Raw genomic sequence first — 72,089 nt, 5'->3', positions numbered from 1 at the left:
TCCACTTGTGGTGGTGTCCGAAGCAAGGGCCGGAAATATGAAATTGTCATTCATAAAAGAAATGAGGAATTCATGAAAAATGTAATTACGCAGTGAATGGTTAGAATGTGGATAGAATAGAAAGTGAGATTGGATGGACAGAAGCAGTCTGAAAGGATGGCTGAGACAAAAGGTGAACACCCTGAAACGTTAACTGTGTTTCTCTCTCCACAGATGCTGCCAGAGCTGTTGAACATTTCCAACACTTTCTGTTATGATTTCAGCATTTACAGGATGTTGCTTTGATCTGAAAAAAAAAATGGATGAACAGCTTTTCCCCAGGAGCTAAAAATACATGTATTGTAAGTGGCTTGTTGGTCTAGAGGTATGATTCTCGCTTTGGGTATACAATTGGTTAATATGCGAGAGGTCCCGGGTTCAACTCCCGGATGAGCCCATTCTCTTTTGTGTTTTTAGTTGAAGGTCATCGATCGGTTGCAGGCGGAATTGACTTTCATGCGGAGCCTGTTTGAGGACCAGAGAACTGGATTCAAAGAGCCTGTCGACAAAATTGAAATGAACAAAATGTACAGATCACCAAGGGGGTGTATGAAGGTGGAGCAGTAACTGAGACACGACTAGTATCTGGTATGGAATGGAATTCTTCTGTGTTTCTGTTGTTTGGTTTGGATTAACTCATGGATTTATTGGTTTTTCACTTTTTTGATGCGTTTGAAGAATCGTGGATCATTCTTCAGGGTGTTTTCTTTCACCAGGTAGTTCTGACCTCTGATGATGTTGATCGTAATCAGCTTCAACTCACTGATAGTTTTGGAAGTGAGCAGATTTCCTTTGCTTAAGTCTACAACATGTAACTCAGACTGACATGTGGATCCATGGGAGGATTTGAAAGCTGCCCCTGCATTGGAGCATACAGTTGCATCCATCCAATAAGAGACTGAGTAGAAGTGACAGTTCAGTCAGTCGAACATGAGACTTTTAATCTCAGGGTTGTGAGTTTGAGTGCCATTCTGTTTTTCCCTTTTTTTGGGGCTTCATTAGCAGAGAGTACAAGGAGTGTGTGACATGAAATTCAACAACAGTATGAGAAAGTCTCACTTTGATTCGGGACTCCTCTCTCTGTAGCATCTCGCTGTGAGAGATTGAACTTTATCTCATTTCTTTCTCAGCTCGGGGTCAGTGCGGCTCAGTGGGACTTCTGGCTGTCTCCCGCTTCACAATCCATCAGTGCTGAGAAAGCAATGGGGAATATTACTCATATGTTGTGTTCTGTAACCTTTCAGAAACAATTGAATGTATGTATTTTCTTCCAAAACATTCATTCTCAGTACAGAGAAAAATAGAGCATATGATTGACTGTATCAGGAAGTGAGAAATGTTTAAAATATGTTGTGACCAGTGGAGAAATGGGATGAGAATATAGTGCCCTCTTCTGATTTCAACTGTAGAAACATTTGTTATTTGGTTCTGTAGCTTAGTTGGCTAAAACACCTGCCTATTAAATAGGAGATCATGGGTTTAACTCCCAGCAGAGCCTTATGTCATTATTAGCAACATGCTTCAGAAGTTCACATCTGTGTCTTGTGAGCTTGAACTCATAATTCAAATTACATGATGAATTTCAGTCACAGGAGAAAACAACCTTTGTGAAGGATGTGAGTTTGGAATGGCTGTTCCTCCTTGTCCAGAAATTCAGTCCTGATATTTCAAAGGTAACTTCTTTGATAGAAATTTGTTCACCGTTCCATTCAACCTGGAAAACAGCTTGACATTAATCTCACTGAAGGACCGTGTTCTGTGTTGCAGAGTGTTTGTGTCATTATGTGTTGCTTTTAACCGAGACTGGGACATGACGCAAGTGGGAGATTAGATTTTAGATACAGCACTGAAACAGGCCCTTCGGCCCACCGAGTCTGTGCTGAACATCAACCACCCATTTAGACTAATCCTACATTCCCACCAAACATCCCCACCTGTCCCTATATTTCCCCTACCACCTACCTATACTAGTGACAATTTATAATGGCCAATTTACCTATCAACCTGCAAGTCTTTTGGCTTGTGGGAGGAAACCGGAGCACCCGGAGAAAACCCACGCAGACACAGGAAGAACTTGCAAACTCCACACAGGCAGTACCCGGAATCGAACCCGGGTCCCTGGAGCTGTGAGGCTGCGGTGCGAACCACTGCGCCACTGTGCCGCCCACAACTGGGTTTATCTGAGGTTTGGAATATTTGTCAGTCAGGAACAAGAAAAATCAAAGTAACCAAACAAGAAAACCTATGTCTCGTGGTTACCGAGAAAAGTTCAGAATATATTAAACTTTGTTCTATTCAATACAACTGTGTGAACTTTGACCTTTCCTGCCTTTTATAAACTGTATTTGAAGTGTCTCAGTAAAAACATTCAGTGTTGATGAGAGTGGGGTCTGGGTGAGCATCTGCTGAGTGTGACAGGGTCAGGACTGGATGCAGGAAGTTCTCTGACAGTCTCTCTCTCTCTCTCTCTCTCTGATGGGTTGAGTTGATTTTCAACTGGCAGCTGTTGGTGTTTCGATAAATCAAGTTCCCTCCACTGATTTTTTTGGACAGACAGTGCAGTATAAGGATGTAAAGGGTTAATGCTGAAGACAGTGGGATCAACCACTCCCACTGTCAGAGTGATGATGTAACAGTCACATGAGATGAGGTTTGGGAGAAGAGAGAGCAGCACCAAGGATGCTAGCTTCGGAGGCTTGATGAGTGTGTATATAGTATTGTGTAAATTAGAAAAGAGTTCTTAGTTCTTTCAGCAGGAAATGTGTCCAGAAAATATCGAGAAACTCACAATTTTATTATTCAGGAGTCGGAACACAAATATTAACACCAAGTGACAGTTCTGGGTTCATTAACAAAAAAAAGGTAGCGAATAATATTGCTGACTGATTGAAATCCCCCAGTGAGGAGACAGTTAAACAGGTGATCTGTTGGGACATCCTTCGATCCAAGCTTTCTGCAGCGTTTAATCTCCCTTTTTGGTGAAATTCTCTGTTATTTGCAACTTTTTTTAATCCAGCTTTGATGGGCGAGTGAAAAAACTGAAAAAAATTGAACAGTTCCATTCTTTCTTTTCTTCCTTCTTCCCTTCTTTCCATCAGTTTCGCTTTTCTGTCTCAGATCAATATAGTGATGAGAATCCCAATTTAATCTGTTGTTTCTGGTGTTTTATCCATTCCAATCAGAATTCAACATTCCAATCTAATCTATTTGTTATTCCACAGTGTCTCTCCATGTGTTTTATTCTGTTGCATTCTCTCACAGTCTGTTTGATGATCAATGTTACATCTCACTCTCTGTTCTGGTGAAGATCAGAAGCAGTGATATCTGTTTACACCACCCGACAAGTCGGTCTGAGGCTGTGCCTCGCTGATCATGTGGGGTTCGGAACATAGGAACAGGAGTCGGCCATTCAGCCCATCGAGTCTGCCCCGCCATTCAATATGATCATGGCTGATCATCCACTTCAATGTCCTTTTCCCCACACTTTCGTCATATTCCCTTATGTCATTTGTATTTAGAAATCTGTCAATCTCTGCTTTAAACATAGTCAATGACTGAGCTTCCACAGCCCTCTGGGGTACAGAATTCCAAAGATTTACAACCCTCTGAGGAACAACATTTCTCCTCATCTCTGTCCTAAGTGGCTTCCCCCTTATTTTGAAAATGCGTCCCCTGGTTCTCGACTCCCCAACCAGGGGAAACATCTTAGCTGCATCTACCCTGACTGTCCTTTAAGTATTTTGTAGGTTTCAATGAGATCACCTCTCATTCTTCGAAACTCTAGAGAATACAGTCCCAGTTCCCCAATCTCTCTTCATAGAACAGTCCCACCATCCCAGGAACAAGTCTGATGAACCTTCGTTGAACTCCCTCCATGGCAATAATATCCTTCCTAAGGTAAGGAGACCAAAACTGCACACAGTACTCCAAGTGCGGTCGAACCAAGGTTCTATACAATTGAAGCAAGAATTCACTAATTCTGTACTCAAATCCTCTTGTGATAAAGGCTAACATACTATTAGCCTTTCTAATTGCTTGCTGCACCTGCATGTTAGCTGTCAGTGACTTATTGACATGGATACCAGGTCACCCTTATACTCTATACCTCAGTTAATAAAGGAAAGGATTCCATATACCTGCTGAACCACCTTATTGACCTGTACTGCTACTTCAGGGATCTGTGGACATTCACTCCAACGTCCCTCACTTCCTCTGCACCGTTCAGTGTTCTCCCATTAATTGTGTATTCCTTTGCCTTTTTTGACCTCCCAAATGCATCACCTCACACTTGTCCAATTTGAATTCCATTTACCACTTTTCTGCCCACCTGACCAGTCTATTGATATCTTCCTGCAGTGTACAGCTATCCTCCTCCCTATCAACAACACGGACAATTTCTGTGTCATCTGCAAACATCTTGATTGTGCCCTCTACATTTATGTCCATATCATTAATATATACCACAAAAAGCAGGGGACCTAGTTCTGAGCCCTGTGGAACACCACTGGAAACAGTCCTCCAGTTGCAAAAACACCTGTAACCAATTCCTTTTTGTTTCCTGCCACTGAACCAATTTTGTATCCAGCTTGCTACATTCCCCTGGATCGCATGTGCTTTTATGTTTTTTTAACCAGTTTGCCATGTGGGACCTTGTCAAAAGCCTTGCTAAAATCCATGTAGATCACATCAACTGCACTATCCTCACAATCCTCATTGTTACTTCTTCAAAAAATTCAATCAAGTTCGTCAGACAGGAGCTTCCCTGAACAAATCCATGCTGATGATACTTGATTAATCTGAGCCTTTCTAAGTGCCGGTTTATCCTGTCTCTCAGAATTAATTCCAATAATTCGCCCACTATTGAGGTTAGGCTGACTGGCCTTTAATTGTTCCCTCGCTTCCTTTTTCAACAATGGTGCAATGTTAGCAATAAAAACAAAAAGTGCTGGACATACACAGCAGGTCTGGCAGCATCTGTGGAGAGAGAAGCAAAGTTAACATTTCAGGTCAGTGACCTTTCATCAGAACAGAAACATTAACTTTGCTTCTCTCTCCACAGATGCTGCCAGACCTGCTGTGTATTTCCAGCGCTAATAGTTTTTATTTCAGATTTCCAACATCTGCAGAATTTTGCTTTTATTGCAACGTTACGAGACCTCCCATCTTCTGGCATCACACCTGTATCCAGTGAGGGATTGGAAACTGATGGTCAGACCTTCCACTATTTCCTTCCTGGCTTCTGTTAACCTCCTGGGGTACATTTCATCCGGCCCTGATGATTTATCCACTTTCAAGGATGCTAATCCCATTTATACTTCTTCTCTCCCTCAGTTTATCATGTCCAATACTTCACACTCCTTCTCTTTAATTACAATATATGCATCACCCCCTCATTTGTGAAGACAGTAAAGTATTCATTAACAAACATACCCACATCTTCCACCCTGATGGGCCCTACTCTTTCCTCAGTTGCCTCTTACTCCAATGTATTGATGAAACATCTTTGGATCCATTTTGATTTTGCTTGTCAATATTCTTTCGTGCTCTCTGTTTGCTCTTCATCGCTGCTCCCAAATGCCTCTAGTTAAGTCAAAAGACAACTTATCAGAAGTGGGATCACAAGGCCGAATGCGGGGATGTTCACTGATGATTGCACAATGTTCAGCACCATTCATGACTCCTCAGATACTGAAGCAGCCCGTGTCCAGATGTAGCAAGACCTGGACAACATCCAGGCTTGGGCTGATAAGTGGTTAATAACATTTGCGTCACATAAATGCCAGGCAATGACCATCTCAAACAAGAGAGAATCTAATCATTTCCCCTTGATGTTCAATGGCATTACCATCACTGAAACCCCCACCATCAACATTGGGGGAGTTACCATTGACCATAAACTGAACTGGACCAGCCACATAAATGCATTTGCTACAAAAGCAGGTCAGAGGCTAGGAATTCTGCAGTGAGCAACTTACCTCCTGTCTCCCCACATCTTTACATCTTTCCACCATTTACGAGGCACCAGTCAGGAGTTTGATGGAATACTCTCCACTTGCCTGGATGAGTGCAGCTCCAACAACACTCAAGTAGCCTGCTTGATTGCCCCCATCCAGCAGCTTCAACATTCACTCCATTCACCACTAATGCACAGTGGCAGCAGTGTGTACAATCTACATGATGCACTACAGCAACACACTAAGGCTCTTTCAACAGTACCTTCCAAACTCTGAACCTCTACTACCGAGAAGGACAAGGGCAGCAGATGCAAGGGAGCACTACCACCAGCAAGTCCCTCTCCAAGCCACACACCATCCTGACTTGGAACTGTATCGCCATTCCTTCATTGTCGTTGGGTAAAAATCCTGGAACTCCCTTCCAAACAGCACTGTTGGTATTCCTGCATCTCAAGGACTGCAGCGGCTCAAGAAGGCAGCTCACCACCACTTTGTCAAGGGCAATTTGTAATGGGCAATAAATGCTGGCATAGCCAGCGATGCCTATGTCCCAGGAACAAATGAAAAAAAGTGAGGAAATAGTGAAGGGCTTTTATAGAATACACGGAGACATGTTTCCACTTGTGGTGGTTTCTGAAATAAGAGCCAAAAATATAAAATCAACATTCATAAAACCAATGAGGAAGTCATGAAAAATGTATTTATGCAGTGAATGGATAGAATCTGGAATTTGCTATCACAGGGAGAGGTTGGGGTGAATAGTATTGATGCACTTAAGGGGAGGTGGAACAAATGAACAAGTGTATGGGGAGAAATGAATTGAGAGATATACATATTGGGCTTCATTTTTTAAAATTTGTGCATATGAAGCAGGATGGCTGGAAATATGTGTAGAGCATAGAGCAGTTGGGAGGATCCCAATGCAGTGTTTTGTCTGGATGGATCTGCCCAGAACACTTGTGATGCAGGAGCTGGGAGCTTCAGTACTTCAGTGGAGGCAGACACTGACACTGGTTTTCATTAGTGGGTGTTCTTAATGATTATTAATTGAGAAATTAAATTCACCTCTTTGATATTTTGCCCCGCACCTGTTCTTGAGTTATAAGATATATTTTTTCTTTATAGAGGCAAATACTTGAAGGTATCGTGATGAATGTGATGGTTGCTGCACTCGAGGCACAAGGAACAGTGCAGCCAGCTCCTCTCACACACAGTAGGTACATTATCACTCAGAGTACAGAGGGATAGACAGTTCATCAGTTCCCTAGTCTCAGACTGCAGAAGTAGTCAGGCCCACATTGATTCCAAGTTCCAGAGACACATTTTCAATCAAACAAAGCAGGAGAAAAAGAAGTTGTTTCCATTTCGCCCCAATTCAGTCCCACTGACAGTCAGATACATCAATCCCAGGTCAAAATCACACCCACTAGCAGATTGAAATACAATGTGTCAATCTAAATATAATGCAGACTCAGCGAGCAATTAAATATCAGATAGAATTGGCACACGGTATTGATTGAATGGCACAGAATCTAAGCTAATGATGTACCCTGAGATTTAAATTAAATATCATACCCAAAGCTCATACCCATTCATTATAAAGGATGTTTAAACATCCCCATAGTGTACCCTGAGGTACAAGTTACATACAAGTCCAACATTCATTACAGTGAAAGTTTCAAAGGTGCTGAAAGATATTGTAAGCTGAGACACAAATTAGATACCAGTTCAGAACTCACCCACGCTGTGAAATTGAAAGATACAGAATCAATTCGATTAGTGTAGATTGATCTAATCATTATATACCATTCTAAAACCTCATACAATATCAAACTGAAATACAGTATTAATTCCATTAGTGTAGATTGATCTAAACATTATATACCATTCTAAAACCTCTTACAATATCAAACTGAAATACAGTATTAATTCCATTAGTGTAGATTGATCTAAACATTATATACCATTCTAAAACCTCACACAATATCAAACTGAAATACAGTATTAATTCCATTAGTGTAGATTGATCTAAACATTATATACCATTCTAAAAACTCATACAATATCAAACTGAAATACAGTATCAATTCTATTAGTGCACATTGACCTAAACATTACATACTATTCCAAAAACTCATACAGTATCAATTCCATTAGTGTAGATTGATCTAATCATTGCCAGTCCAAAAATCACATACAGTATCAGATTGAGCAATGCTGATATGAAGTGTAAACTGTGATGTAAATTAGATGCCTGGACAGAACTCACCCAGACTGCAGAAATAAAAAATACAGTTGTCTATGATACGCATTATTTTCCAGCCAAAAACATCTCATACATGATCAGAGTGAAATAGATTATCAATTCCATTTGTGTAGACTGAACTCCACATTATGGCGACACAGTGGCGCAGTGGTTAGCATTGCAGATTCAAAGCTCCACTGACCTGGGTTCAGTTCTGCAGAGTTTGCAAGTTCTCCCTGTGATCGCGTGGGTTTCTGCTGTGTGCTCCAGTTTCCTCTTACAGCCCAAGAATTGCAGGTTGTTAGGTAAATTGCCCCTCGTGTGAAGATGTGGGAGGGAATATGGGATTGATGTAGGATTAGTGTATATGGGTGGTTGTTGGTTGGCACAGACTCGGTGGGTTGAAGGGCCTGTTTCAGTGCCGTATCTGAAAATAAAATTACAAACCTGTAAAAACTCTCATCCAGGGGTATGGTGATTTTGTGGTTACTTTACAGGACAAGTAATCCAAAAGTCTCCACTAATGGACCAGAGACATGAGTTCAAATTCCACTGCAGCAGCTGGGTAATTTATAGAATCAAAGTAAGTTTATGGCACAGGAAGAGGCCAATTGGCCCATTGTGTCTGTGCCAGATGAAAACTGTCCACCCATTCTAATCCCACCTTTCAGCATTTGGTGCATAACCCTGCAGATTACGTCATTTGAGGTGTATATCCAGACTCATTTTGAATGAGTTGAGGGTTTCTGTCTCAACTCCCCTATCAGGCAGTGAGTTCCAGACCCCCTCCACCCTCTGGCTGAAAAAAAACTTTTCCTCATCTCCTCTGTAATCTTTATACCAATAACTTTAAATCTATTCCCCTAGTCACTGACCTCTCTGCTAAGGTGAACAGGCCCTTCACTTCAACTCTATACAGGCCCCGCAAAATGTTGTACATTTCAGTCTGATCTCCCCTCAGCCTCCTCTGTTCCAAGGAGAACAGCTCCATCCTATCCAATCTTTCCCCATAGCTGCATTTTTCCAGTCCCGGCAACATCCTCGTAAATGTCCTCTGTACCCTCTCCAGGGCAATTACATCCTTTCTGTAATGAGGTGATCAGAACTGTACACAGTACTCAAGCTGTGGCCTGACTAATGATTTATACAGTTACAGTACAACCTCCCTGCTCTTATATTCTATACCTCGTCGAAAAAAAAAGGATTCCATATGCCTTTTTACCACCTTATCGATCTGTCCTGCTACCTTCAAGGATCTGTGGACATTTACTCCAAGGTCCCTCACTTCCTCTCCACCTCTCAGCATTTTCCTATTAATCGTGTATTCCTTTGCCTTGTTTGACCTCCCCAAATGCATCACCTCACACTTCTCTGGATTGAATTCAATTTGCCATTTTTCTGCCCATCTGACCAGACCATCAAGATCTTCCTGCAGCCTACAGTTATCCTCCTTGCTATTTACCACATGGCCAATCTTTGTGTCATTTGCAAACTTCTTGATCATGCCCCCTACATTTACATCCATGTAGACCACATCATAAACTGCACTACCCTCATCTATTTTCCTTGTTAATTCTTCAAAATTTCGATCAAGTTGTTCAGACAAGATCTTCCCTTAACAAATCCATGCTGACTATCCTTGATTAATCTGTGCCTTTCTAAGTGACATTTTATCCTGTCTCTCTGAATAGATTCCAATAATTTTCCCACTATTGAGGTTAGACCGACTGGCCTGTAATTATTCGGTCTAGCCCTCACTCCCTTTTTAAACAGAGGTACAATGTTAGCAGTCCTCCAATCCTCCAGCACAACACCTGTATCCAATGAGGTCTGGAAAACGATGGTCAGACCTTCCGCTATTTCCTCTCTTGCTTCTTTTAACAGCCTGGGGTACATTTCATCCATCCCTAGTGATTTATCAACTTACAAATAAGCTAATTCCATTAGTATGTCCTCTCTCCCTCTGTTGATCATATCCAATACTTCACACCCCTCTTCCTTATCTACAATATCTGCATCGTCCCCCTCTTTTGTGCAGACAGATGCAAAGTATTTATTAAGAACAATGCCAACATCTTCTGCCCTACATATAGGTTACCTTTATGGTCTTTTCTGTGCCCTCCTCTTTCCTTAGTTATCCTTTTACTCTTAATGTATTGATAAAACATCTTTGTGTTTACCTTGATTTTGATTGCCAATATTCTTTCATGCCTCTCTTAGTTTTCCTAATTTCAATGTTGATTTCCCCCCTCCACATTCTATAGACCTCTCAGCTTTCTGTAGTATTGAGTTCTCTGTGTCGGGCATAATTTTTCCTTTACTGCCATATCATACCCATAAGCTCCTTGACATCCATGGGGCTCTTGATTTGGCCTTCCCACCCTTTTTCTTTGAGGGAACATGTTGACTCTGAACCCCTGGAATCTCCCCTTGAATTCTTCCCATTGCTCTGACACTGATTTACCTTCAAGTACCTGTTTCCAGTCCACTTTCGCTAAATCACTCCTCAGCTTAGTAAAGTTGGCCTTGCCCCAATTGAGAACTCTAACTCTTGTTGTATCCTTGTCCTTTCCATAATTATGTTAAAACTGACTGAATTATGATCACTACCACCAAAATGCTCTCCCACTGCCACTCCTTCCACCTGCCCATCTTCATTTCCTAAAACTGCATCCTCTCTTGTTGGACTTGCTACATATTCGCTAAAATATTTCTCCTGAATGCATCACAAGAATTCTGCTCCCTCAATTCCTTTTACACTAAAACTATCTCAGTTAATGTTTGGGTGGTTAAAATCCCTTTCTATTGCTGCCGTACTGTTGCTTTGACAAAAATTGCCACTCTCCCTCCTTTCTTATCTCCCTCCTTATCGCGTCTGAAAACCCTGTAACCAAGACTGTTGAGCTGCCATTCCTGTCCCTCCTTAAGCCATGTTTCTCTCAGAGCTATGATATCATACTGCCACCTGTCTATCTGTCCTCAGCTCATCTGCTTTATTTGCTATACTCCTTGCATTGAAATAGATACACTTGAGCACTGCCAAACACTTTTTTAATTTTCTAAACTTTGTTTCCTCAGTCTTCCAGACTCATCCATTAATTCTCTGCCTTCCATTTTCATTTCTGATTTTGTCCCATCTGACTCTACCTTCCAGTCCCCATCCCCCTGCCAAACTAATTTAAACCCTCCCCAACAGCTCGAGCAAAATGCCCCGCAAGGAACTCCGTCCCAGCTCTGTTCAGGTGCAACCCGTCCGACCGGTCCCAAGAATCTAAAGCCATGCCTCCTGCACCATCTTTCCAGCCACACATTCATCTGTCTTCTTCTATTCCTGTACTCACTTGCGCTTGGCACTGGGAGTAATCCGGAGATTATTACTTTTGATGTCCCATTTGCAAATTTCTTACCTCACTCCCCAAATTCTGACTGCAGGACAACATCCTTATTTCTACCTATGTTGTTTGTTCCGATGTGGACCACAACTGCTGGCTGTTCACCCTCCCCTTTCAGGATGCTCTGTAACTGCTCAATGACATCCTTGATCCTGGCACCAGGGAGGCAACATACCATTCCTGGATTCATGTCTGCGGCTACAGAAATGCCTGATTGTTCCCTTGACTATTGAATCACCTATCACTATGGCTTTTCCAGTCTTCCTTGTACCTCCCTTTGCAGCTGAGTCACCCATGGTGCCATGGACTTGGCTCTGGCTGCACTCCCCAGGGAAGCATCACTGTCCTCCATATTCAGAACTGAATACCCGTTGGAGAGCGTCATGCAGTCAGGGTGTCCTGCACTACCTACTCGATTCTTTTTGACTGCCTGTTGATCACCCATTCCCTCTCTCCCTGCATACTCTTAAGCTGTGGGGTGACCACATCTATAAACGTGCTATCCATGTAGCTCTCTTCTCACGAATGCACTGCAGTGTCACCAGCTGCCACTCAAGTTCCAAAACCCAGAGCTCAAGCTGCCACAATTGAGAGCACTTCCTGGCACAAATGTTCTCTAAGATAGTGGAAGCATCCTGGAGCTCCCACATATCACAGGCGGTGCACTCTCAAGGTTGAAACACCCCTGCCGTTAGTTGACCATTTGCTACTGCTAAAAAAAACCTTAACAGTACTACAACACCTTAGAATTATAAATAAAACTTTCCTAGTACTGATAAATCCCACTAAAAATCAATACAGTTCACTAGTTAAGATAAACCTTACTCCAAAAAACTCACCAACGATTCACTTGTCCCTTATCATTAATACTTAATTTATACTCTTTTTATTCTGCCTGTTGTTGAAATGCTATAACCCAGCCATTTACACACCCACCCTAACAGTGGTGTACTAACTATTTACTGTTACTCCCTAACAGCCGTTAATCACAACCAGTCACCTTGCAGCTTTCCTGTGATGTCACTATTCACTTTGTTTCCAAACTCCAGCATGCTTGGACTCCTGTCCACTCCGCTTTCACCGTTTCCTGCTCTCTGAGTGAACTCTTGCTTACTCTCTCTCTCTCCCCACCCCGGGCTCTTTATGCTCCACTCTGCTCTCACTGTTTCCTGCTCTCTTGATGCATCAATATTTGTTTGCGTTGTGTTTAATTTAAAATATGGATTGACTGTATTTCACAGTTGTAGGTTTTATTTGGTAGTCCTGTACAAGTTGTGGATTGGTATTCAATATTTAGCTCTGTGAAAATGATTGTGAATGAAAACATAACTTTCAATCTTATACATGGGCTGGTCTGCAAGCTCCAAGTCCTTCACTTTGTAGTAATGGAATTGATACTGTATCTTTCAGTCTTAATCTCTGTGGGATTTTTGAACTGGTATGTAATGCATAGCTCGGTCTAACGTCTGATGTAGATTATTGGGATTCATAGGATCATAGGAAATAGGGGCATTAGGCCAATCAGCCCATTGAGCCTGCTCTGCCATTCAAACAGTTCGTGGCTGACCATATCCCTCTTTGCCATTTTTCCCTGCTATCTCCATATCCCTTGATCCCGGTAGTATTTAGAAATCTATTGATTTCTGTCTTGAATATGTTCAGTAATTGAGCCTCCACAGCCCTCTGGGATAAAGAATTCCACAGATTACCCACCCTCTGAGTAAAGAAATTCCTGCTCATCTCAGTCTCAAATGGCCTGTCCTTATTCTGAGACTGTGTCCCCTTCTTCCAGACTCACTAGACAGAGGAAACATCCTATCCATATCTACCCTGTCACACCCTGTAAGAATTTTGGAAGTTTCAATGAGATCACCTCTCATTCTTTGAAACTCCAGAGAATTTGGGCCCAGTTTCTGCAGTCTCTCATCATAAGGGGATTAGTCTGGTGAATCTCCATTGCATTCCCTCTGTGACAAGTCTATCCTTCCTTAGATAAGGGGAGGTGATGGCGTAGTGGCATTGTCATGGGCGGCACAGTGGTTAGCACCGCAACCTCACAGCTCCAAAAACCGAGGTTTGATTCTGGCTACTGCCTGTGCAGAGTTTGCAAGTTCTCCCTGTGACCATGTGGGTGTTTGCTGGGTGCTTTGGTTTCCTCCCGCAGCCAGAGACTTGCAGGTGATAGGTAAATTGGCTGTTGTAAATTGCTCCCAGTGCAGGTAGGTGGTAGGGAATATGGGATTACTGCAGGGCGAGTATAAATGGGTGGTTTTTGGTCAGCACAGACTCGGTAGGCTGAAGGGCCTGTTTCAGTGCTGTATCTCTAAATAAATATAAAATAAGGAAACCAAAATTGTACAGAATACAGTGCTCGACCCCAAGGGTCACTGTTGGAACCACTGCTTTTTTTTGCTACAGATAAATGACTTGGATCTTGGAATATAGAGCAGAATCTCAAAATATGCCGATAAAACCAAACTTGGAGAAGTGGCAAACAGTGAGGATGAAATGAACCGCCTGCAACAAGACAATGATAGGCTAGCAGAATGGGCAGACAGGTGGCAGATGGAATTTAATAGTGACTAGTGTGAGGTGATGCATTTTGGCAGAAGAAATAGGGAGAGGCAATATATACTTAATGGCACAGTTCTAAAGAGTGTGCAGGAATAGAGGGACTTGTTCACTATAATGTGAACAATTTTTCTTCTTGTGTGGCTCTCAGATTTGTAAACTTCACTGTACTGGAGTGAGGTGCCATCTACTGGCAGGAAGCAAGAACTGCAACCAAGCAGCAGATACTCCATAGTCTGTCAGGGTGAAAGAAACATTGCAATGTGAGGAAATAGTGAATGGGTTTGATTGGGTTGATGGAGACATGATACCACTTGTGGTGGAGTCCAAAGCAAAGGCCAGAAATATAAAATTGTCATTATTAAAAGATATGAGGAATTCATGACAAATGTATTTAGGTGGTGAGTGGGTGGAATCTAGATAGAATAGAAAGTGAGATTGGGTGGACAGAAGCAGTGTGAAAGGATGGCTCAAACAAAAGGGAAACGCCCTGAAAGGTTAACTCTGTTTCTCTCTCCACAGATGCTGCCAGAGTTTCTGAACATTTCCAGCACTTTCTGTTTTTATTTCAGAATTTGCAGGATGTTGCTTTGATCTGAAAAAAAATGGATGATTGGCTTTGGCTGCCAGTGAAATTCCACAGGAGCTAAAAGGAAGTTCTGATATCAGTGGCATGTTGATCTCGGGGTATGATTCTTGCTTAGGGTAAGTGATTAATTAATGTGTGAGAGATCCTGGGTTCAAATCCTGGACAAGCCCTTCTTTGTTGGTGTTTTTAGTTTAAGGTCGTCGATTGGTTTCAGCCTTACAGAAGGCGGAATTGATTTCCATATGGAGCCTGCTTGAGGACCAGAGGGCTGGATTCAAAGAGCTTGTCGACAAAATTGGAATGAATGAAATGTACAGAGAGCCAAGTAGGAATATAAAGTTGTAACTTTAACTGAAGCCTGGCTCCAAAAAACAACAGAACTGGGTTCTGGTATGGAAAGGAAACCTTTCCCATTTCTGTTGTTTGGCTTGCATTGGCTCATTGATTTTCTTGTTTTTCACTTTGTTGATGCCTTTGAATAATTGTGGATCCTTCTTCAGGGTGTTTTCTTTCACCAGGTAGTTCTGACCTCTGATGATGATGATCGTAATGAGCTTCAACTCACTGATAGTTTTGGAACTGAGCAGATTTCCTTTGCTTGAGTCTACAACATGGAACTCAGTCTGACATGTGGACCCATGGGAGGATTTGAATGCCACCCCTGCGTTGAAGAATACAGTTGCATCCATCCAATAAGAGACCGAGTAGAAGTGACAGTTCAGTCAGTCGAACATTAAACTTTTAATTTCAGGGTGGTGAGTTTGAGTGCCATTTTGTTTTTCCCTTTTTTAAGGCTTCATGAGCAGAGAGTACAAGGAGTGTTTGAAATGAAATTCAGCAAAACTATGAGAAAGTCTCACTTTGATTCGGGACTCTTATCTCTCTGCAGCATCTCGCTGTGAACGATTGAACTTCATCTCATTTCATTCCCAGCTCGGGATCAGTGTGGCTCAGTGGGACTTCTGGCTGTCTCCTGCTTCACAATCCATCAGTGCTGAGAAAGCAATGGGGAATATTATTCAAGTCTCTGTAACCAGAGGACACCGATTTAAGGTGAATGGCAAAAGAACCAAAGGCAACATGAGGAAAAACTTATTTTGCACAGCGAGTGGTTAAGATCTGATATGCACTGTTTGAGAGTGTGATGGAGGCTGATTCAACCATGACTTTCAAAATGGTAAAAGATAATTATCTGAAGTGAAAGAAAGTGCATGTTTTCATGGAATACATGAGTCTGTGGCATGAGCTGAGTTGCTCGTGCAGAGAAGCAGCACAAGCACAATGAACTGAATGGCTTCCTTTTGTTCTGTAACTATTCTATGATCTATGATTCTTTTCAGAGTGAAATCAACACTCACATACAAGAAACTGACAGGTACAATGTAAACCCCACACTAACATACCAGCGAATGCTAGGGACAGAGTAAAACCAACTCAGTCCTAGACTAGAAACTGACAGGTGCACTGTAAACTTCGCATTACCAGACAAGAAATTGACAGTTACAGTGTGAAACCCACAGTCACTAAGCAGCAGTTGGCAGGTAACGTGTAAAAATCTTTCTTTCATATCCCAACTGCAAGGAAAAAAGGAAATTAGGGACAAACCCAGGCTCACACTTCAAAGACTGAGAGATACAAAGCAAAACACATACTCACCTACAAGTACAGAGAAGAAGACACACTCAGAGGAGGTGCAGATTAAAGACACATGCATGTAACAGAAACTGATAGGGATAGAATCAAACCCTTTCTCACTTCTCAGAAACTGATAGATATAGACAAAAGCTGATGCTCACATACAAGTTGTTGAAAGATATGTGGTGAAACTCACAGAGCAATAGCAGAAACAAACAGGTACTGAATAATACCCACAGTCACAGACCAAAAACTGAAATATACTGAGTTAAACACCACTTTCTCACACCAGAAACTCATGGCTACAAAGTGAAGCTGACTCTATCCTCCCAGGCATTGACAGGTACAAAAGAAAACACTCACGACGATACCAGGACATGAAATGTACGTAATAAAACCGATCATCTGAAAGAATAGCATTAATGACAGGTGTGGTACCCAGAATGCTCAGCGGCCTAGAATCCGCCCAATCTGTTGCAGGAGCGGGGCGCGCAGGCGCAGTAGAGACAGCTCTGTCAGGAGCTGGAGCTGCGGGTTCGGAGTTGGAGCGGGATATTCACAAAGTGCGAGAAGACCGCGCCCTTTGCGGGCTCACACAGCTGGAGCAGGGCCTCCGGGCCACAATAACATGGAACAATCCCATCTGTATCCCTGCGGATGGCGACGGTGAAGCTTTTCCCGGTGAGGCTTCCCGAAACCGCGTCCATAGATGGATAAGAATTGGGGTCTGGGCAGGGAGCGTCTGGAGATGGATAAGAATTGGAGACTGGGCAGGGAGCGTCTCTAAATGAATAAAATTTGGGTACTGGTCAGGGAGCGTCTGTAAATGGATAAGAATTGGGGACTGGGCAGGGAGCGTCTCTAAATGAATAAAATTTGGGTACTGGACAGGGAGCGTCTATAAATGGATAAGAATTGGGGTCTGGGCAGGGAGCGTCTGGAGATGGAGAAGAATTCGAGACTGGGCAGGGAGCGTCTCTAAATGAATAAAATTTGGGTACTGGTCAGGGAGCGTCTGTAAATGGATAAGAATTAGAGACTGGGCAGGGAGCGTCTCTAAATGAATAAGATTTGGGTACTGGTCAGGAAGCATCTGTAAATCGATAAGAATTGGGTACTGGTCAGGAAGCGTCTGTAAATCGATAAGAATTGGAGACTGGGCAGGGAGCGTCTATAAATGCTTAAGAATTGGGGACTGGTTAGGGAGCGTTTTTTTATTCGTTCGTGGGATGTGGGCGTCGCTGGCTCGATCTCAGCTCGAGTAATGTGTCCAGTTCTGGGCACCAGGCTTTAGAAAGGACATCAAAGCTTCTGAGACAGTTCAGAGGAGATTTACTAGAATGATCCCAGAGATGAGGGGTGTCAGTTCTCTGGACAGGCTGGTGAAGCTGGGATTGTTCTCTTCAGAGTAGAGAAGGTTAAGGCAAGATTTAATAGAGGTGTTCAGAATCATGAAGGATTTTCATACGGTAGAGAGGGAGAAACTGTTTCCAATGTCCTGGGGGTCAGTAACCAGAGGACACAGATTTAAAATAATTGGCCAAAAATGTCAAGGGGAGGTGAGGAGAGATCTTTTTACCCAGTAACTGATTCAGATTTGGAATGAATTGTCTGACAGGGTGGTGGAAACAGATTCAATTATAACTTTCATGAAGGAATTGCACAAATATTTCAAAGTGAAATTCTCCAGGATTATGGGGAAATAGGCAGGGGGTTGGACTAATTGCATCTTTTTGTTAGAGAGTCAGCAGAGGCACAATGGGGCCGAATGGCCTCCTTCTGTGCTGTGTGATTCTATGAACATAAGAACTAGAAGCAGGAGTCGGCAATTCAGCCCCTCGAGCCTGCTCTGCCATTCAATACAATCATGGCTGATCTCATCACGGCAGTTCTTGTTTCTTGCCAGTAGATGTCACTTCACTCCAATACAGTGAAGTTTACAAATCTGAGAGAGACACAACAGGAAAGAATTGTTCACATTATAGTGAATGTGTGGGATTTAGAAATACTAGGAGTGGAGACGAGTTATTACTTGTCTGCTCGATCCCCATAGCCCTGTAAAATTATTTCCTTCAAGTGCCCATTCAAATTCCTTTTGTAATCCTCGATTATCTCCATTTCCACCGCCCTCGTGGGCAGCGAGTTACAGATCATCACCAATCACTGTGTAAAAAAGTTATTGCGCACATTCCCCCTGTACCTCCTGTCCAAAACCTTCAATCTGTGTCCCCTAGTCCTTGTACCAATAGTTAACGGGAACAATGTTTCCTTGCCAACTTATTTAAAACTGTCATAGCCTAAAACACATCTATCAATTCTTCCCTCACTCTCGTTTGATACAGGCAGAACAACCCTAGCTTTTCCAACCTAACCTTGTAACTAAAATCCTCCATCCCTGGATCCATTCTGGTGAATTTCCTCTGCATCCTCTCAAGGACCCTCACATTCTTTCTAAAGTCTGCTGAGCAGAACTGGAAGCAACACTCCAATTGGGGCCGAACCAGAGTTTTATAATGGTTCAGCATAACTTCCCTGCTTTTGTACTCAATGCCTCTATTTATAAAGCCCAAGATCCCATATGCTTTGCGAACCACTCTCGCAATATGTCTTGCCACCTTCAAAGATTGATGCACATGAACCCCAAGTCCCTCTATTCCAGTACACTCTTTAGAACTGTGCCATTAAGTATATATTGCCTCTCCCTATTCCTTCTGCCAAAATCCATCACCTCACATTTATCACTGTTAAATTCCATCTGCCACCTGTCTGCCCATTCTGCTAGCCTATCATTGTCCTGTTGCAGGCAGTTCATATCATCCTCACTGTTTGCCACTCCTCCAAGTTTGTTGACATCGGGATATTTTGAGATTCTACTCTGTATTCCAAGATCAAAGTCATTTATCTTGAGCAAAAAAAGCAGTGGTTCTAGCACTGACCCTTGGGGAACACCACTGTCGACTATCCTCCAGTCTGATAAAGAACCATTTCATAAGACTCGCTGTTTTCTGTCCTTAAACCAATTTTCTATCCAATTGGACACTGACCCTCCTATACCACGAACCTCAATTTTGTTAACCGCCCTTTTATGTGGTACCTTGTCAAACGCTTCCTTAAAATCCATATAAACAACATCCACTGCATTCCCTTCATCAACCTGCTCTGTTAGTTCATCAAAAAATGCAGTTAGATTAGTCAAGCATGAACTCCCTTTTATAAATCCATGCTCACTCTCCTTAATTAACTCGAACCTCTCCAAGTGACTGTTGATTTTTTACCCTGATTATTCTTTCTAAAACCTTACCCACCGCTGCTGTTAATCTAACTAGCCTGTAGTTACCCGGACTGTCCTTACACCCTTTCTTGAATAAGGGTGTCGCATTTGCCACTGTTTAATCCTCTGGCACCTCCCCCGTATCCAGGGAAGATTGGAAGATTATAGCAAGCCCTTCCGTTATCTGCATCCGCATTTCCTTTCGCAACCTGGGATGTGAGCCATCCGGACCAGGTGATTTATCTTCCCTAAGCACAGCCAGCCTTTTTAGTACCTCCCTCTCCTAATTTGTACTCTCTCCATTGCCTCTACTTTCTTCACTTCGACTGATATTTTGTCAAATTCCACTTCCTTAGTGATCACTGATACAAAGTACTCATTAAGTAGATTAACATTGCCCTGCACCTCTAAGCTTAGATTATCCTTTTTGTCCCTAATAGGCCCGACTCAACCTCTTACTACCCACTTATCATTTACATGCTGCTCGAAGATTTTTGGGTTTCCTTTCATGTTGACTGCCAGTCTATTCTCACAGAAATAGAGAATAAGCAAATATAGAAGATGTAAGTATTTCCCATCCTTGATGAGGTGGAATTTTTTATGTTGTGGGTGGTAATGTCTTGGCCCACGAGTGTGGTGGAAGCAGAGACAATCAATGATTTGAAAAGGAAATTGGATGGATACTTGAAGGAAAGAAACTTGCAGGAGGAAAGGGATCGAGCTGGTGAGTGGAACTGACTAGATTGCTCCGGGGAGAGCCAGCATGGACGTGATAGGCCAAATGACCACCTTCTATGTTGTAAATGATTCTGTGTTGTTTCTCAAATTCAATCCACTGGTGCTTGGTAAATAATCTCAAAGTAAATTGTGCAACTGGAAAATCAGAACCAAGGCAAGGGACACATAAGGAAGCGAAATTGCTGAAACCCGGGATTAAACCAGGGACCTTTAGATCTTCAGTCTAACGCTCTCCCAACTGAGCTATTTCAGCCCGACATTAACAGTGGCTTGGTGTCCTTGTTTTGGAAGAAAATACATACATTCAAGTTTTCCAAAAAATTAAAGAACACAACATGTGAGTAATATTCCCCATTGCTTTCTCAGTACTGATGGATTGTGAAGCGGGAGACAGCCAGAAGTGCCAATGAGCCGCACAGACCCTGAGCTGAGAATGAAATGAGATCAAATTCAATCTTTCATAGCGAGATGCTGCAGAGAGGTAAGAGTCCTGAATCAAAGCGAGATTTGCTCATTTCAAACACTCCCTGTACTCTCTGCTCAAGAAGCCTTAAAAAAGGGAAAAACAGAATGGCACTCAAACTCACAACCCTGCCATTAACAGTCTCATGTTCGACTGACAGAACTGTCACTTCTACTCACTCTCTTATTGGATGGATGCAACTCCAACGAAGGGGTGGCATTCAAATCCTCCCATGGGTCCACATGTCAGACTGAGTTCCATGTTGTAGAATCAAGCAAAGGAAATCTGCTCACTTCCAAAACTATCAGCGAATTGAAGCTGATTACGATCAACATCATCAGAGGTCAGAACGACCTGGTGAAAGAAGACACTCTGAAGAAGGATCCACAATTATTCAAAGGCATCAACAAAGTGAAAAACAAGAAAATTGATGAGTCAATGCAAGCCAAACAACAGAAACACTGAAGAATTCCATTCCAGAACCCAGTCCTGTTGTTTTTGGAGTCAGGTCACAATTACAGCAACAACTTTATATTCCCACTTGGCTATCTGTACATTTAGTTAATTACAATTTTGTCGACAAGCTCTTTGAATCCAGTTGTCTGGTCCTCAAGCCAGCTCCGTATGGAAGTCAATTCCACCTTCTGCAAGGCTGAAACCAATAGATAACCTTAATCTAAAAATGCCAGCAGACCAGGGCTCGTCCAGGACTTGAACCCGGGATCTCTCGCATGTTAATTAATTATTCTGCCGAAGCGAGAATCATACCCCTAGACCAACGAGCCACTGACAGGTCAGATTTTATTAGCTGCTGTGGAATTTCACTGGAACCCCCCAGCCAATCATCCATTTTTTTTCAGATCAAAGCAACATCCTGCAAATGCTGAAATAAAAACAGAAAGTGGTGGAAATGCTCAGCAGCTCTGGCAGCATCTGTGCTGAGAGAAACACAGTTAACGTTTCAGGGCACTCACCTTTTGTTTCAGCCATCCTTTCAGACTGCTTCTGTCCATCCAATCTCACTTTCTATTCTATCCACATTTTAACCATTCACTACGTTACTACATTTTTCATGAATTCCTCATTTCTTTTATTACTGACAATTTTGTATTTCTGGCCTTAGCTTCAGACACCACCACAAGTGGAATCATGTCTCCATCTACCCAATCAAACCACTTCGCTGTTTCCTCACATTGCAATGTTTCTTTAACCCTGACAGACTGTGGAGTTTCTGCTGCTTGATTGCAGTTCTTGCTTCCCGCCAGTAGATGTCACCTCACTCCAATACAGTGAAGTTTACAAATCTGAGAGAGACACAACAGGAAATAATTGTTCACATTATAGTGAATGTGTGGGATTTAGAAATACTAGGAGTGGAGACGAGTTATTATTGCACTCTGCTATTACATCTTTTATAATGGACTCCAGCATTTTCCCCACGACTGATGTCAGGCTAACCGGTATATAATTCGCTGTTTTCTTTCTGCCTCTTTTTTTAAATAATGGAGTTACATTAACTACCGTCCAATCCATTGGAACTGTTCCAGAGTCGATAGAATTTTGAAAAAAGACCAGAAATGCATCTGCTATTTCAAGGGCCACTTCCTTAATTACTCTGGGATGTAGATTATCAGGCCCTGGGGATTTATCGGCCTTCAATCCCATCAATTTCCCAAACATTCCCTACTAATACTGATTTCATACAGTTCCTCCTTCTCACTAGACCCTATGTTCCCTAACATTTCTGGGAGATAATTTGTATCCTCCATTGTGAAGACAGATCCAAAGTATGTATTTAATTGGTCTGCCATTTCTTTGTTCCCCATTATAAATTCCCCCGTTTCTGACTGCAAGGGGCCCACATTTGTCTTCACTAATCTTTTTCTCTACACATATCTATAGAAGCTTTTACAGTCAGATTTTGTGTTCTCTGCTAGGTTACTCTCATACTCTATTTCCTCCTTCTTAATCAATCCTTTTGTCCTCCTCTGCTAAATTCCAAACTGCTCACAATCTTCAGGTTTGCTGCTTGTTCTGACCATTTTATATTTCTCCTCCTTGGATCTAATACTTCCCTTAATTTCTTTTGTAAGCCACAGTTGAGCCACCCTTCCTGTTTTACTTTTGCACGGACAGGAATGAACAATTGTTGTAATTCATCCGTGCGCTCTTTAAATGCTAGCCATTGCCTATCCACTGTCAACCCTTTAAGTAACGTTCCCCAATCTATCATAGCCAACTCCCGCCTCATACCTTCATAGTTTCCTTTATTTAGATTCAGGACCCGAGTCTCGGAATCAACTCTCTCACAATCCATCTTAATGAAGAATTTTATCATATTATGGGCGCACTTCCCCAAGGGACCCCACACAACAAGATTGTTAACTAATCCTTTCTCATTACACAATACCCAGTCCAGGATGGCCTGTTCTCTAGAGGTGTTATAAACCTCCATCAATTCTCCACTCAATCTCCTTTGATATAGGCAGAATAATCCTAGCTTTTCCAACCTAACCTTGTAACTAAAATCCCCCATCCCTGGATCCATTCTGGTAAATCACCTCTGCGTCCTCTCAAGGACCCTCACATTCTTTCTAAAGTCTGCTGAGCAGAACTGGAAGCAACACTCCAATTGGGGCCGAACCAGAGTTTTATAATGGTTCAGCATAACTTCCCTGCTTTTGTACTCAATGCCTCTATTTATAAAGCCCAAGATCCCATATGCTTTGCGAACCACTCTCGCAATATGTCTTGCCACCTTCAAAGATTGATGCACATGAACCCCAAGTCCCTCTATTCCAGTACACTCTTTAGAACTGTGCCATTAAGTATATATTGCCTCTCCCTATTCCTTCTGCCAAAATCCATCACCTCACATTTATCACTGTTAAATTCCATCTGCCACCTGTCTGCCCATTCTGCTAGCCTATCATTGTCCTGTTGCAGGCAGTTCATATCATCCTCACTGTTTGCCACTCCTCCAAGTTTGTTGTCATCGGGATATTTTGAGATTCTACTCTGTATTCCAAGATCAAAGTCATTTATCTTGAGCAAAAAAAGCAGTGGTTCTAGCACTGACCCTTGGGGAACACCACTGTCGACTATCCTCCAGTCTGATAAAGAACCATTTCATAAGACTCGCTGTTTTCTGTCCTTAAACCAATTTTCTATCCAATTGGACACTGACCCTCCTATACCATGAACCTCAATTTTGTTAACCGCCCTTTTATGTGGTACCTTGTCAAACGCTTCCTTAAAATCCATATAAACAACATCCACTGCATTCCCTTCATCAACCTGCTCTGTTAGTTCATCAAAAAATGCAGTTAGATTCGTCAAGCATGAACTCCCATTTATAAATCCATGCTCACTCCTTAATTAACTCGAACCTCTCCAAGTGACTGTTGATTTTTTACCCTGATTATTCTTTCTAAAACCTTACCCACCGCTGCTGTTAATCTAACTAGCCTGTAGTTACCCAGACTGTCCTTACACCCTTTCTTGAATAAGGGTGTCGCATTTGCCACTGTTTAATCCTCTGGCACCTCCCCCGTATCCAGGGAAGATTGGAAGATTATAGCAAGCCCTTCCGTTATCTGCATCCGCATTTCCTTTCGCAACCTGGGATGTGAGCCATCCGGACCAGGTGATTTATCTTCCCTAAGCACAGCCAGCCTTTTTAGTACCTCCCTCTCCTAATTTGTACTCTCTCCATTGCCTCTACTTTCTTCACTTCGACTGATATTTTGTCAAATTCCACTTCCTTAGTGATCACTGATACAAAGTACTCATTAAGTAGATTAACATTGCCCTGCACCTCTAAGCTTAGATTATCCTTTTTGTCCCTAATAGGCCCGACTCAACCTCTTACTACCCACTTATCATTTACATGCTGCTCGAAGATTTTTGGGTTTCCTTTCATGTTGACTGCCAGTCTATTCTCACAGAAATAGAGAATAAGCAAATATAGAAGATGTAAGTATTTCCCATCCTTGATGAGGTGGAATTTTTTATGTTGTGGGTGGTAATGTCTTGGCCCACGAGTGTGGTGGAAGCAGAGACAATCAATGATTTGAAAAGGAAATTGGATGGATACTTGAAGGAAAGAAACTTGCAGGAGGAAAGGGATCGAGCTGGTGAGTGGAACTGACTAGATTGCTCCGGGGAGAGCCAGCATGGACGTGATAGGCCAAATGACCACCTTCTATGTTGTAAATGATTCTGTGTTGTTTCTCAAATTCAATCCACTGGTGCTTGGTAAATAATCTCAAAGTAAATTGTGCAACTGGAAAATCAGAACCAAGGCAAGGGACACATAAGGAAGCGAAATTGCTGAAACCCGGGATTAAACCAGGGACCTTTAGATCTTCAGTCTAACGCTCTCCCAACTGAGCTATTTCAGCCCGACATTAACAGTGGCTTGGTGTCCTTGTTTTGGAAGAAAATACATACATTCAAGTTTTCCAAAAAATTAAAGAACACAACATGTGAGTGATATTCCCCATTGCTTTCTCAGTACTGATGGATTGTGAAGCGGGAGACAGCCAGAAGTGCCACTGAGCCGCACAGACCCCGAGCTGAGAATGAAATGAGATCAAATTCAATCTTTCATAGTGAGATGCTGCTGAGAGGTAAGAGTCCTGAATCAAAGCGAGACTTGCTCATTTCAAAACTCCCTGTACTCTCTGCTCATGAAGCCTTAAAAAAGGGAAAAACAGTATGGCACTCAAACTCACAACCCTGCCATTAAAAGTCTCATATTCGACTGACAGAACTGTCACTTCTACTCGGTCTCTTATTGGATGGATGCAACTCCAACGCAGGGATGACATTCAAATCCTCCCATGGGTCCACATGTCAGACTGAGTTCCATGTTGTAGACTCAAGCAAAGGAAATCTGCTCACTTCCAAAACTATCAGCGAATTGAAGCTGATTACAATCAACATCATCGGAGGTCAGAACTACCTGGTGAAAGGAGACACCCTGAAGAAGGATCCACAATTATTCAAAGGCATCGACAAAGTGAAAAACAAGAAAATCGATGAGTCAATGCAAGCCAAACAACAGAAACACTGAAGAATTCCATTCCATTCCAGTCCAGAACCCAGTCCTGTTGTTTTTGGAGTCATGTCACAATTACAGCAACAACTTTATATTCCCACTTGGCTATCTGTACATTTAGTTAATTGCAATTTTGTCGACAAGCTCTTTGAATCCAGTTGTCTGGTCCTCAAGCCAGCTCCGTATGGAAGTCAATTCCACCTTCTGCAAGGCTGAAACCAATAGATAACCTTAATCTAAAGATGCCAGCAGACCAGGGCTCGTCTGGGATTTGAACCCGGGATCTCTCGCATGTTAATTAACCATACTCCCTAAGCGAGAATCATACCCCTAGACCAACAAGCCACTGACAGGTCAAGCTTTATTAGCTGCTGTGGAATTTCACTGGAACCCCCCAGCCAATCATCCATTTTTTTTCAGATCAAAGCAACATCCTGCAAATGCTGAAATAAAAACAGAAAGTGCTGGAAATGTTCAGCAGCTCTGGCAGCATCTGTGCTGTGAGAAACACAGTTAATGTTTCAGGGCACTCACCTTTTGTTTCAGCCATCCTTTCAGACTGCTTCTGTCCATCCAATCTCACTTTCTATTCTATCCACATTCTAACCATTCACTACGTTACTGCATTTTTCATGAATTCCTCATTTCTTTTATTAATGACAATTTTGTATTTCTAGCCTTTGCTTCAGACACCACCACAAGTGGAATCATGTCTCCATCTACCCAATCAAACCACTTCGCTGTATCCTCACATTGCAATGTTTCTTTAACCCTGACAGACTGTGGAGTTTCTGCTGCTTGATTGCAGTTCTTGCTTCCCGCCAGTAGATGTCACCTCACTCCAATACAGTGAAGTTTACAAATCTGAGAGAGACACAACAGGAAATAATTGTTCACATTATAGTGAATGTGTGGGATTTAGAAATACTAGGAGTGGAGACGAGTTATTATTGCACTCTGCTATTACATCTTTTATAATGGACTCCAGCATTTTCCCCACGACTGATGTCAGGCTAACCGGTATATAATTCGCTGTTTTCTTTCTGCCTCTTTTTTTAAATAGCGGAGTTACATTAACTACCGTCCAATCCATTGGAACTGTTCCAGAGTCGATAGAATTTTGAAAAAAGACCAGAAATGCATCTGCTATTTCAAGGACCACTTCCTTAATTACTCTGGGATGTAGATTATCAGGCCCTGGGGATTTATCGGCCTTCAATCCCATCAATTTCCCAAACATTCCCTACTAATACAGATTTCATACAGTTCCTCCTTCTCATTAGACCCTATGTTCCCCAACATTTCTGGGAGGTAATTTGTATCGTCCTTTGTGAAGACAGAACCAAAGTATGTATTTAATTGGTCTGCCATTTCTTTGTTCCCCATTATAAATTCCCCCGTTTCTGACTGTAAGGGACCCACATTTGTCTTCACTAATCTTTTTCTCGACACATATCTAGAGAAGCTTTTACAGTCAGTTTTTATGTTCTCTGCTAGCTTACTGTCATACTCTATTTCCCCCTTCTTAATCAATCCTTTTGTCCTCCTCTGCTAAATTCCAAACTGCTCACAATCTTCAGGTTTGCTGCTTGTTCTGGCCATTTTATATTTCTCCTCCTTGGATCTAATACTTTCCTTAATTTCTTTTGTAAGCCACAGTTGAGCCACCCTTCCTGTTTTACTTTTGCACAGACAGGAATGAACAATTGTTGTAATTCATCCATGCGCTCTTTAAATGTTAGCCATTGCCTATCCACTGTCAACCCTTTAAGTAACGTTCCCCAATCTATCATAGCCAACTCCCGCCTCATACTTTCATAGTTTTCTTTGTTTAGATTCAGGACCCGAGTCTCGGAATCAACTCTCTCACTCTCCATCTTAATGAAGAATTTTATCATATTATGGGCGCACTTCCCCAAGGTACCCCACACAACAAGATTGTTAACTAATCCTTTCTCATTACACAATACCCAGTCCAGGATGGCCTGTTCTCTAGAGGTGTTATACACCTCTATCAATTCTCCACTCAATCTCCTTTGAGAAAGGCAGAATAATCCTAGCTTTTCCAACCTAACCATGTAACTAAAATCCCCCATCCCTGGATCCATTCTGGTAAATCGCCTCTGCGTCCTCTCAAGGACCCTCACATTCTTTCTAAAGTCTGCTGAGCAGAACTGGAAGCAACACTCCAATTGGGGCCTAACCAGAGTTTTATAATGGTTCAGCATAACTTCCCTGCTTTTGTACTCAATGCCTCTACTTATAAAGCCCAAGATCCCATATGCTTTGCGAACCACTCTCGCAATATGACTTGCCTCCTTCAAAGATTGATGCACATGAACCCCAAGTCCCTCTATTCCAGTACACTCTTTAGAACTGTGCCATGAAGTATATATTGCCTCTCCCTATTCCTTATGCCAAAATACATCACCTCACACTTGTCACTATTAAATTCCATCTGCCACCTGTCTGCCCATTCTGCTAGCCTATCACTGTCCTGTTGCAGGCAGTTCATATCATCTTCACTGTTTGCCGCTCCTCCAGGTTTGGTGTCATCGGCATATTTTGAGATTCTACTCTGTATTCCAAGATCCAAGTCAATTACCTTGAGCAAAAAAAGCAGTGGTTCTAGCACTGACCCTTGGGGAACACCACTGTCGACTATCCTCCAGTCTGACAAAGAACCATTTAATAAGACTCGCTGTTTTCTGTCCTTAAACCAATTTTCTATCCAATTGGACACTGACCCTCCTATACCACGAACCTCAATTTTGTTAACCGCCCTTTTATGTGGTACCTTGTCAAACGCTTCCTTAAAATCCATATAAACAACATCCACTGCATTCCCTTCATCAAGCTGCTCTGTTAGTTCATCAAAAAATGCAGTTAGATTAGTCAAGCATGAACTCCCATTTATAAATCCATGCTCACTCTCCTTAATTAACTCGAACCTCTCCAAGTGACTGTTGATTTTTTACCCTGATTATTCTTTCTAAAATCTTACCCACCACTGCTGTTAATCTAACTAGCCTGTAGTTACCCGGACTGTCCTTACACCCTTTCTTGAATAAGGGTGTCGCATTTGCCACTGTTTAATCCTCTGGCACCTCCCCCGTATCCAGGGAAGATTGGAAGATTATAGCAAGCCCTTCCGTTATCTGCATCCGCATTTCCTTTCGCAACCTGGGATGTGAGCCATCCGGACCAGGTGATTTATCTTCCCTCAGCACAGCCAGCCTTTTTAGTACCTCCCTCTCCTAATTTGTACTCTCTCCATTGACTCTACTTTCTTCACTTCGACTGATATTTTGTCAAATTCCACTTCCTCAGTGATCACTGATGCAAAGTTCTCATTAAGTAGATTAACATTGCCCTGCACCTCTAAGCTTATATTATCCTTTTTGTCCCTAATAGGCCCGACTCAACCTCTTACTACCCACTTATCATTTACATGCTGCTCGAAGATTTTTGGGTTTCCTTTCATGTTGACTGCCAGTCTATTCTCATAGAAATAGAGAATAAGCAAATATAGAAGATGTAAGTATTTCCCATCCTTGATGAGGTGGAATTTTTTATGCTGTGGGTAGTAATGTCTTGGCCCACGAGTGTGGTGGAAGCAGAGACAATCAATGATTTGAAAAGGAAATTAGATGGATACTTGAAGGAAAGAAACTTGCAGGAGGAAAGGGATCGAGCTGGTGAGTGGAACTGACTAGATTGCTCCGGGGAGAGCCAGCATGGACGTGATAGGCCAAACGACCACCTTCTGTGCTGTAAATGACTCTGTGTTGTTTCTCAAATTCAATCCACTGGTGCTTGGTAAATAATTTCAAAGTAAATTGTGCAACCGGAAAATCAGAACCAAGGCAAGGGACGCATAAGGAAGCGGAAGTGCTGAAACCCGGGATTGAACCAGGGACCTTTAGATCTTCAGTCTAACGCTCTCTCAACTGAGCTATTTCAGCCCTACATTAACAGTGGCTTGGTGTCCTTGTTTTGGAAGAAAATACATACATTCAAGTTTTCCAAAAAATTAAGGAACACAACATGTGAGTAATATTCCCCATTGCTTTCTCAGTACTGATGGATTGTGAAGCGGGAGACAGCCAGAAGTGCCACTGAGCCGCACAGACCCCGAGCTGAGAATGAAATGAGATCAAATTCAATCTTTCATAGTGAGATGCTGCTGAGAGGTAAGAGTCCTGAATCAAAGCGAGACTTGCTCATTTCAAACACTCCCTGTACTCTCTGCTCATGAAGCCTTAAAAAAGGGAAAAACAGAATGGCACTCAAACTCACAACCCTGCCATTAAAAGTCTCATATTCGACTGACAGAACTGTCACTTCTACTCGGTCTCTTATTGGATGGATGCAACTCCAACGCAGGGATGGCATTCAAATCCTCCCATGGGTCCACATGTCAGACTGAGTTCCATGTTGTAGACTCAAGCAAACGAAATCTGCTCACTTCCAAAACTATCAGCGAATTGAAGCTGATTACAATCAACATCATCAGAGGTCAGAACTACCTGGTGAAAGAAGACACCCTGAAGAAGGATCCACAATTATTCAAAGGCATCGACAAAGTGAAAAACAAGAAAATCGATGAGTCAATGCAAGCCAAACAACAGAAACACTGAAGAATTCCATTCCATTCCAGTCCAGAACCCAGTCCTGTTGTTTTTGGAGTCAGGTCACAATTACAGCAACAACTTTATATTCCCACTTGGCTATCTGTACATTTAGTTAATTGCAATTTTGTCGACAAGCTCTTTGAATCCAGTTGTCTGGTCCTCATGCCAGCTCTGTTTGGAAGTCAATTCCACCTTCTGCAAGGCTGAAACCAATAGATAACCTTAATCTAAAAATGCCACCAGGCCAGGGCTCGTCCGGGACTTGAACCCGGGATCTCTCGCATGTTAATTAACCATACTCCCTAAGCGAGAATCATACCCCTAAACCAACGAGCCACTGACCAGTCAGGTTTCTTTAGCTGCTGTGGAATTTCACTGGAACCCCCCAGCCAATCATCCATTTTTTTTTCAGATCAAAGCAACATCCTGCAAATGCTGAAATAAAAACAGAAAGTGCTGGAAATGTTCAGCAGCTCTGGCAGCATCTGTGCTGAGAGAAACACAGTTAACGTTTCAGGGCACTCACCTTTTGTTTCAGCCATCCTTTCAGACTGCTTCTGTCCATCCAATCTCACTTTCTATTCTATCCACATTCTCACCATTCACTACGTTACTACATTTTTCATGAATTCCTCATTTCTTTTATTAATGACAATTTTGTATTTCTGGCCTTTGCTTCAGATACCACCACAAGTGGAATCATGTCTCCATCTACCCAATCAAACCACTTCGCTGTATCCTCACATTGCAATGTTTCTTTAACCCTGACAGACTGTGGAGTTTCTGCTGCTTGATTGCAGTTCTTGCTTCCCGCCAGTAGATGTCACCTCACTCCAATACAGTGAAGTTTACAAATCTGAGAGAGACACAACAGGAAATAATTGTTCACATTATAGTGAATGTGTGGGATTTAGAAATACTAGGAGTGGAGACGAGTTATTATTGCACTCTGCTATTACATCTTTTATATTGGACTCCAGCATTTTCCCCACGACTGATGTCAGGCTAACCGGTATATAATTCGCTGTTTTCTTTCTGCCTCTTTTTTTAAATAGTGGAGTTACATTAACTACCGTCCAATCCATTTGAACTGTTCCAGAGTCTACAGAATTTTGAAAAAAGACCAGAAATGCATCTGCTATTTCAAGGGCCACTTCCTTAAGTACTCTGGGATGCAGATTATCAGGCCTTGGGGATTTATCGGCCTTCAATCCCATCAATTTCCCAAACATTCCCTACTAATACAGATTTCATACAGTTCCTCCTTCTCATTAGACCCTATGTTCCCCAACATTTCTGGGAGGTAATTTGTATCGTCCTTTGTGAAGACAGAACCAAAGTATGTATTTAATTGGTCTGCCATTTCTTTGTTCCCCATTATAAATTCCCCCGTTTCTGACTGTAAGGGACCCACATTTGTCTTCACTAATCTTTTTCTCGACACATATCTAGAGAAGCTTTTACAGTCAGTTTTTATGTTCTCTGCTAGCTTACTGTCATACTCTATTTCCCCCTTCTTAATCAATCCTTTTGTCCTCCTCTGCTAAATTCCAAACTGCTCACAATCTTCAGGTTTGCTGCTTGTTCTGGCCATTTTATATTTCTCCTCCTTGGATCTAATACTTTCCTTAATTTCTTTTGTAAGCCACAGTTGAGCCACCCTTCCTGTTTTACTTTTGCACGGACAGGAATGAACAATTGTTGTAATTCATCCATGCGCTCTTTAAATGTTAGCCATTGCCTATCCACTGTCAACCCTTTAAGTAACGTTCCCCAATCTATCATAGCCAACTCCCGCCTCATACTTTCATAGTTTTCTTTGTTTAGATTCAGGACCCGAGTCTCGGAATCAACTCTCTCACTCTCCATCTTAATGAAGAATTTTATCATATTATGGGCGCACTTCCCCAAGGTACCCCACACAACAAGATTGTTAACTAATCCTTTCTCATTACACAATACCCAGTCCAGGATGGCCTGTTCTCTAGAGGTGTTATACACCTCTATCAATTCTCCACTCAATCTCCTTTGAGAAAGGCAGAATAATCCTAGCTTTTCCAACCTAACCTTGTAACTAAAATCCCCCATCCCTGGATCCATTCTGGTAAATCGCCTCTGCGTCCTCTCAAGGACCCTCACATTCTTTCTAAAGTCTGCTGAGCAGAACTGGAAGCAACACTCCAATTGGGGCCTAACCAGAGTTTTATAATGGTTCAGCATAACTTCCCTGCTTTTGTACTCAATGCCTCTACTTATAAAGCCCAAGATCCCATATGCTTTGCGAACCACTCTCGCAATATGACTTGCCTCCTTCAAAGATTGATGCACATGAACCCCAAGTCCCTCTATTCCAGTACACTCTTTAGAACTGTGCCATGAAGTATATATTGCCTCTCCCTATTCCTTATGCCAAAATACATCACCTCACACTTGTCACTATTAAATTCCATCTGCCACCTGTCTGCCCATTCTGCTAGCCTATCACTGTCCTGTTGCAGGCAGTTCATATCATCCTCACTGTTTGCCGCTCCTCCAGGTTTGGTGTCATCGGCATATTTTGAGATTCTACTCTGTATTCCAAGATCCAAGTCAATTACCTTGAGCAAAAAAAGCAGTGGTTCTAGCACTGACCCTTGGGGAACACCACTGTCGACTATCCTCCAGTCTGACAAAGAACCATTTAATAAGACTCGCTGTTTTCTGTCCTTAAACCAATTTTCTATCCAATTGGACACTGACCCTCCTATACCACGAACCTCAATTTTGTTAACCGCCCTTTTATGTGGTACCTTGTCAAACGCTTCCTTAAAATCCATATAAACAACATCCACTGCATTCCCTTCATCAACCTGCTCTGTTAGTTCATCAAAAAATGCAGTTAGATTAGTCAAGCATGAACTCCCATTTATAAATCCATGCTCACTCTCCTTAATTAACTCGAACCTCTCCAAGTGACTGTTGATTTTTTACCCTGATTATTCTTTCCAAAACCTTACCCACCGCTGCTGTTAATCTAACTAGCCTGTAGTTACCCGGACTGTCCTTACACCCTTTCTTGAATAAGGGTGTCGCATTTGCCACTGTTTAATCCTCTGGCACCTCCCCCGTATCCAGGGAAGATTGGAAGATTATAGCAAGCCCTTCCGTTATCTGCATCCGCATTTCCTTTCGCAACCTGGGATGTGAGCCATCCGGACCAGGTGATTTATCTTCCCTAAGCACAGCCAGCCTTTTTAGTACCTCCCTCTCTCAATTTGTACCCTCTCCAATGACTCTACTCTCTTCACATCGACTGATATTTTGTCAAATTCCACTTCCTTAGTGATCACTGATACAAAGTACTCATTAAGTAGATTAACATTGCCCTGCACCTCTAAGTTTATATTATCCTTTTTGTCCCTCATAGGCCCGACTCAACCTCTTACTACCCACTTATCATTTACATGCTGCTCGAAGATTTTTGGGTTTCCTTTCATGTTGACTGTCAGTCTATTCTCATATAAAGAGAGAATAAGCAAATATAGATGATATAAGTATTTCCCATCCTTGATGAGGTGGAATTTTTTATGCTGTGGGTAGTAATGTCTTGGCCCACGAGTGTGGTGGAAGCAGAGACAATCAATGATTTGAAAAGGAAATTAGATGGATACTTGAAGGAAAGAAACTTGCAGGAGGAAAGGGACCGAGCTGGTGAGTGGAACTGACTAGATTGCTCCGGGGAGAGCCAGCATGGACGTGATAGGCCAAATGACCACCTTCTTTGTTGTAAATGACTCTGTTGTTTCTCAAATTCAATCCACTGGTGCTTGGGAAATAATCTCAAAGTAAATTGTGCAACTGGAAAATCAGAACCAAGGCAAGGGACGCATAAGGAAGCGAAATTGCTGAAACCCAGGATTGAACCAGGGACCTTTAAATCTTCAGTCTAACACTCTCCCAACTGAACTATTTCAGCCCTACATTAACAGTGGCTTGGTGTCCTTGTTTTGGAAGAAAATACATACATTCAAGTTTTCCAAAAAATTAAAGAACACAACATGTGAGTAATATTCCCCATTGCTTTCTCAGTACTGATGGATTGTGAAGCGGGAGACAGCCAGAAGTGCCACTGAGCCGCACAGACCCCGAGCTGAGAATGAAATGAGATCAAATTCAATCTTTCATCGTGAGATGCTGCTGAGAGGTAAGAGTCCTGAATCAAAGCGAGACTTGCTCATTTCAAACACTCCCTGTACTCTCTGCTCATGAAGCCTTAAAAAAGGGAAAAACAGAATGGCACTCAAACTCACAACCCTGCCATTAAAAGTCTCATATTCGACTGACAGAACTGTCACTTCTACTCGGTCTCTTATTGGATGGATGCAACTCCAACGCAGGAATGGCATTCAAATCCTCCCATGGGTCCACATGTCAGACTGAGTTCCATGTTGTAGACTCAAGCAAACGAAATCTGCTCACTTCCAAAACTATCAGCGAATTGAAGCTGATTACAATCAACATCATCAGAGGTCAGAACTACCTGGTGAAAGAAGACACCCTGAAGAAGGATCCACAATTATTCAAAGGCATCGACAAAGTGAAAAACAAGAAAATCGATGAGTCAATGCAAGCCAAACAACAGAAACACTGAAGAATTCCATTCCATTCCAGTCCAGAACCCAGTCCTGTTGTTTTTGGAGTCAGGTCACAATTACAGCAACAACTTTATATTCCCACTTGGCTATCTGTACATTTAGTTAATTGCAATTTTGTCGACAAGCTCTTTGAATCCAGTTGTCTGGTCCTCATGCCAGCTCTGTTTGGAAGTCAATTCCACCTTCTGCAAGGCTGAAACCAATAGATAACCTTAATCTAAAAATGCCACCAGGCCAGGGCTCGTCCGGGACTTGAACCCGGGATCTCTCGCATGTTAATTAACCATACTCCCTAAGCGAGAATCATACCCCTAGACCAACGAGCCACTGACCAGTCAGGTTTCTTTAGCTGCTGTGGAATTTCACTGGAACCCCCCAGCCAATCATCCATTTTTTTTTCAGATCAAAGCAACATCCTGCAAATGCTGAAATAAAAACAGAAAGTGCTGGAAATGTTCAGCAGCTCTGGCAGCATCTGTGCTGAGAGAAACACAGTTAACGTTTCAGGGCACTCACCTTTTGTTTCAGCCATCCTTTCAGACTGCTTCTGTCCATCCAATCTCACTTTCTATTCTATCCACATTCTAACCATTCACTACGTTACTACATTTTTCATGAATTCCTCATTTCTTTTATTAATGACAATTTTGTATTTCTGGCCTTTGCTTCAGATACCACCACAAGTGGAATCATGTCTCCATCTACCCAATCAAACCACTTCGCTGTATCCTCACATTGCAATGTTTCTTTAACCCTGACAGACTGTGGAGTTTCTGCTGCTTGATTGCAGTTCTTGCTTCCCGCCAGTAGATGTCACCTCACTCCAATACAGTGAAGTTTACAAATCTGAGAGAGACACAACAGGAAATAATTGTTCACATTATAGTGAATGTGTGGGATTTAGAAATACTAGGAGTGGAGACGAGTTATTATTGCACTCTGCTATTACATCTTTTATATTGGACTCCAGCATTTTCCCCACGACTGATGTCAGGCTAACCGGTATATAATTCGCTGTTTTCTTTCTGCCTCTTTTTTTAAATAGTGGAGTTACATTAACTACCGTCCAATCCATTTGAACTGTTCCAGAGTCTACAGAATTTTGAAAAAAGACCAGAAATGCATCTGCTATTTCAAGGGCCACTTCCTTAAGTACTCTGGGATGTAGATTATCAGGCCTTGGGGATTTATCGGCCTTCAATCCCATCAATTTCCCAAACATTCCCTACTAATACAGATTTCATACAGTTCCTCCTTCTCATTAGACCCTATGTTCCCCAACATTTCTGGGAGGTAATTTGTATCGTCCTTTGTGAAGACAGAACCAAAGTATGTATTTAATTGGTCTGCCATTTCTTTGTTCCCCATTATAAATTCCCCCGTTTCTGACTGTAAGGGACCCACATTTGTCTTCACTAATCTTTTTCTCGACACATATCTAGAGAAGCTTTTACAGTCAGTTTTTATGTTCTCTGCTAGCTTACTGTCATACTCTATTTCCCCCTTCTTAATCAATCCTTTTGTCCTCCTCTGCTAAATTCCAAACTGCTCACAATCTTCAGGTTTGCTGCTTGTTCTGGCCATTTTATATTTCTCCTCCTTGGATCTAATACTTTCCTTAATTTCTTTTGTAAGCCACAGTTGAGCCACCCTTCCTGTTTTACTTTTGCACAGACAGGAATGAACAATTGTTGTAATTCATCCATGCGCTCTTTAAATGCTAGCCATTGCCTATCCACTGTCAACCCTTTAAGTAACGTTCCCCAATCTATCATCGCCAACTCCCGCCTCATACCTTCATAGTTTCCTTTGTTTAGATTCAGGACCCTAGTCTCGGAATCAACTCTGTCACTCTCCATCTTAATGAAGAATTTTATCATATTATGGGCGCACTTCCCCAAGGGACCCCACACAACAAGATTGTTAACTAATCCTTTCTCATTACACAATACCCAGTCCAGGATGGCCTGTTCTCTAGAGGTGTTATACACCTCTATCAATTCTCCACTCAATCTCCTTTGATATAGGCAGAATAATCCTAGCTTTTCCAACCTAACCTTGTAGCTAAAATCCCCCATCCCTGGATCCATTCTGGTAAATCGCCTCTGCGTCCTCTCAAGGACCCTCACATTCTTTCTAAAGTCTGCTGAGCAGAACTGGAAGCAACACTCCAATTGGGGCCTAACCAGAGTTTTATAATGGTTCAGCATAACGTCCCTGCTTTTGTACTCAATGCCTCTATTTATAAAGCCCAAGATCCCATATGCTTTGCTAACCACTCTCGCAATATGTCTTGCCACCTTCAAAGATCGGTGCACATGAACCCCAAGTCCCTCTATTCCAGCACACTCTTTATAACTGTGCCATTAAGTATATATTGCCTCTCCCTACTCCTTATGCCAAAATACATCACCTCACACTTGTCACTATTAAATTCCATCTGCCACCTGTCTGCCCATTCTGCTAGCCTATCACTGTCCTGTTGCAGGCAGTTCATATCATCCTCACTGTTTGCCACTCCTCCAAGTTTGGTGTCATCGGCATATTTTGAGATTCTACTCTGTATTCCAAGATCCAAGTCACTTACCTTTAGCAAAAAAAGCAGTGGTTCTGGCACTGACCCTTGGGGAACACCACTGTCGACTATCCTCCGGTCTGACCAAGAACCATTTAATATGACTCGCTGTTTTCAGTCTTTAAAACAATTTACTATCCAAATGGACACTGTCCCTCCTAATCCATGAACCCCAATTTTGTTAACCACCCTTTTATGTGGTACTTCATAAAATGCTTTCGTAACATCCATATAAACAACATCCACTGCATTCCCTTCATCAGTATTCTCAGATAGTTTATCAACAAATGCAGTTAGATTCGTCAAGCATGAACTCCCATTGATGAATCCATGCCGACTCTCCTGAATTAACTCAAACCTCTCCAAAGGACTTGATTTTTTTCCCTGACCTGTTGATCTCATGCTGATAGCAAGCTCACCATAGAGCATGTATTTGGCAATGTGACCGTCATCCATTTGGCCCAGTCAACAGAGTCACCGCTGACTCAAGAGGGCAAACATGCTGCGGATCCCTGCACGCTGGTGTACTTCCGCATTCTGTCCTGCCAGGAGATGCCCAGTATCCATCTGAGGCAGTGGAGGTGGAAGCTGTTCAGCCACTTTTTTTGGCTTGTATAAGTTGTTGATGCTTCTCTACTATAAAGGAGGGTGCTGAGAACACAAGCCTGGTACACGTGGAGCTTTGTATTTTCGGTCAGTTTGCTGTCGGTTCACACTTGTCTTCTCAACTTTGACATGACAGCTGCAGCATTGGCAATCCTGGTGCTGATTTCAGCATCAAGGGCCAGATTGCTGGTGATTGTTGATTGAAGGTATGTGAAGCTGTTGACAACCTCCAAAGTGAGGTTGTCGATGTTGATGGAAAGTGGAGTCTCTACGTCCTGGCCCGTAACTTTCATCTTCCTGATGCTGATTGTCAGTCCAAACTCTTTGCAGGCCAGGGAGAACCGATCTACAAGCTGCTGTGACTGAACTTCATTATGGGATGTCAGCACAGCATCATCAGCAAATAGCAACTCACAGACTAGGAATTTACCCACTTTGGTCTTGGCGCACAGTCTTGCCAAGTTGAACAGCTTGTCGTCAGCTCTGATGTGCAGGTGAACACCTATATCTGAGTAATTGAAAGTGTACAATAGCAGCATGGAGAAGAATATGCCAATTATAAAGGATGTGATAACTAGACAGTTCGAAAATGATGACATGATTGGGCAGAGTCAACATAGATTTATGAAAAGGAAAACAGGTTTGAAAAACCTGTTGAGATTTTTGAGGATGTTACCTATAGAACAGAGAAAGGAGAACCAGTGGATGTGTGGTATTTGCATTTTCCTTTGGTAAGGTCCCACACAGGAGGTGAGTAAACAAAATTAGAGCACATAGGCTTGGGGATAATATACTGATATGGATTGAGAATTGGTTAACAGACCGAAAACAGAGAGCAGGAATAACGGGTCCTTCTCAGGGTGGCAGGCTGTTACTATTGGGGTACTGCAAGGATCAGTGTTGGAGCCACAGCTGTTAACAACCTATATAAATGATTTGGATGTGGGGATTAAATGTAATATTTCCAAGTTTGCAGATGACACAAAGCTCGGTGAAGTGTGAGTTGTGAGGAGGATGCAGAGAGGCTTCCAGGGGACCTGGAGAGGCTAAGTGAATGGGCAAGAACATGGAATATAATGTGAATAAGTGTGAAGTTATTCACTTTGGTAGAATAAACAGAAAGACAGAGTATTTCTTAAATGGTGAGAGGTTGGGAAGTGTCGATGTCCAAAGGGACCTGGGTGTCCTTGTTCCTGAGACACTAAAAGCTCTTGTGCAGGTGCAGCAATCAATTAGGAAGGCAAATGGTATGTTGTACCCACACGAGGGGTCATGAGTACAGGAGTAAAGATGTCTTGCTGCAATTGTCTAGAGCCTTGGTGAATCCGCACTGCAGTATTGTGTACAGTTTAGTCTCCTCATCTTATGAAGGATACAATTGCCATGGAGGGGGTGAAACAGAGGGTCAACAGACTAATCTTTTTTTTGCATTTATTTCATTTCATCTCAGTTTGTTCAGTTTGCTTACCTACTGTTTTTTTTCAGGTTTGTACTTCCTGCTGTTCAATATTCAGTCCATTAACACCTAATCTGGACTAATGCTTTGTCTTTCAACACACCATTAACATATTATTTGCCTTTGCTGCATGACCTTTTGGTCAGCTATGTGGCCTTGTCCAATCTACACCTTCTCCTTTGTTATCTCTTGCCCCACCCCCACCCCACTTGCTTATAACCTGTGACTTTTCTAATATATGTCAGTTCCGAAGATGGGTCACTGACCTGAAACGTTAACTCTGCTTCTCTTTTCACAGATGCTGCCAGACCTGCTGAGTGGTTCCAGCATTTCTTGTTTTTATGTCACCAGACTAATCCCTGGGATGGTGGGATTGTCTTATGAGGAAACTGGGCCTGTATTCCTTAAAGTTTCGAAGAATGAGAGGTGATCTGATTGAAACTGACAAAATTCTTACAGGGCGTGACAGTGTGGATGTAGACAGGATGTTTGCCCTGGTTGGTGAGTCTAAAACCAAAGGACATCGTCTCAGAATAAGGAGTAGGCCATTTAAAACTGTGATGGGTGGAATTTCTTCACTCAGACGGTGGTGAATCATTGGAATACTGTGCCCCAGAGGGCTGTGGCAGCTCAATCATTGAGCATGTTCAAGACAGAAATTGATAGAAATCTTGATACTCATGACATCAAGGGATATGGGGATAGCACAGGAAAGGGGCTTTGAGGTAGGTGATCAGCCATGATCGAATTGAATGACAGAGCAGGCTCGACGGGCTGAATAGCTTACTCCTATGTTCCTCTGTTCCTAAGAGAGTTGGCGCCAGCGCGCAGCCCTGCTTTACCCCACTGCTGATCTTGAAAGCGTCTGATGTTGCTCCATTGTAACTGATGGAACTGTGCATGTTCTCGTGGAAAGAAGAGATGATGCCCAAGAGGTCAGGAGGGCAGCCTATGTTCCATTGCAGTTTGAAGAGGCCGTCTCTGCTGACAAGATCAAAGGCCTTAGTGATGTTAATAAAAATGTGTGAGGCTCTGTGGCGCAATGGATAGCGTGTTGGACTTCTAAATAATGATTAAGACAATATTCAAAGGTTGTGGGTTCAAATCCCACCAGAGTCAGATTTCGGACCAGAAACAGAGGAGCACAACGGAACAACAAATGAAAAAATGCGCCAAAAGCACAGACTCGGAGACAGAGCGAGAGAGAGAGGAGCACGGCAGGAGCAGAGCAGGGGAAAAAAATCGAGGAGTGACGTCACAATGGAGAGTGAGAGCAGGGAAACAGAGAGCCGCTGGTGTGAGGATACAGGATTTGGTTCTTTCTTCGGTGCAGTGGAAGGAGCTGTTTGGTGAGGATCTGGTAAGCTGTGACATCACAGGCAAGCAGGTAGTTGATTGGTTTGGAAGAACCGACCTGCTTGATGCGCATCTGGTAAGTGATTAAGATCCATTTTAGTCCTAACGTTTAAAATAGTAAACTAACTAGTGGTAAGTTTAATAAAATATGCAATAAAATGAATAATTGAATAAAATATTTAAGTAGTTAATTGAAACACGTTAAGGATGACAGGACAGGTGATGTGTCACAGCTGCAGCATGTGGGAGTTCCTGGATGCCAGTGTGATCCAGGGCAAACACGTCTGCAGTAAGTGTTTGCGGCTCAAAGAGGGAGAAAAAAGGAATGTAGTGGTAGTAGGGGACAGTATAGTAAGGTGGATTGACTCTGTTCTCTGCAGCAAAAGCAAGAGTCCAGACGGCTGTGTTGCCTGCCGGTGTTCGGATTCAGGACATCTGCTCAGGGCTGGAGCGAAACATACAATGGGAGGGGGAGGATCCAGTCATCGTGGTCCATGTCGGTACCAGCGACATAGGCAGGACAAGGATAGAGGTTCTGCAAAGTCAGTATGAGGAATTAGGCACCAAATTAAGAAGCAGAACCTCAAAGTTAATCATCTCTGGATTATTACCTGAGCCATGTGCAAATTGGCATAGGACAAATAAGATTAGAGAAAGTAATGTGCGGCTGAAAGACTGGTGTGGTAGTCGTGGGTTCTGGTTCATGGGGCATTGGCACCAGTACTGTGGAAAGAGGTGGCTGTACCGTTGGGACGGTCTACACCTGAACCGTGCTGGTGCCGGTGTTCTAGCGAGCCACATAACGAGGGAAGTAGAGACGGTTTTAAACCGAATAGTGGGGGCAAGGGATCAAATTTGGGAAGATATGGTGAATCAAGGAGGAGAGACAAGGCAAGAGAGAAAGGTATAAATATGGGAAATGATAAACAGACTGTGACAGGAAGGGACAGAATGTACAAATCTAAGAGTAAATCGACAGATAAGGCTAGAGGTGACAAAAATAATAAAAGGACAAAACTAAATGCTCTGTATCTGAATGCATGGAGCATTTGAAACAAAACAGATGAACTGGGAGCACAAATAGAATAAATAAGTACGATCTGATAGTCATTACAGAGACATGGCTGCAGGGCGACATAGATTGGGATGTGAATATTGGAGGTGACATGGCATTTTGGAAGGACAGGAAGCTAGGAAAAGGTGGCGGGGTAGCTCTGTTAATTAATGATGGTATTAGCGTAATAGAGAGGGATGACCTGAGTTCTGGAGATCAGGATGCAGAAGCAGTTTGGGTACAAATGAGAAATCATAAAGGCAAGAAGTCACTTGTGGGAGTGGTGTACAGGCCACCTAACATTAAACACACTGTCGGATGGGATATAAAGGAAGAAATAATGGCAGCTTGTCAGAAAGGTACTGTGATAATTATGGGGGATTTTAATCTACATATAGATTGGAAAATTCAGATGGGCAGAGGTAGCCTAGATGAGGAGTACATAGAATGTTTTGGGGATAATTTCTTGGAACAATACATTCTGGAGCCAACCAGAGAGCAGGCTATACTAGACCTGGCATTGTGCAACGAGATAGGATTAATTAATGACCTCATAGTTAAGGTGCCCCTAGGTAGTAGCGATTATAATATGATTGAATTTTACATTCAGTTTGAGGGAGAGGAGAGTGGGTCCCAGACTAGTATTTTAAATTTAAATAAGGGCAATTATAAGGTCATGAAAGCAGAGCTAGCTAAAGTGAACTGGCAAATTAGGTTAAGGGATAAGTCAATAGAGATGCAGTGGCAGACATTTAAGGGGATATTTCAGAATACACAGAATAGATACATTTCAACGAGAAAGAAAAGTTCCAAAGGTGGGACTCACCATCCATGGTTCACGAAAACAGTTAAAGATACTATCAAACTTAAAGAAAAAGCCTATAATTGTGCAAAGGTGGGAGGCAGGTCAGAAGATTGGACAGAGTATAAAAAACAGCAAAGAATGACTAAAAGATTGATAAGGAAGGTAAAATTAGAGTATGAGAGAAAGCTCGCAAGGAATTTCAAGACAACTAGTAAGAGTTTCGATAGATATTTTAAAAAGAAAAGAGTTAACAAAGCGACTGTTGGTCCTATAGAAAGTGTGTCTGGGGAATTAATAATGGATAATTAAGAGATGGCAGATGAATTGAACAGATACTTTGCATCGGTCTTCACTATTGAGTATACAAATAACATCCCAGTATTAGCCGTATATCAGGAAATTGAAGGGATGGAGGAACTCAAGAAAATTACAATCAACAGGGAAGTGGTACTAAACAAATTGTTGGAGCTGCGGGTTGACAAGTCGCCAGGTCCTGAATTGACTAGTGAGATACTTGATGCGCTGGTTTTAATATTCCAAAATTCCCTAGATTCGAGAAGGTTCCGTTAGATTGGAAAAGAGTGAATGTAACTCATTTATTCAAAAAGGGAGGGAGACAGAAAGCAGGAAACGACAGGCCAGTTAGCTTAACATTTGTCTTAGGGAAAATGTTTGGAGCTATTACAGAGGATGTTATAGCAGGGCATTTAGAAAAAATTAAGGTAATCAGGCAGAGTCAACATGGTTTTTTGAAAGGGAAATCATGTTTAACCAATTTATTGGAGTTCTTTGAGGGAGTTACATGTGCTGTGGATAAAGGGGAACCAGTGGATGTATTGTATTTCGATTTCCAGAAGGATAAGGTGCCATATCAAAGGTTATTGCAGAAAATAAAAGCTCATGGTGTTGGGGGTAACATATTGGCATGGATAGAAGATTGGCTAGCTGACAGGAAACAGAGAGTCAGCATAAATGGGTCATTTTCTGGTTGGCAAGAAGTAATGAGTGGTGTGCCACAGGGATCTGTGCTGGGGCCTCAACTTTTTACAATTTATATAAATGACTTAGATGAAGGGACCGAAGGTATTGTTGCTAAATTTGCTGATCACAAAGATAGGTAGGAAAGTAGGTTGTGAAGAGGACATAAGGGGGCTACAAAGGGATATAGATAGGTTAAGTGATTGGGCAAAGACCTGGCAAATGGAGTATAATGTGGGAAAGTCGGAAATTGTCCACTATGGCAGGAAGAATAAAAAAGCATATTATCTAAATGGTGAGAGATTGCAGAGCTCTGAGATGCAGAGGGATCTGGGTGTCCGAGGGCATGAATTGCAAAAGGTTAGTATGCAGGTCCAGCACGTAATTAGGAAAGCTAATAGAATGTTATCATTTATCACCATGGGAATTGAATACAATAGTAGGGAGGTTATGCTTCAGCTATACAGGACATTGGTGAGACCTCTTCTGCAGTACTGAGTACTGTACTGGTCTCCTTATTTGCGGAAGGATGTAAATGCATTGGAGGTAGTACAGAGAAAGTTTACGAGACTAATACATGGAATGGGTGGGCTGTCTTACGAGGAAAGATTGGACAAGCTAGGCTTGTCTCCGCCAGAGTTTAGAAGAGAAAGAGGCGACATGATTTGTTATTTAATTTATTAGTTAACAAATTAGCTATCCTCCAGTCTTCCGGTACCTCACCCGTGGCTAACGATGATACAAAAATCTCTGCCAGCGCGCCAGCAATCTCTTCCCTTGCTTCCCATAGCATCCTAGGATACATCTGATCAGGCCCTGGGGATTTATCCACCTTAATGCGCTTCAAAACCTCCAACACCTCCTCCTTTGTAATGTTGATATGCTGCAGGATATCGCTTTTCCCTCCCTTGAACTCACTAGCTTCCATGACCTTCTCCACGGTAAATACAGACGAGAAATATTCATTTAAGACCTCACCCATTTCGCGTGGCTTCACACATAGATTGCCACACTGATCCTTAAGGGGACCTACTCTCTCCCTAGCTACCCTTTTACTCTTAATACACTTATAGAATCTTTTAGGATTCTCCTTTATCTTATCTGCCAGGGAAATCTCATGGCCCCTTTTCGCCCTCCTAATTTCCTTCTTAAGTATACTCCTATATCCCCTATACTTCTCGAGGGACTCGCTCGATCCCAGCTGCCTATACCTGACGTATGCCTCCTTCTTTGTCCTAACCAGACCCTCAATATCCCTCGTCAACCAAGGTTCCCTAAACTTGCCAGCCTTGCCCTTCCATCTAACAGGAACATGCTGGCCCTGAACTCTTCCTATCTCACTTTTAAAAGCCTCCCACTTGCCAGACGTCCCTTTACCTGTAAACAGCCTCTCCCATTCAACTTTTGAGAGTTCCTGTCTGATGCCATGGAAATTAGCCTTCCCCCAATTTAGGACTTCAACCTGAGGACCAGTCCTATTCTTTTTCATAACTATCTTGAAGCTAATAGAGTTATGGTCACTGGTCCCAAAGTGCTCCCCTACTGCCATATCAACCACCTGCCCATCCTCATTTCCTAAGAGGAGATCGAGTGTAGCCCCTTCTCTAGTCGGGCCATCCACGTACTGCTTCAGAAAACTATCCTGGATTCACTTAACAAATTCTTCCCCATCTGATCCCTTAGCACTAAGGCAGTCCCAGTCAATATTAGGGAAGTTAAAATCACCTACTATTACAACCCTATAATTCCTATACCTATCTGTGATTTCCCTACATATATGCTCCTCCACTTCCCCCTGACTATTGGGGGGCCTATAGTATAATCCCATCAAAGGGATCACCCTTTTATTATTTCTAAGTTCGACCAGTATGGCCTCACTGGACATTCACCCCGGGATATCCTCTCTAAGTACTGCCGTGATGTCCTCTCTAATCAATAGTGCAACTCCCCCTCTTCTCTTACCTCCACCTCTGTCACGCCGGAAGGATCGGTACCGCGGAACATTGAGCTGCCAGTCCTGCCCATCCCTCAACCACGTTTCCGTAATAGCTACAATTCCACAATCCCATGTACCGATCCATGCTCTGAGTTCATCTGCCTTACCTGTAAGGATACTTGCATTAAAGTAAATGCAGTTTAGCCCACCAGACCTTCCACGCTCCCTGTCCTGCCCCTGCCTGGCCTGCCTACTGGACTTGCTTGCTTTAACCTCTCCATTTGCCTCAACTATCTCATCGGAGAGACTACTACTTTGGGTCCCACCCCCGCTGCAAGACTAGTTTAAACCCTCCAGTGTATTACTATAAAATCTCCCTACAAGGATATTGGTCCCCTTCCAGTTCAGATGCAACCCGTCCCTCTTGTACAGGTCACCTCTGCACCAGAAGAGATCCCAATGATCCAAGTACCTGAAGCCCTCCCACCTTCGCCAGTCTTCAGCAATGCATTCATTTGCCTAATCCTCCTATTCCTACCCGCACTAGCACGTGTCACAGGGAGTAATCCTGAGATTACAACCCTAGAGGTCCTGCTCTTTAACCTTCTGCCTAACTCCCTATATTCACTTTGCAGAACCTCATCTCTCTTCCTGCCTATGTCGTTCGTACCAATATGGACCACGATCTCTGGCTGCACACCCTCCCCTTTCAGAATTTCCGGCAGCTGCTCCGAGACATCCTTGACCCTAGTATTAGGGAGGCAACATACCATCCTGGAGTCTCGTTTGCGGCCACAGAAACGCCTATCTGCACCCCTTATGATAGAATCCCCTATCACAATAGCTCTTCCACCCCTTTTCCTCCCCTGCTGTGCGGCAGAACCCTTTGTGGTGCCACGGACCGCGCTGTTGCTCTTTTCCCCTGGGAGGTCTTCCCCCCAACAGTAACCAAAGCAGTATCTCTGTTTGAGAGGGGGATGGCCACAGGGGACTCTTGCACTACCTGCCTGCTCCTACTATTCCATCTGGTGGTCACCCATCCCTTTTCTGCCTGTGCATCCATTACCTGCGGTGCGACCACCTCACTAAACATGCTATCCATGACGCCCTCAGCTTCGCGGACGCTCCACAGTGAAACCACCCGCAGTTCCAGCTCCATAATGCGAGTAGCCAGTAGCTGCAGCTGGATACACTTCCTCCACACATGGTCGTCATGGAGACTGGGAGGGTTCCTGAATCCCCACATAGCGCAGGAGGAGCATATCACGGGGCTGAGCTCTCCTGCCATGACTTACCCTTAGATTAATTAGTTACTCCCTTAATTAAAAAATACTAATGACACTAGGGGCCTTGTTCTACCCACTACAATCTAAAGTCCTTCATAAGCTACACTGAATAAAAAAAACACTTTAGTAGTACTCATCTTATCAGCAGAGGTTTTTTTTTCAACTAAAAAACTTTGCCCTTTTCTTTAAGATATTTAAATACACTAACAGCAGTGACTCACCAACCAATCACCTTGCAGCTCTCCTCTGACGTCACAGTTGGCTTCTTTTTTTTCAAAACTCCAGCACACTGGAAGATCTCCACTCCACTCCTGGAAGGTAAGAGACTGGGCCTCGATCCTCGGATTGGATTTATAGGCTCCGCTCTCGGCGTTCTCCTCATATCGGTCCATATAGGTCTGCTCCGCTCCGCTCCTCTCCGCTCCCGGAAGGTAATTCACCAGCTTTTGCCGAAAAGTAGGTCTTAAGCTGTTGCAGTACCTGTTAGAAAGATAGTCTACGCTATTCTGAAGTCATCTTACAATGTCATCTACATGGAAGCAGGATTTTAAAGGATAAGATGTAGTTTTTAAAAGTCACTTCAATCTTGCTCAAGAGTCTTTACAAAGAAGCCAAGTAAATCTTGATAAAAAGTCATATACATTTAGAGATCTTTTAAAAGCACTTCAATCTTGTTAATAAAAAGTCAGATGTAAATTTAAGAACTCTGATCAGGCTATGCTAAAAACTTACATACAATTAAGAAATAAAATACAACATTTAAAATGTCTGAACTCCCTCTGAAAGTTGACCACTGCTGCTGCCGGTGTCTTCCTGGAATAGTGGAGCTGTTGTGTCAACAGAAAAGTCCTTCCCGAGCAGCCCTGAGCCTGTTGGTACCGGCTTTAATCCAACCCAGGTAAAAATCAGGGTACATTGTGGGCAATGAGCCCAAATTGCTGAACTACAGGTCCCTGTCACTTTAAAGAGTGGGCTGGTGCGATTATGATCAGAGGCTCCTTCTAAGCACATTTCTCACCACCACAACTTCCAGATGCTGGTGTTAGTGTGTGCATGTACCAGTAGTTGCAGTGCTGTTCAGACCCTCAATAGCAGTGAAAGTCTCAGAATTCACCGCTATTGGGGCTGTAAAATCCAGGCCAATATCTCACAGTCCTGTTAGATTTGCTCTCCCTCTGTACAAAATCAAACTCCACACATTGTCTTTCACTCACTCCTGTTTCCAGCCCTGACGGTGCAGAAATCCCCTCTCAAAGGTACACAATCCAGTTGATTTCTGATCAAATACCTCCTTCCTCATTCAATAGAGGAAACAGAGACATGAACAGGAGTCAGGTGCAAGAAAGTTTCACCAACAGAGCAAAGAAAGGCACCAACAAAAGTCACCCCTACTTTCCAAATCATTTCACTGGAATATTCTTTCACTTGTTTTGTCGGATGACTGCAATAAATCTGAAAATGAGCACCATGAGGTTTGTGTTCACTAGTCACTTGTTCTCCTGTGTTTGTCTGTCAGGTTTGTAATTCAGTTTGTATTGGATATTGAAGAGAATCTCTTTTCAAGATGATAACACATCGTACTGTGTTTAAAGCAAGCAACTTGGAAAATGGCAGAAAATGAATGTTTCAATACCTGTGTGACCAGATTCTTCCAATGCTTTTCAATAGCTAGATTGATGATGCTTGTAATCTGTATCCTGGGGAGAATGGGAGAAGAGAATAAAAACATGGTGCATGAACAGGACAGACTGTGTAAAATGGGAGCACAGAAATACTGCCACCTCATTGAAAGTTAATGAGATTTATTCGAAGTCAGACACCTGTCCGCAATGAACAAGTGAATACATTAATTGTCCACTTTCAATCTAAATGGGACTCAGGTTCCAACAGAGAAGTTTTCTGGAAAATACCTGCTGCAGTTTTAAAATTGATGAACTGGAACATCTTATACTAACTTTCAAATAACTGGAGTGATTGTATAGTTCTCATAGTGGAGAGAAGGAGTTGTTTATAAATATAAGCAGAAAAACACATTTGTGGATTGGTGAATGAGCTTTATCTTTCTGAAATGTATTTGTCCATTGGTTGCAGGTCACTGGAAATTCTTTTTTACATTTCAATTGTAGCAGCAGCAGTTAGCAGCAAAATGTCTGATTAATCAGAGTAGTGGGTCTGGGAAACACTTAAACAGCCGAGACCCTGTAAAACAGAACTCCAAGTAATAGTTTAAATAAGGCACTGAACTGACAGAGCGGTAAAGGCCTGCTCAGGTCAGGAAAAAAAACCCGACACGAACCTGACAGAACCACATTGGACCCGAGCCCGACCCGGCCCGAGTATCTCCATTTATTCCCATGCCCAAACCGACCCGAGCCTTACCCGACCACCGGAATGTTCACTTTACCTACCTCCCGATTCCGAATCTACAGGAAGCTGCAGCATGAGCGCAATGACGTCATAGAGATGCTCACTTGCTCACTGAGCAGACTCAGAGTTTCCCTCCTTGATGACCCGGACTCCCAGCTTAGATTGGCTTTTCAACTTTTGACACTTATTAAACTCAACTTCCCAGCAGAGTTAAATGTAATACTTACTGTGTGTGTCCGACACGGACTCAGCCCGACCTGGACCCAGCCCAACCCGAACCTGGCCCGACCTGACCCGAGCCCGAAAGCCAGACCCGGAAGAGCGACCCAACACGACCCGGACCCGACACAGGTCGTCGGGTCCCGTCGGGTTCAGGTCGGGTGGCAGGCCTTCACAGAGCGGAGGTCAGATGAGGATTGAATTAATTTCAATCACTGAATCTAAACAAGAAGTAAATCTGCCAGGAATGGAAGACTTTGCTTTATCTGTGAGCTTGTGGCACAACGGTAGCGCGTCTGACTCCAGATCAGAAGGTTGCGTGTTCAAATCACGTCAGGCTCAGTTATGTTTTACAGCAGCTCAAGTTCCTGGATTTTATATCAGAAGAGAGTTCGTTCTCTTGGAATATTCGTGCATGGTAGAATTTCAAGATCAACTTTAATAGATTAAAGTCCTGATTTCTGGTTCCGTTCCATTTCCATGCTCAGTTCTTATTTCACACTGTTTTATATCAGAACAATGTTTCAGGGATGTGATGTGTCCATTGTTTGTACAATCGCTCTGTCACCCAGTGTGAGAAATAAAACACAAACCGCACAGCGTGCGGCTCAAACCCATACCTGGCTCTGTCTATCGGCCGCTTAGTTCAGTTGGTTAGGACGCAGTGTTGATAACAACAAGGCTGTGGACTTGATCCCCATGTGCACTGTCACATGGTCAGTCATTAATTTGACACATTTTTGCAACACTTAAAATCCAATTTTTAGATGCAAACAAGTTTACATAAAATGTCAAAGGGAATTTATTTTGAATAACATCCATTGCATCTTTGTCACTGGTCTGGAGTAACACAGAATTCTTTCCAATTATCTTCCGTTTGCTGATAAACATTGAACTCGTGGCCTGTTCTCGTTAATGGTCACGAGCAGCAAAAACAGACAGAGCGAGTCTGACCGCCCAGAGATGTGGAAAAGGCTTCAGTTTGGGACATATGCAGCAAATCAAATGTTCACCCGGCCCCGAAAGATTCAAAAACTGGGGAAAAGGACACAAGGAGATAGAGAATAAGCTAAAGCTGACAATGTAAATATTTCCCATCATTGATATCTCTCCATTCCAATCCAACCTTCAGAGTTGGGTAAATAATTTCAGTGTAAATTGTGCAGCTCAAGAGTCAAAACCAAAGGGCGATGCAGAATAAAGGAGAACTGCCAAAACCCCAGATTGAACCAGGGATCTTCAGTCCAACACACTCCCAACTGAGCTATTTCAGTCTCACAGGCTTGGGATGATAAGTGGCAAGTAATATTCGCACCACACAAGTGCCAGGCAATGACCATCTCCAACAAGAGAGAATCTAACTATCTCCCCTTGACATTCAATAGCATTACAATCACTGAATCCCCCACCATCAACATCATGTGGGTTACCCTGGGTAGCCATACAAATAACGTGACTAGAAGAGCAGGTCAGAGGCTTGGAATCCTGAGGTGAGTAATTACAGTGCAGCTGTTGGCTCCACCCCAGGGGCTGAATTTGTTCTGTAAACCATGAAGCAGCTTCCTCTCAAATCCTAGGTTTATCAATAAATCCTCTTACAAAAGCCCCAAAGTGTGATATATTCCTCTCACTCATCCATGACTCCTGACTCCCCAAAGCCTGTCCACCATCTGCAATTCACAAGTCAAGAGTGTGATGGAATACTCTCCACTTGCCTGGATGGGTGCAATTCCAACTCAAGAATCTCAACATCGCCAGGCCAAAGCAGCCCACTTGATTGGCACCCCATCGACAAACATTCACTCCCTCCACCATCGGCACACAGTGGCAGCAGTGTGTACCGTCTACAAGATGCACTGCAGCAATGCACCAAGACTCCTTAGACAGCACCTTCCAAACCCAGTGACCTTTACCACCGAGAAGGGCAAGGGCAGCAAATGCAGGGGATACCACCACCTGCAAGTTCCCCTCCAAGCCACACACCATCCTGACTTGGAACTATATCGCCGTTCCTTCACTGTCGCTGGGTCAAAATCCTGGAACTCCCTTTCTCACAGCACTGTGGGTGTACCTACCCCACATGGACTGCAGCGGTTCAAGAAGGCAGTTCACCACCACCTTCTCATGGGCAATAAATGCTGGCCTAGCCAGCGATACCCACATCGCATGAATGAATGAATAAAAATGTGAAGTATCCCTTGTGTCATTGTTTTGGTAGAAAATATAACCCTGGTGGAATTGCCCCTCCCAATCACACCTCACTTCATAGAACATAGAAAATCGAGAAAATTTATGGCACAGAATGAGACAATTTAGCAATCGTGTCTGTGCCAGCTGAAAAAGAGCGATCCAGCCCAATCCCACTTTCCAGGTCTTGGGAATGGGATCTGAACAGATGTCAGAGCTCACATTATGTGAATGTTCTGTTGAAGTGTTGGTGAGCTGATATACCAGGGGAGATTCACACTGTTGGACACAGTGTGAAATACATTCAAGTATTTATAAAACATTACAACATGTGAGTAATATTCCCCATTGATTTCTCAGCACTGATGAATTGTGAAGTGGGAGACAGCCAGAAGTCCCAGTGATCCACACTGACCCTGAGCTGAGAATGAAATGAGAAAAAGTTCAATCTTCAGCAGCGAGATGCTGCAGAGAGGTAAGAGTCCTGAATCAAGGAGAGACTTTCTCATACTGCTGTTGAATCTCATTTCAAACACTCCTTGAACTCTCTGCCGAGGAATTCAGAGCTGGATAACGCCTGTAAAATCAGCCTAAAAAGTGTGAGAATTGTTTCAGGGTAGGCTGAGCCACCCTCAAACAAGGGGCGTGTATTAGCCTGGTCGGTATGTTTTTCATTCTAACTTTCCCCTAGGATTGTCATGTCTGGGTGATAAGAAGAGTGCTGTTGAAGTACAATGTCTCTCTCTCTCTCTCTCTCTCGCTGTACCAGCTGCACGGCCAAGTTGCCTCTGCAGCCCTGAAGTTATGAAGCTTGTTAGCAATACATGACTGATTAATTGTTTCATCTTAAATGTTCCCATGTAATTCTGTTCTTAAAAATTCTAAAATCTAAATTCTGTTCTCACAGTCCCCCCTTTTGATTCTTCAAAACCTGTGTAAAAATCATTCTCTTGATCCCACCTAGGTGCCTTTAATGGTCTCTATTTGTCTCGAAACAGCCTTCAACACCCAGAGGGGTCGCACTCAATACGTCGCCTGCTTGTGCCATAAGAGGGGCCTGCGGTAACTCTGTAAAGGCATACGTTTTGCAGGGGCTTCAACTACTTGTTTACAACAATGCCTTTTACTATCAGATTTCTAAGGTCTTTCATCTGGCCCCTATGGCCGATATTATTGTTCTGCCACTGCGGGTCTTGATTAGGGTATTTTTGTTCAGCTGGTTCGTTTCCCCCTACCCCGGGAGGGTTTTCTCTTTCCCAAATTTTCAGGGGTCTTCTACGAGGACTTTCATTTCCTTTTTAAACACTCTTACCTCTCCTGACGTTAATGGTGCACTAACAAATCCAATTTCATTATTTCCTATTGGTACCTCTCTCAAGGGCATCATTGTCTTAGGAGACTCTCTGTCTCTATCGTCGTCGTTATCGTCGGGTTTAGGGGTGGTCCTTCTTGCTGTCCTTAGATCATATTTGGGTCTTTTTCTCCTTGGTTTTTGACTCTAAATCCCAATACTCCAACATCCGTCCCAATGGACTTTCTGGAGGGATGTTGCCGGCAGACTTTCCTTGTCTCCCATCGTCTTCCTTTTTAGACGATTTATTTCCCATGGTTAACTGAAGGGTCTTATACCCGGCAGTATTCACCTCCTAACTGAAGGGTCTTGTACCCTACGGTATTCACCTCCGAGCTGAAGGGTCTTATACCTTACGGTATTCACCTCCTAACTGAAGGGTCTTATACCTGACAGTATTCACCTCCTAACTGAAGGGTCTTATACCCGACAGTATTCACCTCCTAGCTGAAGGGTCTTATACCTTACGGTATTCACCTCCTAACTGAAGGGTCTTATACCATACAGTACTCACCTCCTAACTGAAGGGTCTTATACTGCCCCACAGTATTCACCTCCTAACTGAAGGGTCTTGTACCTTACGGTATTCACCTCCTAGCTGAAGGGTCTTATACCTTACGGTATTCACCTCCTAACTGAAGGGTCTTATACCTTACGGTATTCACCTCCTAACTGAAGGGTCATATACCCTACGGTACTCACCTCCTAGCTGAAGGGTCTTATACTGCCCCACAGTATTCACCTCCTAACTGAAGGGTCTTGTACCCTACGGTACTCACCTCCTAGCTGAAGGGTCTTATACTGCATTTGGTACTTAGAAGGTCTTATCCGACAGTTAACCATAAGTCACCAAGATAATACTTAAAAGTCGTTTTTCTTACCTTGGTCCGTGCACGGAGTTGCCTGACTTCACGTGTGTACCTGCCGCACTAAATACTCGTTCAGAGTGACTTCCCTAGGATCATTTTCAGTCGATTACTCAGGTCCGCTACCAACGAGAGAAACGAGACCGTTTTTAAATTAACGGGACGCGTCTTCTCGTCTGTCGTCGGCCGCGGTCCCGGCAATGATGAAGAGATCCCGGACGAGCCCCCAATTGTGAGAAACGTAGCCCACTTGATAATAATTTACACCAAGTCAAACTCTGAAGAAGTAAGTTTATTTAACGGTCTTGCAAGATCGGGTGTCCTACAAGCAGGCACACCGATCAACATATTCAGTTCATGTTTATACAATACAAATCCATTTGTCCACGCCTTTATTTTACATTATTGGTTATAACGTATTATGACACTAACCTATCCTATGGTTGCTACAGTCTCCTCCTCTGTTTACTTCTCCCCCTACTCTAACTTTCTAGCCCCTAACTCTTGTTTTTGTTTTACCTTATTTGGCTCTCCATTATGTGTTTTAACTTGCAGCTGTCAGCCTTTATCTTAGTGGGGCAGTTTCTTATTCACTACATCCGTTGTTCTAACTCTTGCTGTTTCTCTGTTATCTGCCTAAGCACAATTTTTAAGTGATGTACTGTCCCAAGGTCTCCACTTACATACCCTTATCAATTCTCTTTGTCAGTGATTTACTGTCTTAAGGTCTCCACTGACATATCCTTATCAGTTCTCTTTTTCAGTGATTTCATTCTGTTGTGCACAAATGACTTCTTGGTAACTTTCCACAAGCTGTAGAAACAACATTTCAATATTTCTTATTCTCACAAAAGGAAATAGAAAACACCCACCGTGGGCTCAAACTCAAAAACTTGAGATTCAGAGTTTCATGCTTTCATCGACTGAGCTCACCAGGCCTGAGACAGTGTCCCCGTCCTGTCTGTTATTGGACGGTGCAGCTGTTGGCTCCACCCCAGGGGCTGAATTTGTTCTGTAAACCATGAACCAGCTTCCTCTCAAATCCCAGGTTTATCAGTAAATCCTCTTACAAAAGCCCCAAAGTGTGATATATTCCTCCAACTCATCCAGAATAAAAGTTACATCTTTTGCTCTTTTTACCTTCCAAACATTGACTTCTATTTTACTCAGCATTTATTTCTCTCTCCTTTTTATGTTGTGCATTTCCTAATAAACATTTCATTTCAATTATTTATGAGGGATGAAATGAACAGAAAAGATTTTCTGCAATGGTACCGGGGTGTGGGACAGAGTGAGTGGTTCGGATCTGGAATACACTGCCTGAGAGTGTGCTGGAGGCAGATTCAATCGTGGCTTTCAAAAGGGAATTGGATAAACACCTAAATAGAGAAAATTTGCAGGGCTACAATGAAAGGGCAGAGGAGTGGAATTAGCTGATCTGCTCTTGCAAAGAGCTGTCATGGACATGATGGACTGAATGGTCTCCTTCTGTACTGTAACCATTTGATTCCTTGATTCTAACTCTGTCAAAGTTGTTCTGAACTTGCTCTGCTCCAAGGAGAACAACCCCAGCTTTTCCAGTGTCTGCACATAACTGAAGTTATGAGGAACCATGGGGAACCCACTGTAAACCTTCCTCCAGACAGAAATACAACTGTTCACCACCACACTGTGTCCCAGCTGTTCACATAATTTGGATGCGGGGACCAAATGTAGTATTTCCAAGTTTGCAGATGACACAAAACTAGGTGGGAATGTGTGTTGTGAGGAAGATGCAAAGCGGCTTCAAGGGAATTTGGACAGTCTTAGTGAGTGGACAAGAAAGTGGCACATGAAATATAATGTGTCAAAATGTGAGGTTATCCACTTTGGTAGGAGAAACAGATGTGCAGATTATTTGTTAAATGGTAAGAGTGTGAATGTACAAAGGGGCCTGGGTGTCCTTGTCAATAAGTGACTGAAAGCTAACATGCAGGTGCAGCAAGCAATTAGGAAGGCTAATGATATGTTAGCCTCTATCACAAGAGGATTTGAGTACAGGAGCAGTAAAGTCTTGCTTCAATTGTATATAACCTTGGTTGGACTGCACTTTGGAATACTGTGTGAAGTTTTGTTCCCTTACCTTAGGAAGGATATCATTGCCATAGAGGGAGTGCAACGAAGGTTCACCAGACTTGTTCCCGGGATGGCGGGACTGTCAAATGAAGAGAGATTGGGGAAACTGGGCCTGTATTCTCTAGAGTTTTGAAGAATGAGAGGTGATCTCATTGAAACTTACAAAATATTTAAAGGGATAGACAGGGTCGATGAAGCTAAGATGTTTCCCCTGGTTGAGGAGTCTAGAACCAGGGGACACAATTTCAACGTAAGGGGAAAGCCACTTAGGACAGAGATGAGGAGAAATTTCTTTACTCAGTGGGTTGTGAATCTTTGGAATTCTCTATCTCAGAGGGCTGTGGAAGCTCAGTCATTGAGTATGTTTAAAGCAGAGATTGACAGATTTCTAAATACAAATGACATAGGGGAGATGGAGATAGTGTGGGAAAAAGGCATTGAAGTGGACGATCAGTCATCATCATATTGAATGGCAGGGTGGGCTCGACGGGCTGAATGGCCTACTCCTGCTCCTATGTTCCTATCAGTCTGCAAACTTCATATGCATGCTGTCATTGTCCCTTTTATTCCATGGGCTTCAGTTTTACTGGCAGTCTAGTATGTGACATCATCAAGAAGGTTTCAATAAGTTAAATAAGGAGAAATTGTTTCCAGTGGCAAAAGGGTCAGTAACCAGAGGATGTATTTATCAGGTGATTGAGAAAAGACCAGAGGCGAAATGAGGAATGATTTTTTATACAGTGATGTGTTGTCATCTGGAATGCACTGTCTGATCAGGACTTGAAAGCAGATTCAGTAGTAACTTTGAAAAGCAATTGGGATAAATACTGGAAGGAAAATGTACAGATTACAGGAAAAAGCTGAACACCAGGACTAATTGGATAGCACAACCAAAGAGACAGCACTGACACAATGGACCAAATGGTCTCCTTCTTTGGGTATCATTCTATGGTTTTATGAACATAATGTTGGTACAATTGCCTGAGTTGGAAGGGAAGTGAACCCAGATTCTGGGTATTCTAAACACCTGACCCAAACCAAATGAACAAGCCTGTTGTTTAATCTCTGTTTTTCACACCAGCTTCTCCTCGCTCTTTCTGTGTTTCCAGCCTGGTCTGTTCCTCTGACCTTCATTCCTGACACTCTATTGAGAATGGCCAACTCACTGCGCCTCTCACTCACACCGTCACTCCACCCCTTCACCCACTTCCAAACCTCTCTGTTCAACAGTACCTCACATCTGCTCCTCTGCTCCATTAATATAACAGGAAAACATTTTCAAACAGACATCTCCAGACAGTGAACGTTCCAGTAAGACAAGGTAAAGAGCAGATTCATTCACTTTAAACACAGAGAGAGCAGCTCTCCCTGTTCAGTCCAAGGAGCAGATGTGGTTTCACTCCCATTAGTCTTAGAGACATGCACCAGAATTTTAAGGGACCGTTGGAGACGGGAATGGAGGCCGGGGAGGGGGAGGGGGGGTGGTGTATAAAATAGGGATGGAAGACGTTGGACCGGATTTTTCTGTCGGCGGCTGACATGGAGGGCAGACTTCGCACATCCACACGGCAAGAAGGCATTTCAAGTATTTATGAGTCCAATTGTCAGCAATTTTATTCACTGGATCCAATTGAACTAATAGCACACGGGAACCACGGGGCTTCAGAGCCTCGCCTGGTTAAAGGAGGTGACTGGGAGGTGGGAGCTGAGTGTTGTCTTCACTGGGAAGCTATCGGGTGAGGCAGCAAAACTTGGCAGAAAGGGCATCGGGAAACACTGTCAGGAGTGGGGGCCAATGTGCCAGCTCTGCAGAGGGAACAACACCAGGGTGCCATTGGGGCAGTGCCACTTCATTGAGGGTGACAAGTGAGGTAAATGTGGCTGGGTGTTGTTTACTGTGAAGGCCTTGCACTCAGGGAGGGGCAACCTGTCATGGGCCTCATTCGAGGCTCTCATTGGATTCGAGGCTCCCATTGAGGAGGAGGCGGAGGAGTAGAGAGGAAGGGAGGGAGGCGCAGGCACCAGCAGGGGCACCACAGCAGCTTGGGGGCCCACAGGAAGGCCAGCCTCGAACAGGAGGCTGGAGAAGGAGGCAGAGGAACACGTCAGCCGAGGTTCAACTACCTGCAGATGTCTGAGTGACAGTGTCTCCGCAGACTGCACCTCTCCACGGAGGTCGTCACTGATCTCTCTGCCATGATGCAGCTGTGCCCTATGCGACTTGGTGGGCACCTGATGCCAGTGTCACTGAAGGTCACCGTGCCACTGAACTTCTTCACCACCAGATCATTGCGGGGATCCACTGGAGATATGTGTGGAATCTCACAGTCTGTAGTGAATCAGTGCATCAAGGAGGTCACCAATGTCCTGTTCAGGAGGGCCGGTGACTATGTGCACATTGATCCAAACAGTCAAGCTGAGAGAGCTATAGGATTCGGGGACATCGCTGGATTCCACCAGGTGCAGGGTGTCATTGACTGCACCCATGTGACCATCATGGCTCCTGCAGACCAGCCAGCAGCCTTCAACAGGAAGGGCTTCCACTTGCTCAGTGTGCAATTGGTCTGCGACCACTGCAAATGGATCCCATAGGTGTGTGCACAAATCCCGGGAAGCAGCCACAACGCCTGCAATACCAAGGCACTCCCAGGTGCCAGAACCTTTCCGCGGCCCCATCCGCTTTCAGAGATGGATCCTTGGAGACAAGGGCTACCCACTGAGGACATGACTACTGACGTCTGTGAGGAACCCACGCACGGATGCAGAGGAGAGGTACAACACCTGCTGCGGGTCAACCCGAGCGACCATCAAGGAGGCCATTGGTCTCCTGAAGATGAGATTCAGGTGCCTAGATCGATCCAGTGGAGCCCTTCAGTATGTCCCGGCGAGGGTCTCGCATATCGTGGTGGTTTGCTGTGCACAGCACAATCTGGCATTACAGAGGGGTGAGGTGTTGACTAGTGAGGATATCGTGGAGTGTGATGTCTCCTCTGATGATGAGGATGTGGAGGAGGATGCTGCCCAAGCAGTGCCAGATGAAGAACCTCAGGCACAGCAGGAAAGGGGCCATGAGACACACACAAGGGAGACATGAGACACCCTTATACATTCAAGTTTCCTTTGAGCCTTACCACCTTCTGGAACCACAGCAATAAAGTCTTAGCTTTAAGCAGCCCTGTTGTCGCCTCCTTCCTTCTGCACTGCAGCGTCCAGGTACACATCGCACAGTGACAAGGCCGAAGCTTTGTGAACTCAGGGCTTGGTCCCTCACTTCCAGCCCCTTGGGAGGAACGGTTTAAATGAAGTCCCAAAGGGCATCAACAATAGGAAGGAGACATAGTGAGAGAACATCATTTCTTTCTTCCGTGTGACAACAAACGCAACCCTATCCATCTGGAATGTACATTCACCGTGAACCCCTCAGTGAATCTAGGTGCTCTTCTGAAATCTTTTCCGCGTGCTCCTACGTGGTGCTCCCCCTGCTCTGTCAGCTGAGGTGGAGACAGGCTGCTGACCTTGCTGCCCCATGGCTTGGGATGACATTGGTGGCCGTCCTCTTGCTGCCTGAGGCCTGGAGGGCCCCGGCACACTGAGGGCCTCCTGCACAGGCACAGGGACCCCCCTCTGTCATCGAGGGTGATGGAGGCAGGCACTGGCATCACTTGTGTCACTGGCAGAGGGGCTTTGGAGCTACTGTCCACACCAGGAGCACCCTGAGAGGAGACCCCAGATGTAGCAGCCAGCTGCTCCTCCCCCTTATAAGACACACTTGTAACTCGCTGCTGACCTGAGAGGGACGTGGACCTGGTGAAGAGTTCAGGTGCCTCGTTCCCCCCTCTCGCCTTGTCACCGCTGGATGGAGCTCATGGACAAAGCGATGGAGTGCAGGTCTGCACACATCTCCGGCAGCCACTGATTGGTCTGCTGGATCTGGCTCTCCATCAGAGTCACCAATCTCTCAAGGAAGGAAGCCAGACACACCCCCATCAGAGACAGTACAGCATGCAAGGCCTGGATGGACTCCTCCATCATCCGAACTTGGGTACACATAACCTCCGGCAACTCTGCCAGATGTTGCCTGACCTCTTGCTGCAGCTTCAGCATTTCCCGTGTTGCTGGTGACACCAGAGGCACGTCATCAGCCTGGGACTCAGCATGGGCCTGGCCTCCCACAGACTTCCAACTGCCAGTGGCCTCGGCTGTCACTGCCTCCGTCATCTGCCCGGGCCTGTCTGTGACGTGCTCACCAGCTTGTGTGCCCAAATCTAACAGCGAGTGGATACCCACCGAGTGAGGGTTTCTGTGCTGGTGGAGGGTGCAGGGGAATGATGTGACGGTGCACCCTCTGAGGCTCCCTCCTCCTCCTCAGAGGTGTCTGGCTGTCCCCAGTCTCTCCAGCTCTTCGCTCTTGTCTTTCATCCTAGCCTGCATGTAAAAACAGGGACATTGAAGGGTTAGGGTCTGCCCATCGTGACACTCCAACCACCCCTACTGTGCAGCTCCATTGATGCAGTGGTGAACAGATGAGCAGTGTGGCTCCTTTGCAGCGGATGCACCCTTGTGCCCCAGGAGATGTTCATTCACTCTCTTAGGTAGGTGTCCCTGTCTCTCCATCAGCTATGGAGCAGCTGCTTTGCTGCCTGGCCTGTTCCATGGCCTCCTCCTCCATCGGGATGAGGACATGGAGATAAGGCATCCACTGCCAGTCTTGACATGCTCTTTCCGATTGTGGGCTGTCTTCTCCTGCAGCCACTATGATCAACAAAGTTAGTCTCCCAGCGGGGACAAACCCAATATCTCTGATGGTGATAGTCCAGCAGTCCATGATGTGGACACACATATTCCTCCTGCATGTGACCCCTCTCGAGGGACTGTGTGAGTTTATACAATGACTGACGTGCACCTCCCACCGAGATGCAGCCAAGCCTCAGGCAGCATGTCCTGCTGCCATTCCCCAATACACATGACTGGGTGGGCACTCCCTTTCCACCAAACACTCCCTCTCACTCTGCCATGCGCAATGTCCAAAGGGTCCAAAGTGTTTTGAGTTTGCGCCTGAGCAGCCCGGATCCGGTCATTGACCCACTTCTTGCACTGGATCCATGTCTTGGGGGTGACCCCACGGCTGCTGACTTCACCTACTATCTCAAAGCAGCTTTGCTTGGTCAGGTGGACAGGTCTCCACCTCCCATCCCTGGGGAAGAGGATCTTCCACCTATCTGTTGTCACCTGGAGGCGAACCTGCAGGAAGGCATCGCTAAACTATTGGACCATGGTCACTGCAGGCTCGCATTCAGCTCCTTACCTTTCAGGCAGCAGAGACAGCAGAACGGGTCCTGGGGCATCAGTGACAGCAGAACGGGTCCTGGGGCAGCAGATGCAGCAGAACGGGTCCTGGAGCAGCAGATGCAGCAGAACGGGTCCTGGGGCAGCGGAGGCAGCAGAACAGGTCCTGGGGCAGCAGATGCAGCAGAACAGGTCCTGGGGTAGCGGAGGCAGCAGAACAGGTCCTGGGGCAGCAGATGCAGCAGAACAGGTCCTGGGGCAGCAGATGCAGCAGAACAGGTCCTGGGGTAGCGGAGGCAGCAGAACGGGTCCTGGAGCAGCAGAGGCAGCAGAACGGGTCCTGGGGCAGCAGAACGGGCCCTGGGGCAGCAGAGGCAACAGAACGGGTTCTGGGGCAGCAGAGGCAGCAGAACGGGTCCTGGGGCAGCAGAGGCAGCAGAACGGGTCCTGGGGCAGCAGAACGGGTCCTGGAGCAGCAGACGCAGCAGAACGGGTCCTGGGGCAGCAGAACGGGTCCTGGGGCATCAGAGGCAGCAGAACGGGTCTTGGGGCAGCAGAACGGGTCCTGGGGCAGCAGATGCAGCAGAACGGGTCCTGGGGCAGCAGATGCAGCAGAACGGGTCCTGGGGCAGCAGAACGGGTCCTGGAGCAGCAGACGCAGCAGAACGGGTCCTGGGGCAGCAGAACGGGTCCTGGGGCATCAGAGGCAGCAGAACGGGTCTTGGGGCAGCAGAACGGGTCCTGGGGCAGCAGAGGCAGCAGAACGGGTTCTGGGACAGCAGATGCAGCAGAACGGGTCCTGGGGCATCAGAGGCAGCAGAATGGGTCTTGGGGCAGCAGAACGGGTCCTGGGACAGCAGAACGGGACCTGGGGCAGCAGAGGCAGCAGAACGGGTTCTGGGACAGCAGAGGCTGCAGAACGGGACCTGGGGCAGCAGAGGCAGCAGAACGGGTTCTGGGACAGCAGAGGCAGCAGAACGGGTTCTGGGACAGCAGAGGGCTCTCAGGAAGACACTCCTTTAAACCAGGCAGCAGTGAATACAGGTCTGGCGGCCCTTTCAATATGGTGTCAGCACCTGCCGTTGTGTCAGATGTCGGTGCCATCGGTGCCTCGTTCCCTGCCTCTGGTCCTTGTTTACATGGGCCCCACGCCTCCCCTTCATTAATTGGTCGGCTGCTCCGTGATCGGAGTCGGTCGGCCACATTTCACTCGTGTGGTGACGACACCCGCTTCCGGTGCCTCTGCCGAGAGCCGCACCGTTAGTTTAAAATTCAGCCCATGGGGTCAAGAGTGGAAAATCTCCCCTCTGATTCTCTCTACTTAAACTGATGGAGACACCAAATTAAAACTGATGAAACCATTGATTGTATCCTGGTTCTTCAATCTAGTGTTCTCCCAACTGAGCTATTCCATCCTCACTGTGAACTCATCTTCATTGGAGACAAATATAACTCCAGGCGGAATTTCCCCACGCGTTCATTCCTCACTTCAGGGGAATGGGACCCGACCAGATCGCGGAACTCAGATTATGTTAATGTTCTGCTCTTGATATCTTAATATTATCTTGCGTTTGAGCCACTTTTAATCAGGTTCACGGACAAATTCTTCCATCATCCCTTCTCCCACATTCTCTCTCTCTCATTCATTCTTTATTCCTCACAGTCCAGAAAGAGTTAGGAATCAGAGCTCACCTCCAAACCCTCTGCACACAGACCTCTGTCTGTTACCCTGTTTGATCCAAGAGACCAGTCAATAAATTACACTCTTTATAAACACAGAAAGCTGCCTCATGGTGTTGGACACAGAGATAAATACACTGAAGTCTTTTGAAAAAAGTTCATCTTACGGGTTGTTACTGAGCCCACAGAGCAGGGCGGGCCCAGGCTCCAGCCCCAGCCTGTGCTGTGTTAGATGATGTCACCTGGTGTGATACTGAGCCACACGGAGCAGGAAAGGGCCTGATTGTATTCATGGCCTGTGTTGAGTTAACTGATCCCACTCAGTGTGGTAGGAGCCACACAGAACAGAATGGGCCCAGGCTCCTTCCTCAGCCTGAGGGATGATAGTTCTTCTCACACATTGTTGTACAGAGCCCCACACAGAACAGGGAAATCTCAGGCTCCATCCCCGGCCTGTGGTATTTTACTTCATCGCACCTGGTATGGTACGGAGCCCCCAGAGCAGGAAAGATCCAGCTTCCATCTCCGGCCTGTGCTGAATTAGCTAATCTGACCTGGTTGGCACTGAACCGCAATCAGGGAAGGATGGGCCGAGGCTCCATGGCCTGTGGTGTGTTAGTTATTCTCATTTGGTGAGGTACTGAGCACTATATAGAGCAGGATGGGCCTGTGCTCAGTGAGCTGATCTCACCTTGTGTGGTTCTGAGACCCACACACAAAGCAGGACAGGCCTAGGCCTCATCCCCAGCCTGTGTTCAATTAGCTGATCTCATCCAAAAGATTTTGATAAGGTTCCACACAAGAGGCTTCTCTATAAGATTAAAGTCCCTGGTATCAGTGGTAATATATTGATCTGGATTGGGAACTGACTGGCAGGACGTAGGCAGAAAGTAGTTACAGATGGATCTGGATCTGTTTGGAGACCAGTTACCAATGGTATCTCACAGGGATCGGTGTTGGGACTGTTGCTCTTTACTATTTTTATTAATGATCTGGATGTAGGTGTAGGGGGCACCATCTGTAAATTGACAGATGATTTGAAGATCTGTGCGAGTGTTCAGACTGTAGACGATACTCGACTGTTTCAGGCTGATCTTAATGTGTTGGGAGATTGGGTTCATGACTGGTAAATGATGTTTAATTTGGGTAAGTGCAGTGTTATTCATGTGGACAGGGCGAATGTTCAACATTCATACACCCTTCAGGGAAAAACATTAAAGTAGGTGGAAAAAAGAAAATAATTTTGAGCAGAGATCTGGATGTTCTCGTGCACAGATCTCTAAAGGTACAGCAGCAATGCTGTGAAGTGATAGTTGGAGCAAATAGAGGGTTGGGCTGCATTCAGAGGACAATTGAGTATAAAATGAGGCATATTCTTTCATGGGATGTGAGCGACACTGGCAAGTCCAGAATTTGTTACCCATCCCTAATTGTCCTTGACAAGGTGGCGGTGAGCTCCCTTCTCGAATTGCTGCACTCCATGTGGTGTAGGTACACCCACAGTGCTGTTAGGAAGGGAGATCCAGGATTTTGACCCAGCATCAGTGAATGAACAGCGATATATTTGCAGATCAGATGGTGTGTGACTTGGAGGGGAGCTTGCACATGGTGGTGTTTCCATGCATCTGCAGCCCTTGTCCTTCAAGGTGGTGGAGGTCTTCGGTTTGGAAGGTGCTGTCTGCGGAGCCTTGGTGAGTTGCAGCAGTGCATCTGGTAGATGGTACACACTACTGCCACTGTGCGTCAGTGGTGAAGGGAGTGAATGTTTAAGGTGGTGAATGGGGTGACAATCAAGGCGGCTGCTTTGTCCTGAACAGTGTCGAGTTTCTAGAGTATTGTTGGTGCTGCACTCATCCTGGTTTGTGCCTTGTCGATGGTTGACAAGTTTTGGAGAGTCAAAAATCACAAAATTATTACAGTGGAGAAGGAGGCCATTGGGCCCATTGTGTCTGCATAGAATCATAGAACATAGAAAGTTTACAGCATAGGCAGGCCAAAAAACGAGCCACCCAGCTGAATCCCATTGTCCAGCATTTGGACCGTAGCCCTGCAGGTTCAGGTACTTGAGGTGCACATCCAGACTCCTTTTAAATGAGTTGAGGGTTTCTGCCTCAGCTACCCTTACAGGCAGTGAGTTCCAGACTCCCACAGCCCTCTGGGTGAAAAAACCTTTTCTCATCTCCCCTCTAATTGTTCAACACATCACTTTAAATCTATGCCCCCTAGTCACTGACCTCCCTACTAAGGTAAATAGACCCTTCCCATCCATTCTATCCAGACCCCTCACAATTTTGTACATTTCAATCAAATCTCCCCTCAGCCTCTTCTATTCCAAGGAGAACAACCCCAGTCTATCCAATCTTTCTTCATAGCTGCATTTTTCCAGTCCTGGCAACATCCTCGTAAATCTCCTCTGTAACCTCTCTAGTGCAATTACATCCTTTCTGGAATGAGGTGACCAGAACTGCACACAGAACTCAAGTTGTGGCCTAACTAATGATTTATACAGTTCCAGCATAACCTCCCTGCTCTTATATTCTATACATTGGCTAATAAAGGAAAGGATTCCATAAGCCTTCTCAACCAACTTATCAACCTATCCTGCTACTTTCAGGGATTTGTGGACATTCACTTCAAGGTCCCTCACTTCCTCTACACCTCTCAGCATTCACCCATTAATTGTGTCTTCCTTTGCTGTGTTTGACCTCACCAAAGGCATCACCTCACACTTCTCCAAGTTGAATTCCATTTGCCACTTTTCTGCCCACCTGACCAGTCCATTTCTCCAGCTCTCCTAATGAGCATTTCACCATGTGCCTTGAGCTGAGTTACTCATCACAGAATTCCCACTATCTGATTTACTCTTGTAGCCAGAGTATGTATATGAATGGTCCAGTTAAGCTTTTGTCAATGGTAACCCCCAGGATGTTGATGGTGGGGGGATTCAGCGATGGTAATGCTGTTGAACGTCAAAGGGAGATGGTTACATTCTCTCTTGTTGGAGATGGTCATTGCCTGGTACTTATGTGGTGTGAATGTTACTTGCCACTTAGCAGCCCAAGTCTGAATGTTGTCCAGGTCTTGCTGCTTCTGGACATGGACTCCTTCAGTATCTGAGATGTCCCGAATTTGTCCTTTTATGAAACCTTGGTCAGGACTCACTTGGAATATTGTATCCAGTCTTGGTCTCCTCACATGATGGGTGATATTGAGGCTTTGGAAAGGGTACAGAGGAGAGACATTCGACGAATTCCCAGTATAAGACATCTTGGTTATCAAGTTAGACTAAAAGAGTTGGGACCCTACACCTTAGAGAAACCTAGACTGAGGGGTGATCCGATTGAGGTTCATAAATAATGAAGGGTCCAATTCAGCATGGGAGAGGAGTCATAACTTTGTATTGTAAAAGGCCAGATGGCACCCGGATCACATTAAATTTCATTTTCAGTGGTTGGCTAATGTACCAGGATGGCCGAGTGGTTAAGGCGTTGGACTTAAGATCCAATAGACATGTGTCTGTGTGGGTTCAAACCCCACTCCTGGTATCTGTGCTTACAAAATGTTACTTTTTCTTTCCCTGACTTTTGCCTTGCACCATCATCTCTTCTGTCATTTAATCACTCTTGCCTTCCAACTGATGACAGCTTCCTATTATTTGATCTGCCCCAGCACCGTTCCTTGGCTCTGCGCTTGCTTATAAACTGGTAAATCTTTAACTTAATCTCCTCTGTACCCTGACAATGACCTTCTCATCCTTCCTGGATTGTGGTTCCTCACAGGATCCGCTGCCTCTCCGACTCCCCTCCAGGTAACTGAAGACCCTGAGCCTTGGTCTCTCTTTATACGCTAGCTGGTAGTTGATTCCTTGCAGGTCTGCCACCGCTCAGGAGAAGCTCAAAACCCAGATCAAGCAAAGTATCAAGAGGAATGTGAACAAAGGCTCCCTGGTGCAGAGCAAGGGACAGGGAGCCTCCGGCTCCTTCAAAATCAGCAAGAAGGAAAACCTAGGGAAAAGTGGGAAAGAAGGTGAAGAAACCAGCACACAAGAAATCTTCAGTGAAGAAACCAGCAGACAAGAAATCTTTAGTGAAGAAACCAGCAGACGTGAAAGTGACAACAAAGAAAGTAACAGCCAAGAAAACGAGCAGCAAGGCGGCGGCAACGCCAAATAAGGTGGTGAAGAAAGCAGCGCTTCAGAAAAAGTCTCCTGCGAAGAAGGTCAAAAAAGGCAAGAGTGCGGCGGGCGGAAAGGCGCTGAAGAAAGTGCAGACATGGAAGAGCAAGGTCAAGCCGAAAGCAGCGAAGGCTCAGAAAGCAGGGTCTGGAAAGAAGTGAAAGAGCGTGGGAAACTTGGAAACATCTGAACGCAAAGGCTCTTCTCAGAGCCACCCACATCTCTCAGGAAAGAGCTGATCCCCTGATCAAATGATCCCTGTCCCGGCCCCGCCTGCAGATTCCACATGGAAATGATTTGGAGTAAATCCAGGATCCCTGGTGACTCCCCTCCACCCAGCCCTTTCCCCACTCTCTGTAATAAAACAGAGGGATATCCGGCCCTCACTCTAACTGGAGATGTGTTCGGTACAGTCTCAGTTCACAAATTCAGGAGGAGAGTGTGTAAGACAGGAACACTGGCGGAGAAACCCCACCTCACAACTCAAACCCCAACACATGAGTTTCTCCAATTCAGCTGGAGTCGGGTGACAACAGGAGCTGGGATAGGCTGTGATCGGGAATGTTAGGAATGGATTTGTTCAGGGAGGAATGTCCCTGGAATCTCCGAATATAATAGTTCCTTATTTCCCCAGATGACACATTCTGCAGTGAGAGTGAAAAGTCTCTTCACTGCTTCACATTTACTAATTGTTTGGTTCTAGATGAATAATGAGTCAGAGAGTAATGACAGGATCTGAAGCTTCTCTCACACCAGCCCTTGAATGACTCAGTGTGAAGTGTCCAATGTGTGAAGCTACTGCCAGGGTTTGTCAATCTGAACAGTTTCAGCTCAGTTACTGGGGGCCTGGAATCCCCGCAGTTTGATTCTGTCTCTGATTGGTCACCCGCTTCTCAATCCAATTCTTAACCAATAGGAGAATCACATATAAGTAAATCGAAGTTCTCATTGGCTTAGATTTTCCAATTGGAAAAAGCCCGGCAATTCCAGAGCAGGAAGGAATTGAAGTGATGGAAAATTTCAATTTTCAGGCAACAATTTTAAAACCTCTCATTTTATGTTCTGTTTTACTGTATTTACCGTCACAAAATCCTGACGCGATTTTAGGAATCGTTTTCATTTGTCAATCTGTTAACTGTAAGCGGCGGGAGGAAGGTCCGGTTCAGCAATTTAAAACGGGACAAATATCAGCTTCCTCTCTGTAAAAGGAACAAATTAGCGACTAACCGCTTCTCACAGGCTTCTCGGGGACTGACAGAAACGAGCGGTTTCTGATCTTTTCTCCTGAAAGAGGCGGATAATGCTGCAGGGAGCAATGAACTGCCCTTCACTTTCCGGCTGCTAATGCACCCCTGACTTTAAACAGTTCAAACAGCGACTGATGCTTCTGTCGGAAAATGAGCAGATTCACCAGAATGATCCCGGTCCATCATGGCCAAAGACATCCAGCTGGCCCGCCGCATCCGCGGGGAACGCACCTAAAACCCAGCTTCAGTAACAAGTGTAACAAGGGCTCTTTTCAGAGCCACCAAATCAGCAAAGGAAAGAGCTGCCATCTCTGTTCATCATCAAACCCATTAGATTGAAGGGGCGGTCACATGGTTTCTGTTTTGTCACATCACTTTCCCGAAAGGCCTGTAGGACTGAGAGCTAATCTGGAATTTAGAAAGCAGCATTACCGGAGACTCATTGCTGCTCAGCACAATCTCAACCCCGCTCCTGGGATCCGTTAGCTGGCATTTGGGGAAAAGAAATGGATCCCAGTTTTATTTGGAAGGCATTAATGGAGCCGGGTCCGTTCACATGAGGGTTATTTACAAACATTACCCAATGAGTTCACTAATATTTGAATCCATTGGAGATCAGTACACAGGATATGTAAGGCAGCTCGGTCACTCTGACTGAAACCGCCAGTTCCCCGGGGCTGCAGACCCTGACACTGCGGGGAGAGAATCCCCGACTCTATCCCGCCGCCGGGGGGAACAGACAGCTCTGTGTCCGGAGAATAGGGAGGGCCGGGGGGAAGGCACATATTAAAGCGCTGCAATGGACTCAGCTCCTGTGTGTGCACAACTCTCACTGATTCCGTCCTCTGGGAACAGTGCGGTCTAAACAGATCAGGTTAGGAGAGAAACACACAGCCCGAGAATGGCCTCTTCCTTCCTGCATTTACTCTGTTCCGGGAGCAGATTCTCATTGAGAAGCGGCGCTCAGATCACCAGAGAGAAAAAAAAAACACAATTTAAACTGTCCAAATGAAAAACAGAGAATTAACCCGGACACTTCCATTATTAAATTAATTCATCAGCTCCGAACCAGTTCCCGTTAATGTACCGGGATGGTCTCGGGATTTATCAAATCGAAGGCAGCGGGATTTATTAAATTGTTGATTCTACACCCTGTAGTTCACTTCTTCACTTAACTGGAGGGGGAGATGTGTGAGCAGAGAAACAGAGCGAAATCCAGAGAGGGAACTGAAAACACACCTGGACAGATGTGAAACTGGTCAATCCACTGTTACAATAACTCCATCTCTGACTCCCTCCTGACAGTAACCAGTCCTTTCACAGAGACTGTGGGTGGCTCTGAAAAGAGCCTTTGGTTTATTTGATGACATTTTGGCCGCTTTACTTTTTCTGGGAGCTCTGAGCGCTGGTTTTCTTGGGCAGCAGCACGGCCTGGATATTAGGCAGCACCCCGCCCTGAGCGATGGTCACCCCTCCCAGCAGCTTGTTGAGCTCCTCGTTGTTGCGGACGGCCAGCTGCAGTTGTCTGGGGATGATGCGGCTCTTCTTGTTCTCCCGGGCCGCGTTACCGGCCAGCTCGAGGATTTCAGCGGTCAGATACTCGAGCACAGCAGCCAGATAGACCGGGGCTCCGGCACCCACACGCTCAGCATAGTTGCCCTTTCTCAGGAGCCTGTGAACACGGCCCACTGGGAACTGCAGTCCAGCCCGGAAGGAGTGAGACTTGGCCTTGGCCCGAGCTTTCCCGCTGGTCTTTCCTCTTCCAGACATTTCCACAATCTCACAAATACTTTCACAAAGAATGAATAATTTCCTTAGCATTGATAGTACATCGCAGGCAGTCAGGATGGCCGAGCGGTCAAAGGCGCTGCGTTTAGGTCGTAGTCTCCATTGGAGGCGTGTGTTCGAATCCCAATTCTGACAAGTTGTGTTTTGACTGCACTGGAGGCGTTTGGGAGCAGCGGTGAAGAGCAAAGAGAGAACAGGAAAGAACATGGACAAGCAAAATAACAATGGATCCAAAGATGTTGCATCAAAACATTAGAGTAAGAGGCAACTAAGCAAACAGCAGGGCACATAAAAGATCAAAAATGTAACCTTTGTATCGGGGTGGAAGATGTTGCCAATATCCTTAATGAATACTTTACTGTTTTCCCGAATGAGAGGGTGATGCAGATATTGTTATGAAGGAGGAGGAGTGTGAAGTATTGGACGTGATAACTTAAGGAGAGAGGAAGTCTTAATGGGATGAGCATCCTTGAATGTGGATAAATCATCAGGACCAGATGAAATGTACCCCAGGCTGTTGAAAGAAGCCAGGGAAGAAATAGTGGAAGGTCTGACCATCATTTTCCAATCCCTCACTGGATACAGGTGTGGTGCCAGAGGATTGGAGGTCTTGTAACGTTGCAATAAAAGCAAAATACGAGGCAGATCAAGCATGGCTGATCCTTTCGAGTAGAGAAACAGGGCTGAATTCCCTGAACCAGTGCTACAGCTTTCAGAATAGAAGGAGCCTATGCACACCTGATGGGTTCCACTTAAACAAAAGAGCTGGAGGTGTTGACAGTCAGAACAGATAAAATGTGGAGGAGTGTTTGAAGCAGATTCTGTGTGGTTACTGTAGTTGTACTATGGAGTTATTTCAAGGAGGTGATTCTGAATGTAATGGATCAACGTGGACCCGTCCAAGGCAAAGGTTCTAAGCTTCCCTGTGGTCCAGCCTGGTTGAATGGAACTGAAGCAAACAAATCATCCAGAAGAGGAAAAGATATGTAAGGCCATGAAAGCACAGAATTCAGATGGATGCAATACCAGATGGTATGGCAAGAGTGTAAAACAGCAACAGACTGGTGAATAAAACTTTCCCATTGAATGAGACAAGAGAAAAGGGTAATAATAGTGTCAGAGGTGAGTTGTGACACTATTCACATTCCACCTTGATCTGAATAGGACTGTTGAAGGGAGTGATTGAGAAGAATAGAGGAGAAATGAAAAGAAAGGAGAAATAAACAAAAGGTCTTTTGATTTTAGAATGCTTGTTTTTGGAAATGACAGACTGTAAAGTGTGTGTGTCAGAAGATATAGAGCGAAGTTGGGTATGACAAGATCACAGGAAAGTTGTGCCCTGAGACAAGGTGTGTGTTGACAGGAAAGCTGCTCTCTTTTGCACAAAATGTAATTTATTCATATAATTTGTGCAATTACATTGCAAAGCAGTTCAAATTTAATATTACATAAGGTACAATACAGTTCAGTTTCCTTCAATAATGTACATGATGTATCTCACAATCCCTGCCTGCACAGGTTATATTTACA

At 44.3% G+C, this 72,089-nt stretch overlaps 9 non-coding genes across 9 annotated transcripts; 4 read left to right on the top strand and 5 right to left on the bottom strand.

Moving 5' to 3' along the window:
- Positions 1 to 347: 347 nt before the first annotated feature.
- trnap-ugg (transfer RNA proline (anticodon UGG)) lies at positions 348 to 436 on the top strand. Its single transcript is given in 2 exon segments — positions 348 to 383; positions 401 to 436. It is a non-coding gene; the product is annotated as a tRNA-Pro (tRNA).
- Positions 437 to 20,614: 20,178 nt separating this feature from the next.
- Positions 20,615 to 20,687, bottom strand: trnaf-gaa (transfer RNA phenylalanine (anticodon GAA)). Its single transcript has one exon. It is a non-coding gene; the product is annotated as a tRNA-Phe (tRNA).
- Positions 20,688 to 25,227: 4,540 nt separating this feature from the next.
- Positions 25,228 to 25,300, bottom strand: trnaf-gaa (transfer RNA phenylalanine (anticodon GAA)). Its single transcript has one exon. It is a non-coding gene; the product is annotated as a tRNA-Phe (tRNA).
- A 4,551-nt stretch (positions 25,301 to 29,851) lies between these two features.
- Positions 29,852 to 29,924, bottom strand: trnaf-gaa (transfer RNA phenylalanine (anticodon GAA)). Its single transcript has one exon. It is a non-coding gene; the product is annotated as a tRNA-Phe (tRNA).
- Positions 29,925 to 30,840: 916 nt separating this feature from the next.
- trnap-agg (transfer RNA proline (anticodon AGG)) lies at positions 30,841 to 30,929 on the bottom strand. The gene is given in 2 exon segments: positions 30,841 to 30,876; positions 30,894 to 30,929. It is a non-coding gene; the product is annotated as a tRNA-Pro (tRNA).
- Positions 30,930 to 35,464: 4,535 nt separating this feature from the next.
- trnap-agg (transfer RNA proline (anticodon AGG)) lies at positions 35,465 to 35,553 on the bottom strand. Its single transcript is given in 2 exon segments — positions 35,465 to 35,500; positions 35,518 to 35,553. It is a non-coding gene; the product is annotated as a tRNA-Pro (tRNA).
- A 5,339-nt stretch (positions 35,554 to 40,892) lies between these two features.
- trnar-ucu (transfer RNA arginine (anticodon UCU)) lies at positions 40,893 to 40,983 on the top strand. The gene is given in 2 exon segments: positions 40,893 to 40,929; positions 40,948 to 40,983. It is a non-coding gene; the product is annotated as a tRNA-Arg (tRNA).
- A 9,152-nt stretch (positions 40,984 to 50,135) lies between these two features.
- Positions 50,136 to 50,207, top strand: trnaw-cca (transfer RNA tryptophan (anticodon CCA)). The gene has a single exon. It is a non-coding gene; the product is annotated as a tRNA-Trp (tRNA).
- A 16,605-nt stretch (positions 50,208 to 66,812) lies between these two features.
- Positions 66,813 to 66,895, top strand: trnal-uaa (transfer RNA leucine (anticodon UAA)). Its single transcript has one exon. It is a non-coding gene; the product is annotated as a tRNA-Leu (tRNA).
- Positions 66,896 to 72,089: the final 5,194 nt, after the last annotated feature.

Source organism: Heterodontus francisci, chromosome 35, assembly GCF_036365525.1.
Source record: "Heterodontus francisci isolate sHetFra1 chromosome 35, sHetFra1.hap1, whole genome shotgun sequence".
NCBI lineage: Eukaryota > Metazoa > Chordata > Chondrichthyes > Heterodontiformes > Heterodontidae > Heterodontus > Heterodontus francisci.
The sequence above is the reverse complement of the archived record's forward strand: the minus strand, read 5'-3'. Positions and strand labels throughout refer to the sequence as shown.